The sequence below is a fragment of the Nicotiana tomentosiformis genome, chromosome 9 (assembly GCF_000390325.3).
Source record: "Nicotiana tomentosiformis chromosome 9, ASM39032v3, whole genome shotgun sequence".
Classification (NCBI taxonomy): Eukaryota; Viridiplantae; Streptophyta; class Magnoliopsida; order Solanales; family Solanaceae; genus Nicotiana; species Nicotiana tomentosiformis.
This window is the reverse complement of record NC_090820.1, coordinates 66,795,061-66,867,149: the sequence shown is the minus strand read 5'-3', so window position 1 is coordinate 66,867,149 and position 72,089 is coordinate 66,795,061. Positions and strand designations below refer to the sequence as shown.

Here is a 72,089-nt window from a genome sequence, read left to right as displayed (position 1 = left end):
AGAAAGAGAGGAGAGAAAAGAAACTTAAGTAGCTAACAACAAGAGCTTGAAATCGGCAGCTTCTTCGCGTCAAAGCGCCGCAATTAAGTTCGTCATCTTCACACACAAAATAAGTAGTTTTTTTCTACTCCCTTTAATCACTAGTTACTGGTTTTAGCCACAAAAAAGTAGCTATTTTTTACCGAAAACCACCATGAAATAGCTGCTAATCCAGATCCAACCTCAAAAATCAACCACAAACACCCATTAAACCCAGCAAAAACAACTTCGAAAATGACCTAAAAATAATCCCCTTTTCGCACAAAAGGAGCAGCTCCAAAGTTAAGTGAAGCGAGGTCGTCGAGTCTTCGATCGAGGTCTTGTTCGAGATTCAAGGTTCCGATCCCGTAAGCTTCTTATTGATATGTTCTAAACAGACGTGGCTAGTAGTTATTTATTTTTGTACGTGAAATTTCATTATAAATTAAAGAAAGTGTCATATTGGGGTGCATTCTTAATCCTTTCTCTAATTCTTTTGCCCCTTTTAATTTGTATATGATTTCTTCCATAAGATTTGGATGAATGATGATGCTTTTTCTTGAAATATATATATTTGTTCATATGAAATATCGTTGCGGATTTTATTATAATAGCCTACTTGGTTTAAATCTACTAGTAATTGGTCTAATTTGATAAGTGTGCCATTTTGATTACGTAATTGGGATGTGATCTTATGGTTTCATTTCATTATTTTAGATGATTACTAATTTATAGATTATCGCTTGGCTTGTTTAATAATTAAAATTCCGTAATTAACAAATGCTTCCAACAACTTAGATATATCAGCGATCTTGTTAATTCCCCTTAATTAAATTTTACACTTCATCTACAAAGGACTTTCGTAACACATGACCTCACAATAATCTCAAATGTAACAAAAATGAACAATTCATGAATACGTTAGTGTGATTTTAGGAACACTCTTAATTAATTAAATTATCGTGATTATGTATATGTTCACGTGACATAATTACGATTTCCAAAATTAAAACCAAGGTATGCGTTCGCGCAACTTTGGGCGAAATAATCTTAATAATAATAAAGTGTTATCAATTGTGTACATATTTTTGACATACAAAACAAAACAAATACACTCACATGTGGTTCGTTTCAAGATAATTCCATAATTATAAATACAAAGTAATCTAAAAGCAGTAAAAAAGTAAAAATGCACATAAGCTTTAAACACATAAGATATTTCAGATAATTAAGTCAAGTATGAATTATTAAGCGACTGTGCTAAAACCACGGAACTCAGGAGTGCCTCACACCTTCTCCTGAGTTAACATAATTCCTTACTCGGTCTTCTGTGTTTCACGGACCATATTCAGAGTCAAATTTCCTTGGATTGGGATTAATAAATTTGGTGACTTGGAACACCAAAAATAAATAATTCCAAGTGGCGACTCTTTAAAATTAAAATAAACAATCCCTTTTCAAATAATGTTACTTAAATAGGAAAAACTCCTTTCTCTGGAAAAAAGGAGGTGTGACAGCTAGCATTCATATGGCCCCGTTCGAGGCTCTATATGGCTGGAGATGTAGATCTCCCATTTGGTGGTTTGAGATTGGGGAAGCGGAGTTGATAAGGCCAGACCTATTAGGATGTACGTCGTAGGGATTTGGAGTTCTAAGATGATGATTGGGTATTCTTGAAGGTTTCACCCATGAAGGGTATAATGCAGTTTGGTAAGAAAGGAAAATTGAGTCCGAGGTATGTCGGACCGTACAAAATCATTCAGAGGATTTGTCAGGTGGCTTACAGCCTTGAACTATCTCCAGATATGTCTTTAGTGCACCCGGTGTTTATGTATCCATGTCGAAGAAGGTGGTTAGAGATCCGTCACTTATTGTTCCGGTTGAGACTATAGAGGTTAATAAGGAATTGACTTATGAAGAGATTCCAGTTGTCATTCCTGATAGGCAAGTCCGAAAGCTGAGAAACAAAGAGATTGCCTCTGTGAAAGTGTTATGGAGAAACCAACAGGTGAAAGAGGCCACCTGGGAAGACGAAGAAGAGATGAATAACAAGTATCCTCATTTGTTTGAATAGCTATGTAGTTGTGTCCATGATGTTAAAAGCTAAATTTCTACAAATTATGTTTCCCCTGCATAGTTCATGTTAAGGATACTTCTTCTTGGTAATGTAATATTTATGGCATTGTGGCCAGTATTGTTTCCATGTTGTTTTACATCATTGTGTTATGGTTATGCTGTTGGGACTGGTTTTGGGATTCTCTGGCAGGTGGATAGGCCCAATTATAGGGGAGACTCTGGAGAAACTTTTGAAAATTTAGGGAGTTAGTCAAAATTTGGAACCGCTGGTGTATGAAGAAACAGTTGGGTCACATTGGATGCTAATGGCCGATCTTGACCCTCATTCGAGGACGAATGATCCTAAGTAGGGGAGGACGTAAGGACTTGTAAAATTTAACCAAAAATTTGGGGTTTCGGGGTGCCGAGGTAGGCTAATGTATTTTTGCGGCACGAACTTTTTGGGTTGAGTAGAGCGTTGGGGAGTTGAAGAAAACTTGTTGCAGAACATGGCATTTTTGTGGTCCATTATGCGACGGTAGTACTGATCTGCGGATCGCTGATCCACCGCATAGTGAGGTAGAGAAATGGGCCAATTTTGGGGGTTGTTTTGTGGTCAACTATGCGACCGCATAATCATTTTGCGGGCCACACATCCATCGCAGAACCAACATGAAGATTTTTGGAGGGAGATTCTGCGGTCCATTCTGTGGCCACATAATTGATATGCGGGCCTCAGACCTGGCCACAGACTGGACCAGACCAGCCCAGTATTTAGGACCGTTTCTGTGGACCATTTTGCAGGCCGCAAACCTGATCTGCGGTGCACTCTGCGACCGCAGAGTTGAGTTCGGAGGGACCATTTTCTGGTTTTAAAACCCGACCCCATTTTTATAAAACAACCTTAGAGGTCATTTTAGAAGGTTCAAACTGATATTTTAGAGAGAGGAAAGTGGACTAGAGAGAGAAGAAGAATTCCTAAGCTATTTGTTCATCAATCTTTGCTCAAGTCTGGAAGAATTCACAAGGATAACTCACAAGGCCTTCATCCAAGAGGTAAGACTCTAGCCCTAGCCTTCAATTTCGAAATTTGGGTTGAGAATAGGTAACTGGGAAGAAGGTTATGAGAATAAGAGATGTTATTTATGAATGCATGTACTTATAAAGGTGGTAGGAAGGTTGTGGAGTATTTGTGGGTGGCCTATTGAAGTGGGGATTGATTGTGGGGTAAAGGAATCCACCATAGGAGGACCTTGAAATCTTAATGCACACCTAGTACTTGATAAAATGCTCAAATGAGCTGAAACCCCGAGTATTTTCCTAATTATGGTTCAAATTTGTCATGTTTATAATAGATTGAAGTCGCTAGGATTTTCGAAACATTGCAGTAATTTAAGGAAGATCAAGCGAGGTATGTTGGCTAAACTCCTCTTGTAGAATCGATTTCCTTGATGTCCTCGTAAGTTGTGATTATGTTTGGCTTAATTTCTTATGTCTCATGTTTCGAGTCCTTCCTAATAGAGTTGATTATCATAAAATAAGTGTTATGTTGAAAGATGTTTGAATCCAAAATGTGTTCTAAATGTTCCTATCGTATCATGATTCCTTCCAACAATGTAATCTAGTATGATTAATGTATCAAAGGTGTTGTGATTTAAAAACCATGTTTCAATTGCAAGCTAGTATGCCTAATCGTGGTAGAGAAACTCAATGTGCTTAAGACTCTTGTTTGCTTATATGTGTACTTAAGGTCTTGATTTGAAATTCTCTTATTGATGATAACCCTTGGTAACGCCTGAAAGTTTTATGGGTGAGTATGAAATATGAAATTAGCCGACGTATCGAGAATGATATTACAGTTGTGGGCACTAGTGCCAATAAAATGGAAAGATGTGTGAAAGATTATGAAATGTGTTGTAAATCCTTTGAATAATATATGCGTTGGGAGTATCGTTTAGTCACGGAGGAAGGGTAGGTCGAAATAACCTAACCCCAAAACTACACGTGCCGGTGTAGGAGTGATTGAGGGGTAAATCCCCGTGTTGATGTGACGAGATTGTTTCCCCTTATATGGGATGAGATTGATGCGTTGCGATATTTACCCTTAAATGGGATGAGATTATTGCTAGCAAGATGTGATGTGATGTCAACCCACATGACATTGTGGTGAGACGGCTTAGACGATTGGGCTGAGCTCGGATGCGATGTCGCACACATGGTGGTGTTGTGATTGGATGTCTTGGGGTGAGATGGATTAGCCGATCGGGCTGAGATTGAACTTCGTGCTAAATGAACGGTGGTATATAGGTACTAAAGATATCCCAACTTAAAAATATTGAAACTTACTTGAAATTTACCTTTCTCCTAACTTGACACCTTGATAATGTTTGAGGCTCTTATTGATTTCATGTTTCCTTCTCCTTTTACTATTACTCATTCTATTGAGAGGGTGTTTAGTTTCATATAGTAGTACTATTCCATATGTACTAATGTCTCCTTTGCTGGGGGCACTGCATCTCTAATGGATGCAGGTGATTCCATAGCAGGTGGTATTGATTAGTGATAGCATCACACCCTCTCCTCAACTGACATGGTGATCCCCATTTCATTTTGGGGTCTTGTATCTCTTGTCCTCTATGTATATTATTTTGAGGTATAGCTGGAGCCTTGTTGCCGTCACCATTATGCTACTCTTTTGTATCTATTAGAGGCTCCGTAGACATAGCGTGGGTGGTATCTTTGTTTTGGGAAGTCAAATTAGAAATGTTGTATTTGTATCATATGTTTCCACTTCTAAACTTTGAATGTGTAATGTAATATTTTGGAAAATAATGAATGAAGTTCTAATGGTAATGAAATTTGGATTGTTCATGTAACCTTCTCATTGTCTAATTAATGAAATATATATTCTCTTTATTTATGTGTGAGTCTGGGTAGAAGGCATTGTACATGCTTGCTTGGCCAGGTTATCTCGAATGAGCGTCGGTCGCGCTCCCCGAGGTCGGGGCGTGAGAGATATTTTGTTGAGTTGTGGATGTGTGTTGTTCGGAGTGGTTTTGGTGATTCTATGGGAGGTGGATAGGCCCAGTTACAAGCAAAACTCTGGCAAAATTTCTGAAAAATTTGGGAGTTAGTCAAATTTGGGGGCTTGTGATGTGTGAAAGAAGAGATGAGTTATGGTAGATGTTTGGGGCGGACTCTACTCCTTATTCGAGGATGAATGATCCTAAGCGAGGGAGAATGTAAGGCCCCATAAAATTTCGCCAAGGAATTTAAGGTTTTGTGGTGCCGAGGTGGATTAATGTGTATGGAGGTAGACTTTTTGGGTTGAAGAATGTGCTGAGGAGTTGGTGGAAAGTTTTGGCAGAAAAAAGGCAATTATGCGGTCAATTTTGCGATCAAAGACCATTCCATGGACCGCATAATCATTGCGGAGTTGAATAGAAAAATAGTTGAATTTTGGAGGTCATTTTGCGGTCCATTCTGTGATCGCATATCCATTTCGCGGTCAGTACTTCCTTCATAGATTTGGCATGAAGAATTTTGTTGGGTGATTTTGCGATCCATTCTGCGGCCGCATAATTGGTCTGCCGACCGCAGACCTGGCCGCAAACTTCTTCAAAGATGCCTAGTTTTTGGCATCACTTTTGCGGTCCATTTTGCGGGCCGCATATCTATTCTGCTGTCCATTCTGTGACCGCAAAGTTGAGTTCGGAGGGCCTATTTTATATATTTATAACCCGATCGCATTTTAATTAAAAGCCTTTGGGGCTTATTTTGGAGCATATACCTGACGATTTTAAAGAGAAGTGAGAGTATTTTAGAGAGAGAGGGAGAAAACCTAGCCATTCTAATCATCCATTCTTGTCCCAATTTTCAAGAATCATGGAAGCCACTCACTAGACCATCATCTATCCGGGTAAGTCCTTCTACTAAGTTTTCATGCAAGAGGTTATAGGTTTAAGTATGTTGTAGGGTTAAAGATAGGCCATGCATGTGACAATAGGTGGTAGTATGTGGGGTTGTTGAACTATTTTGGGTAGTTTCTTGTTGAAATTGGTTGAGGGAGGAAGGGGTTACCATTGTAGAGCCTTGCATTTGATTTTGCATAGTAGGTGTTTGACAAAATTCCGAAAAGAGTTTTACCATGAGAATCTTTCCAATTATTATCCGATTTTCGATATCGTCCTATAGATTGATATTGCTAGAGGTGTTGGGATATTGTAGTAACTTAAGGAAAGCTCAAGCAAGGTATGTTGGCTAAAGTTCTCTCTTAGAATCGAATTCCATGATGTTCCCGTAAGTTTCAAGTATGTTTGGCACATGTTCCTAATTCCCATGTTCCGAGTCGTTCCTAATAGATTCGATTATCCCAAGTAAGTGTTGTGTTGAAAGATGCATATACTCAAAACGGGTTCCAATTGTTCCTATCCTACTATGACCTCTTCAAGAAGGTGTTAAAGTAAGATTTAGGTATTAAAATGTTATAACTTCACTTCATGTTTCAAATGAAAGCTCACTATGCTCAATTTTGAAAGAAAACCTAATGTGTTTAAGACTCATACTATCATATACATATTTGAAGTCTTGATTCCAAATTCCCTATTGTTGATAACCCATGATGATGTTTGGAAGTGAAAGAAGTGAGAGTGAGATATAAAAATGGGGTCATGGTTGTTGTAACTAGCACATATGATTTGAATCTATGTTTCAATCGTAAATCACCATACTCTCCTTTTGTAAGTATTTCCAATGTGTTTTCAGTTCTTATTTACCCATGAGATGGAACTATGCATTGTCATTTAGAAAAGTATTTCAAAAACGAAATGGTGTATTACTAATTTATGATTTTTAACTTGTGTTGCGATTGCAAGTGATTTTGCTCCATAATTTAGAAATAAATCTATTGTGTTTAAAGCCTTCATTACAAATGAACCTAACATTATGATTTCCAGAATATTCTATATGTTGATATTTGTGATGATGATCCTTGAAAGTACAGAAATAAAAGTGTGGAATATGAGATACGACCATCGTGCCAAGAATAAAGAATCATATGTGTGGCCAAGAGAGCTAATGAGATAATGATGTTGTGAGTGGTAGAAAATACTAATGAAGCGATATATGGTGTGAAAGGTTATGAGGTGAATGTATTTGTATTTCTATTTCCTTTGTGTGCAAAACAAAATGTTTTTGGGAGTATCATTAGCGAGCCGAGGAAAGGTGGGTCGTAAGGCTCACACCCGAAACTACATGTGCCGATGTAGGAGTGGATTGTGATTATTCCCCTTAATTGGGATGAGATTGATGTGTTGAGATTATTCCCCTTGATTGGGATGGAATTATTGATAGCCTTGGATTGAAAGTCGACCCACACGACATATGTGGGAAGGCGGCCTAGCCGATCGGGTGGAGATAGGACGCCATGCCGCGCGCATGGTGGTTGTTCCTCTTGGTAACACCCTTTTTCGCATCACATGTCAATCCACATTGTTCGTGGGGAGATGGCCTAGCTGATCGGGCGTGATCAGACTCTATGCTAAAAATATGTGGTATATCGGTGCTAATGATCTCCCAACCAAAAAATAATATTATTTTCGTATTTTGAAAAATTATTATGTTTCAACTTGGCATTTGGATATCATTGATCGTTACTTGATGCTTACATGGTTTTACCCTTCTTATATTGGCATTCTATTTCGAAAGAGGACATTTAACTTTACATACTAGTACTATTCCACATGTACTAATGTCCCTTTTGCTGGGGGCGCTGCATCTTCAATTGATGCAGGTGGTTCGTTAGTGGGCAGCTTTGTTCCTCGTTAGCAGTTACTCTCTATTTAGCAGGTTTTGATGAGCTCTACTCTTTTCCGGGCCTGGTGTCACTTGATGTTCCACTCTGTGTTTTGAGGTATAGCCGGGCCTTGTTGCCGGCACTTCTATACTACTCTTCTGTTGTACTTAGAGACTCCGTAGACATGTTGTAGGTGGTGTTAGATGTTGGATAATGAACTAGAAGTGTTGGTATTTGGCAAATATTACTTTCCTCGTATCTATGAACTTGTGATATTTTAAAAATTGTAAAATGAATATCCCTTGAGTAATGGAAAAAGAATGTGGAACATTTTACTCTTCTCATGCTTATCTCTTGTTATTGGTTCTTATATTGTTATTGGGTAAAGTTAGGTAGAAGGCATCAAGTAGGCTTTCTTGACCGGGGTAACTCGGTTGAGCGCCGGTCGCGCTCCCTGAGGTCGGGGCGTGACAAACTTGGTATCAGAGCATAAGGTTTTAAAGTATCCTAGGATGTCTCAGTGCCGTGTCTAGTAGAGTCCTTCTTATCGGTGTATTGTCGACCACATCTATAATTAGGAGGCTACTTGGACATTTAGGAATGTCACCCTTCTTTGATACTCTAAGATCGTGCGATAGAGCTCAAGATAGGAAGCTAATTTCCTCATCATTTTTCATTTTCCAGATGATTAATCCCCCGAGTTTGAAGCATCGTTAAAGGTATGACCCCGCCATTGAATCAGGGGGAGATTGCACAAGAACTTGTTAGGAGAATAGGTCAAGCCATGGAGGGATTGGAACAACTAGTTGCTAGGGGATGTTCCTTTGTTCCTATCAATGTCACTGTGCCACCGGATCATGTGGTGAGTGCACTTAAGAAGCGTAAGAGGGTTGTTTGTACCAATAAGCCGGGATGTTAGATTTGTAAGAAGCACCACTTAAGGACATGTTGGATGACTCTTGAAATATGTTATAGTTGTGGAAAGTGGGGGCACAAGAAGAACAAATGCCCTAGGTTGGGTACACCCATCCCGGTGTGCCCGATTTGCAGGAAGGATATTTGGTGTCATGTTGTGAGTATGCTCAGGAGCATGTTAGTGGTAGGCTTGGGAAATTCCAAAGGCCCATACGGAAAACCGGTACAGAGATTGTTACTCCCTTCATGAAGGCTTGGGGGTAGGATAAAGGGGATGCTTATGATGCGTGCAAAAAGGGTAAATATCAGGTCAGTGAGGTGAGTCAGTTTAGTGGACCTCATTCTCGTTGTGTGGAATGTAGGAGATGTTATTCGGGGATATGTCATTATGGTACCAATGTATGTTATGGGCGTGGAGTCGAGGGGCATCAGTTAAGGCACTGCCTCATCAACCTAAAGTCACCAAGTAAGTCACTCCTTAGTACATCATTCTGAACACCTCATAATTTTCCCTGTCATATATGTACTTCTGCATTGAAAAGCATAAGTATGGTTTTAACAAGAAACTAAATCACAAAGCATTGCATGTACTTACTTTTTGAACGAGACGCATTATTCATGAAGCCTCTTTATCACAATATTCTTACTTACAACCTCTTGAGGAATTGAGTTCTATAATGATTTCCTTGGCTTGAATTATAATCTTAGGTTACAACTTTAACTTGCATCTTCCAATTCTTAACAAGGGACTATACCTAATGAATTTCTTATATAACCTTCCGATTAATGGATAACATCTTCTCATTTGTGCTTATGCATGCACCATCATAATATCTACACGCATGGCATCGAATCGAATGTAAGACAACCTAGTGTTGAGATCTTTTTTGAGCCATTCTCTCTCTCTCCTATGTATGTGGCTCATATGGCTTGAATAATCACTTTACTCCCTTTGTGAACTTTATCATAACCCCTTTTCACTGTCTAGTAACATAAGAGCATGACTCAACACCTATCATATGTGTACATGTCAATTGAAATGGTCACTTGTTCGCATAAGGTTTCTCTGAGATTTGAGATCCTCACAAATTCATCGTAAGAAGATATCTCTTTTGTCCATCTCAGTATAACTTTCATGTCCACTTAGATCATTCCACAGTAAGTAGCTCACCTTGTTCCTAGTATTGTAGTTGCCCGTGACATGGTCTGGTAGTGCAGTCTGAGAGTTATTATAGCAGAAACATGTCCAACTCATAACAAATGTTCATTTTCTATTTACACCTCTACAACGTATTCTGACTGTATTCCTTAATTAGTATATTCATTGTACTAGTTTCCCGACACTTGTTGGATAACCATGAGAGATCGCATTGTTCCATATATTTCTGTAGCACTTCCTTTCTCATAAGATCCTAAATAGGCTCTCCGTCGAGACCTAATGCACTTTTGGGGTTATCATAGTATCATGTCTATGTCTCCTGTTTCACATCCTTCATCAGCATCTGGGTACTTTTTCAAGTCACAAGACCCATGGCGAACTCATTATGAACATTCGAAAACCTTCCATGATTATTTTATAGTGCCTCTCTAGGTTCCGTTATCTATAACGCTCGGCTTCTAGAATCATTTACTATGCCATCACCATATGCGGAGAATTTATAGTCCTTAATATTTCCACCTCCCTATGGTGGATAGGGGTTTATCATTTGCCTTTCTCCCCGGAGCATCATATTACCCACTAGAACCTCTCTAACCAATGCATGGTTTAATCCCAATATTAAGATGTCCTAGATACATTGTTCCACTCGTGTATGGTTGAAGTTAAGTAGCTCTACCGCGACCTTTCCCTCCCCACTTCAGGTGGATGTTTATGATTTTGGCACATATTATGAGCATATTAAATTAAAGGGCAAGTTTATTGCATCTCTAGTCCCCTCATATATGATCAACTATCGGGAAGGGTTAAGCTGACATCATAACAATCTCACAAGTGATCAACCTCCTTTTCAACCTCGGGGCTTGTGGCATAGATTCCTTGTGTTAGTTATTGATAAAAGTGTAATGCAACTTCATATATTTTTGAAACATCCATCACATTCACGGTGCAAGAATCTCCTGCTTTTAAGTTAAAGCTGATTTTCCCTACACTCCAGGAGGCAGCTAGTGTCACGTACTTGGCTATTTCTCCTTAAGACTTACCATTGCCGAACGTGGCACATGTGGCATAAAAAAATTGTTACTATCCCTTTCATAACTCATAGTCTTCCAAGAATAACGTATGTTAACGTCTTTATCCTCCCGATCATGCCTCCCATGTATCACATGTCTAAAATGACTCACTTCTTTTACATCTTAGGATCATGTACATGGTTCCTACATTATCAATATGTACTAGTTAACTCTATGCTTTATTTGTCGAATCAATGATGTCAGCACAATGATTAACCATGTCAGCACTATTGGTAGTAACCTTCATATCTCTTAGGATATAACCTCCTGAAATGCCACTACTCAGCACATTGATGGATTGTTGAATAATTCTAGCTCAAACTCGAAACCTCGTTGTTCCTATTTATAGTAAACCTATGGGGGTTGAATGTTCAAATATTTCAAAGAAGAAGCATCATCCCATGTTCAAACATATTGGGTAGGAAACTTTATGGTCATATTCATGCTAGCACACCTTAGAATAATTGTTGAAGGTCGCCAAAGGTTTAGTTTGGGTGTTCGGCGTAGAGATTTAGAGTTGAAGAAAGTGAACGGGTTATTCTCAAGATTTTCTCCATGAATGTATTGGGTGAATTGTTAAGGAAGGTAAAGTAGATGTAGTTCACATTGGGCCCTATGGATTGTTATTATCTGATTTTTGCTATCTTCATATAGATTGATATTGCTATAGGTGTTGGGACGTTGTTGTAACTTAAGGAAATCTCAAGCAAGGTATATTGGCTAAACTTCTCTCTTAGAATCGAATTCCATAATGTTCCCGTAAGTTTGAAGTACGGTTGGTCCAAGTTCCTAATTCCCATGTTTAGAGTCATTCCTAATAAATACGATTATCCCAAGTGTAGTTTGAAAGATGCATATACTCAAAACGGGTTCCAATTGTTCCTATCCTATTATGATCTCTTCGAGAAGGTGTTCAAGTAAGGTTTAGGTATTAAAATGTTATAACTTCACTTCATGTTTCAAATGAAAGCTCACTATGCTTAATTTGGAAAGAAAACCAACGTGCTTAAGACTCATACTACTCATATACATATTTGAATTCTTGATTCCAAATGCTCTATTGTTGATAACCCATGATGATTCTTGGAAGTGAAAGAAGTGAGAATGAGATATAAAAATGTGGTCATGGTTGTTGTAACTAGTGCATATGATTTGAATCTATGTTTCAATCGTAAATCACCATGCTCTCCTTTTGTAAGTGTTTCCAATGTGTTTTGAGTTCTTATTTACCCATGAGATGGAACTGTGCATTTTCATTTAGAGAAGTATTTCAAAAAAGAAATAGTGTATTACTAATTTATATTTTTTACTTGTATTGCGATTGCAAGTCATTTTGCTCCATACTTTGGAAAGAAATCTATTGTCTTTAAAGCCTTTATTACTAATGAACCTAAAGTTATGATTTCCAGAATATTCAATATGTTGATATTTATGATGATGATCATTGAAAGTAAAGAAATGAAAGTGTGGAATTTGAGATGCGGCCATCATGCCAAGAATGAAGAATCATATGTGTGGCCAAGAGAGCCAATGAGATAATGATGTTGTGAGTGATAGAAAGTACTAATGAAGTGATATATGGTGTGAAAGGTTATGAGGTGAATGTATTTGTATTTCTATTTTTGTTATGTGCAAAACAAAATATTTTTGGGAGTATCATTAGCGAGCCGAGGAAGGGTGGGTCGTAAGGCCCACACCCAAAAATACACGTGCCGGTGTAGGAGTGGATTGTGACTATTGCCCTTAATTGGAATGAAATTGATGTGTTGAGATTATTAACCTTGATTGGGATGATGTTATTGATAGCCTTGGATTGGAAGTCGACCCACACGACATATGTGGGAAGGCGGCTTAGCCGATTGGGTGGAGATCGGACGCCATATCGCGCGCATGGTGGTTCCTACTCTTGGTAACACCCTTTCTTGCATCACATATCAATCCGCATTGTTCTTGGAGAGATGACATAGCCGATCGGGCGTGATTGGACTCCGTGCTAAAAATATGGTGGTATATCGGTGCTAATGATCTCCCAACCAAAAAACAATATTATTTTCGTATTTTAAAAAATTATTATGTTTCAACTTGGAATTTGGATATCATTGATCGTTACTTGCTGTTCCATGGTTTTCCCCTTCTTATATTGGCATTCTATTTCGAAAGAGGACATTTAGCTTTACATACTAGTACCATTCCACATGTACTTGCTGGGGGTGCTGCATCTTCAATGGATGCATGGGGTTCATTGATGAGTGGTAATTTTACCATTTATTTTAGTCTTTTTCCTTTAGTTTTTGTATCCTATAATTATAATATGAGGTTGTTTATGGTGTGTATTACTAGATTTTCAGGTAAATGAAGCCATGAAGAGAGTTGAATTCAATTGAAGTGGAATTGAGCAAAAAAGAGGTAAAAAATGCACATTCCTTCAGTGATTCCACATCTGCGGAACACTATGCGCGTATGCGAGATCGCGTTTGCGAGTAGGAGGCCGTATCTGCAAAACTGGGCAAACCACCGCTGGGATGGAAGGTGCGATTGGTCGTTCGCGTCTGTGGAGGCGCTTCTGCGCAAAGGATCCGCACCTGCTTGTGCGCAAAAGCGCCTTGTGGTCCACTTCCGTGAAGTAGTAATTTCTACCAATAATTGCTTCTGCGAACAGTTATTCGCATCTGTGAAACCGCACCTGCGAGGATTCTTTCTCAGGGGTGGTCAACAGGCTTCAGCTATGGACATTCTTGGTATTTCACATTTTCTCCATTCCAAACCCTCATATACATGACCTAGCTTATTTGAAAAAATATCTTTGGAATATCTTTGGATTATTTTGAGTCTCGTGACTAGAGAAGAGAAGTTTAGAAGCTACAGTTCTTGCACACACACTTGGGTCTTGAAGATTTGAAGCTTTTGGTTGAGAATTTCTTACCCATTTATGTTCATTTCTTAATTTCCTTGGTTTGTATTGAATATCTAAGTGTGTAGTATTTTTTCCAACACTTGAATCTTGTTTATGGGAATATTCATATTTAATGTGTGGATTAAATATCTTGTTGTGCTTATGTATTGAACGATTTTTATTTATTATGATGTGAGTTATTGTTTCTTTAATTGTTCTTTTTCTTTAGTGTTTCCAAAGGGATTAGCTAACCCTAGGACTCGCCCATTCACTTCAAATTAATTTAGGGAAAGATAATTTGGGGTTGAGAAAGATTCATTAACAAGAACTCAAGGTGTTTGGATAGGATTGAACTACTTGTAGCCATATTCGGGTGTTCTTAATCTCTTAATTGTTTAGGAACAATTCAACTAGGAAGTCTTGTTAGTCCTCGGAAGAAGCTAACATAGAATTATTACCCGAGGCTAATTAATATAAACTCGCTCATATTTGTAAAATCATGAACTATATTGGATCATTACTTGAGTGTAATTCCCAATGCATCCATGCTTGTAGCCATTGATCATTTTACTTGCTTTCTAGGTTAGTTTATATTTTTGCAATTAGTTATAAATATTTTCTCAAAACCATTCTAAGTATTTGGCTTAGCATAATAAGTGATAATTCTCTTACACGCCTAATCGCCTACATATTGTTCTCTGTGGGATTCGACCCCGACTAATAGTTTGGTAAATTATATTACATGCGACCGTGTCCATTTACCTTTTGGTAGTGGATTTGGACGTCATCAAAATTGGCGCCGTTGCCGGGGAATAATTTGGCGTATTTAGGTTGTTTGAGAAGTAAGCGTACGTGCTTTGGTCCAAACTTGTGAATATTTGTGTAATTATTTTCTTATCCTTATTTATCTTTTAAATTGTTTTCATGATTGTTTCTTGTTTATTTTCTTAGTTTTTGAAAAATGGCATCATGTAATGAAAATTGGCCGGATGGTAGTTTTTCATACTTTTATGACCCTTGTCCTTATTGTGAAGGACCACACTCGTAGCAAAATTATTTAAATTCTCCCGGGGGCGGATTGTGCACACAATCTCAAACCTATGAGTGGAGTATTTGTGATAGTTGTGGTGGTCAAAATGGTCATTGGGCTAATTGGATTATTTGTCCTTCCCTTCCCCCAACTCCCGCTATGATGATTCTACATTTTGTGATGACAAGTATAGGTACATGGAAGCGGGAGAAATTGAGCATGGTCAAAATGGAGAGTTCAAGCTCAAGGTGGAATACCTACTTGAAGGAGGAAACAAAGAGCAAAAGGCCTTAGAGGAACTTTTGGAAACTAGCCTCCAAAATGATTTGGCGCTTGAAAGGTTGAACTTACAAATGGGAAAAATGCTTAAAGCTTTAGAGGTCCAAAAAGCCTCGGAAGTGAATGATAGCCAATAACCTTCCTTAGAGGTTGAAGCCGAAAATCCTTCTTTGGCACTTGATCAAAACAAAGAAGAACTCTCAAATGCTCAAAATGAGAGGATGATGCTCATGTTGGAGGCCATTCTTGAAAATGAGGAGAAGCAAAACTTGGCACTCGAGGACTTAAAACAAGCACTACATCGAAATGATGAGACTATCCGTACTTTGGAAGATCAAATGAAATCATTGATTGAGGCTCATTATGCCTATCAATTTGAGAGCATGGAAATAGGTCAAGAAGAGTCCAACTTCGAGGAAGACGATGAGCTTTATTTCGAGGAATCAAGAGTTGAACATCCGCCAACCGACTCCATGCTTGTTAGTTGTGCCAAGAAAAATATAGAATTAGAGTCAACCGGTGTAGTTGAAAAGATGGTTGAATTTGACTCTAGTTCGAGGGACCAAGAGAATGTCAAAATCCGAAAAGAATTACAATTTGGAGACTTGATGTCACATTCCACACATTTCTCAACATTGGAATTATGTGGTGTTGTGGGAATTGAACTACACGAATCAATGAAGGATTGCGAAAAGGAGAGGCAAGGGCCATACATCTTACAATTTGAAAGTTCAAGAAGGTAAAATGACATTCCTTACATGAAAGCCAAGAAATGCAAAATGATGCAAATGGCATTTGGCTTGATCATCTACTTACCACCCCCCGCCGCTCGTGGTCACAAGCTTGATTCCAAGTTAGGTGCCCAATTCATATCTTCCATGTGGAGAGAAAAGTGGTAAAGTTGATTCACGTCGTGCCATGACGTTAAATGTGGCGCTTGGTGGGAGGCAACCCATCGTTTTCAAATATTGTTGTTAGATTTTTATTTTTTAGGTTAGTTATTTTTGTTGAATATTTTGATGTGTGTGTATGTCTTAGAGTGCAGGGAAAGTGAAGAAAAAGTGGCAAAAATAATGCGATCGTATATTGGTTATGCGGACCGCATATTGGTCGTGGAATGATATAGAAGTTCGTAAGCTATGGTCGCTCAAATATGTGGTGTAATGCCAATTCTATGAACCACATAATGGTTATGCAATCCAAAATGCGATCACACATTTGCCAAGCACACACCCATCGTTTTTCAAATTTTGAGTTCATTTTTGATTTTTTTAGAATAGCTTAGTATATTATTTTTGACTAATCTGAGAAGTTTCAAATTTTTTGGAGTTGAATTGAGGAGTTTGAGGTGTTGGAGTGCACAAAAATAGTGGCTGCCCAGTATGTGCATCAGTCATCTGGTGCAACCGCATCTGCGGAACACCACTCATAGATGCGACCTTGTAGAAGTGCTAGTTGGAGTGCAGATGCAGAAGCTTCGCTGAAGCGGCTGATTAACCTCAAAAGCGTAGGCGCATAAGTGATTAATCCCTCGCAGATGCGACGCGTCGGGTAATTTTAAAGAGTCTATATGTTCTTCAGCAGGTAATACCATATCCCTTTAAATCTCAACTCCCCAACCCAAAACCTCTCTCATCCCTCACGCTATTGCTCTTCACCACTGCTCAAACTCAAGTTCTCACACATAGAAAACACAAGTATCATCTTCAGCTCTCTCTTCTACTTCTCTCTTCTGTTTTTATTTTCTTTTCTTCTTCATCTCTTCTCCATGGTAGAATTCCCACAACCCTATTTTCTTCTGATTAGTGTTAATATTAGGGGTGAGGAAATTGGTTGAGTGTAATCGTGTGTGATGTTGTTGTTGAAAAATATTTGGGGAAATCTGCGTACCTAATTTGTTTAAAGATGCATGACTTCTCTTTGCTCGTTAAATGTTCGATAATTTATCCAAGAGAATTTTGGTTGCAATGTACCTTAAAATCAAGTTTAATCAAGTCGTATAATCATCTAGTGCACTAATTTAGAAGTCTTGAGTATAAATTGTATGCTAAAAATATGTTTAGAAGTGAAAAGATTTGGCAAGTTCTGGGTTTTTGAAACCCCTGATGAACATCGCAGAAGCGAAAACAATGCCGCAGATGCGGCCTTGCACCTGCGATTCCTTTTCCGCAGATGCGATGTTTGGTCAACTGTGAGATTTCGCAGAAGCGAAGAAAATTCCGCAGAAGCGGAACCGCACCTGCGATGGTTTTTCTGCAGGTGCGGTGACTGGGCAGTTTGTACAAAAACAGTAGCTATGAAACTTTGGCTTGCTGGGCCCGTTTGGCTTGATTCTTTGGAATAATTGCATTGTTTTGAATTCCTTAACATGATTATAATTCCCGACTAACTTTGTTTTGAATTTTTAAGGTACTTTGAGCTTAGAATGGACCCGAACATGAACGAAAATACGGCAGTTGATCATGAAATTGAAGATAGTGAAGAGTATTCCTTCTTGTCGAATGTTGCTGATGCTGATACTGATGCTACCAATAATGATGAGGCCGAGAGATCTACATGGCAGTGATTAGCCTTTTCCCGCAGTCTGCTAGCCTGATGCAGACCTCAGGGAGGCCCTCAAACTACTCTTATTTTATCTTGATATTGTGCATTGAGGACACTGCAGTGTTTCTAGTTGGGGGTGGCTTTAGGGAGTAAACTTTATTTGTACATTGATGATTGACTTGTGCCCTTGTCCGGCTTATGCTTTTGTATGGATATTGTGTGCCCTTGTCGGGCTTGTTCTACTATTATTTATCATGTGCCTTTGTCGGGCGTAGTTTGTGATTGGTGATAAATTTGCGGATTAGTCGCTTTTGTTATTCTATTTTATTTTTCTTTATTTATTTATTTATTTTCTTTAGTAGTTTTTAGTTTATGTTATTTTTATTCCTTTAGTATTAGTTGATTTTGTTATTTTATTTTCTTTAGTAGTTTTTAGTTATTTTATTTTTATTCCTTTATTGTTTATTTTATTTTCTGTAGTAGTTTTTAGTTTATATTACTTTTATCTCTTTAGTAGTAATATACTTTTCAATAAATTTCCTTTGGTTTTCTTTATGCTACGGTTCTTTTCCGAGGAATATTTTTGTGTTGAACCAGGTTACTTTTTTCTATGATGGATGGCGTGACGATTTTCTTAAGGGAATTAGTCTTGTTTTGTTATGTGGAGACTTTTGGATTTTTTGTACTAATAAAATTAATCTCTTGTTTGTGAAGCGTGAATTAAGAATACCCCTTAGAATTTTTGTTGTAAATTGAAAAAGTAAGTTGCATGGGGAAGAATAATTTTTGTGATAACGTTTTGGCTCATTTCGTGACTCTTTGCCCACTAGTTGACATGATATTGCACAAATTATTCTTATTAAGGAGTGAAATTAATCTGTCTTGATTAGTTCATATTCCATATGTGTTAGTTTTGTTAAAAATAATTCTTGTGTTTACTTTTATCATCTAGAACTTGCCCGGTTAATCTTTTAATGCTAATGTTAATTATGTTTGGTTGGAGGGATAACCTTAGGCATTCTTTGTGATCCTTGAAAAAGCCTCTTTAGCTTTTCGAGCCTACTATGGCACGAATATTATCACTAGTTAATCCCATTTCAGCCTTTAACCCTTTCTTTGGCTACCTCATTACAAACCTTTACCCTTTTTTCTGAAATAATTCCCTCTTTTGAACCCGTCCCTCCTTGAATGTTAAGAATGAGGCTAAAAGCCTATGTTGGGGTGTTGGTGTTAATTGAGAAAGGTGAAGATGTATATTGTGTGTAGAAGCAAATACCTCAAACTTGTGTTAGATGAAGATAGTCAAGCTCCAATAAAAAATCAAAAGAAAATATATGTGTATATATATATGAAAACAAAAAGAGAAAAAAAAATGGATTCTTGAGAAAATTAGAGAGGTACTTTAAGGTGGTTCTATGTTGGTAACTAGATGTCAATAAGGACTATGTGGTTTAAAAAGAAGCAAAGTACAAAAAGAAAGACAAAAGTGAGTAATGTTCAAAGAGGGTCTAGTCACTTGTATCCAAATGCTTATCCTACCCTTCCCTAAGCCTACATTACAAGCTTAAAAGATCCTTATGGGATCTCCAACTGAATGTTCTTGAATAGGCGGCGAATTAAAAGTAGGGCAAGCTTATGGTATGATATTTTGTAACACTTGAAATTCTTTGTTGAGAGTGAGTGTCTTTGTGAATTTGTCACTTGTGTTGTTATTGTAAATATGCTGATTTTGGGACTTTCTTTCTTGTGAGGGCAAATGGATTATGATGGATTGGTGACATTGATATATTCCGAATTGAGTAAATTGAGCATATGTAGTAGAATAGTGCTTTTGAGTCACTTCTTGAGGCTTGGTTGTTGTCACTTGATTATTTTGAAACTCCATTGCATTCTTAAGATTGTTTTAAATGAGGGAGATAGTTGGTTGAGATTCACATGCTTGAGCCTAATTATTAGTACCATCCAAATCCATAAGTATTATGCTTAATTGGAGAATGTGATTTGGAAATGAGAGCGATGCTAATTGTGCTTTAAATAGTAGACCCTCATTGAAGTTTTTGTTTTGATTAGCTTGAGGACAAGCAAAAGCTATAAGTTGGGGGTGTTGATGAGTGGTGATTTTACCATTTATTTTAGTCTCTTTTCTTTAATTTTTGTGTCCTTTAATTATAATATGAGGTTGTTTATGGTGTATATTGCTAGATTTTCAGGTAAATCAATCCATAAAGAGAGTTGAATTCAATTGAAGTGGAATTGAGCAAAAAAGAGTTAAAAAATGAAAATTCCTTCAGTGATTCTACATCTGTGGAACACTATGCGCGTCTGCAAATAGGAGGCCACATCTGCGAAACTAGGCAAACCTCCGTTGGGATGGCAGGTGCGATTGGTCGTCCGTGTCTGCGGAGGCACTTCCGTGCAAAGGATCTGCACCTGCGTGTGCGCTTTTATGCCTCGTGGTCCGCTTCTGCGGAGTAGTATTTTCCACCAATAATCGCTTTCGCGAACAGTTATCCGCATCTGTGGAACCGCACCTGCGAGGATTCTTCCTCAGCTGCGGTCAACGGGTTTCAGCTATGGACAGTCTTGGTATTTCACATTTTCTCCATTCCAAACCCATAAAGACACGACCTAGCTTATTTGAAAAAAATATCTTTGGTATCTTTGGCATATATTTGGATTATTTTGAGTCTCGTGACTAGAGAAGAGAAGTTTAGAAGCTAGGGTTCTTTCACACACACTTGGGTATTGAAGATTTGAAGCTTTTGGTTGAGAATTTCTTACCCATTTATGTTCATTTCTTCATTTCCTTGCTTTGTATTGAATATCTAACTGTGTAGTATTTTGTCCAACACTTGAATCTTATTTATGGAAATATTCCTATTTAATGTGTGGATTAAATATCTTGTTGTGCTTATGTATTGAACGATTTTTGTTTATTATGAAGTGAGTTATTGTTTCTTTAATTATTCTTGTTTTTAATGTTTCCAAAGGGATAAACTAATCCTAGGACTAACCCATTCACTTCAAATTAATTTTGGGAAAGATAGTTTGGGGTTGGGAAAGATTAATTAACAAGAACTCGAGACGTTAACCCTCACTTTATGGATTCTACCTAGGGATATTATTGAACTACTTGTAGCCAAATTCGGGTGTACTTAATATCTTAATTGTTTTAGGAATAATTCAATTAGGAAATATTGTTAGTCCTCGAAAGAAGCTAATATAGAATTATTACCCGAGGCTAATTAACATAAACTCGCTCATATTTGTAAAATCATGAAATACATTGGATCGTTACTTGAGTGTAATTCCCAATGCATCCATGCATGTAGCCATTGATCATTTTATTTGCTTTCTAGGTTAGTTTACATTTTCGCAATTAGTTCTAAATATTTTTTCAAAACCTTTCTAAGTATTTGGCTTAGCATAATAAGTGATAATTCTCTTACACGCCTAATCGCCTACATATTGTTCCCTTTGGGATTCGACCCCAACTTATAGTTGGGTAAATTATATTGTATGAGACCGTATCCATTTACTTTTTAGTAGTGGATTTCGATGTCATCATTCGTCAGCGGGCAGCTTTGGCCCTTGTTAGCTGTTACTCTCTATTCAACAGGTTTTGATGAGCCCTACTCTGTTCCGGGCCTGATGTCACTTGATGTTGCACTCTGTATTTTGAGGTATAGCCGGGGCCTTATCACCGACACTTCCATACTACTCTTCTGTTGTACTTAGAGACTCAGTAGACATGTAATGGGTGGTTTTCGATGTTGGGTAATGAAATAGAAGTGTTGGTATTTGGCAAATATTACTTTCCTTGTATCTATGAACTTGTGATATTTTGGAAATGCTAAAATGAATATCCTTTGAGTAATGGAAAAAGAATGTGTAACGTTTTACTCTTCTCATGATTATCTCTTTATCTATTGTTATTTGTTCTTATATTGTTATAGGGTAAGGTTGGGTAGAAGGCATCAAGTAAGCTTGCTTGACCGGGGTAACTCAGTTGAGCGTCGGTAGCGCTCCTCGAGGTCGGGGCGTAACATATAATTTACTCAACTATGAGTCGGGGTCAAATTCCACAAGGAACAATATGTAGGCGATTAGGCAAGTAAGAGAATTTTCGCTTATTATGCTAAGCCAAATATGACAAAGGATTTCGAGAAAGTATTATAAATAAGCAAAAACGTAAACTGACCTAGAAAGATAGTAAAATGATCAATGGCTACAAACATGGATACAAGGGGAATTACACTCAAGTAACGATCTAATGTATATCACGATTTTACAAATATGAGCGAGTTCATGTTAATTAGCCTCATATAATAATATTAGCTTCTTCTGAAGACTAACAAGACGTCCTAATTGAATTATCCTTAAAATAATTAGGAGAATAAAGTGCACCCGGTTGTTCCTACAAGTAGTTCAATCCTATCCCTAGGTAGAATCTATAAAATGAGAGTTAAAACCTCAAGTTCTTGTTAATTTATCTTTCCCAACCCCGAGCATGCCTTTTCCAAGTCTAAGCCGAAGTTAATGGGTGAGTCCTATGGTTAGCTAATCCATTTGGAAACATTAAAGAACAATAATAATTAAAGAAACAATAACTCGCCTCAATATTGATAAAAATCATGAAATATATAAGCATAATGAGGGAGTTTGTCACGCCCCAAAAATCGAGGAGCGCGGCCGGTGCTCAACCGAGTGAACCCGGCCGAGCAAGCCTATTAGATTTCTTTCTACCCAAACTCATTCATGAATAAAGAGAATATATGTCTTCGTTAATCCAACAATAAAGTGATCATGTCTGCAATACCAATTTCTTACAATTAGTTACTTTATTTAAAGTCTCAATTTCACACACATTTTTCATAATCTGAAGTGGAAATAGTAATTCAAACACAACACAACGAGTTTGACTTCCCCAGAACCAATATACAACCCACACTATATCTACGGAGCTTCTATAGATAAAGAAGAGTACAATGATAATGTCGGCAACAAGGCCCCGGCTATACCGTAAACAGAATACACAAAGTATAAAAGATTCATGACCCCGGGATGAAGTGGGGCTCACCAAGTCAGTTGGAAACAAGGTGTATTGCTATCACTGATCAATATCTCTTACCGTGGAACCACCTGCATCCATTTAAAGATGCAGCGCCCCCGACAAAAAGGATGTTAGTACTGTCGAATAACACTAGTATGTATTACTAAACACCCTCTCGATAGAGTGACAAATAATACAAAAAAGATTATCATAATATCAATGGAAGCCTTAATCAACATCTAACCTCAATTTAGGATCAAGACAGTGTTCAAATTAATTTCCATATCTCACATTGGGAGACTTTTAGTATCGATATACCATTGTCCACAATACCATTATTCACAATACCAGTACCACCGTACTCTCAGCACGGAGTCCGATCATGAGCCGATCGGCTAGGTATCTCATTAGAGACATCAACCATAATTACTCTCAATATTAATACCACCGTATTTAACACGGAGTCCAATCACGACCCGATCAACTAGGCTATCCATTAGGGACATCGACCACAATCACCATTTCAATTATAATTTCCAACACAATCACCACCATGTGTGCGACATGGTGTCCGATCACGAGCCGATCGGCTAGGCTGTCTTATTTAAGACATCAAACTTTTTATATCAATCATCTCATTTCATACTTCTTTCACATCTTTACATTTCATTTGCACTAATGGCCATAATTATATAATCATTCTTGGCACGTTGCCCGTATTTAGTATTTTATGCTCACCTTTTCACTTTCAAACATCAACATCATTATCATAAAAAATGAATTTGAGGCTTTAGAGGCCAATGACACTTGGGAAATTGTTCAGCTACCATTAGGTAAGAAGCCCATTGGTTGTAAATGGGGTGTATAAGGTCAAATACAAAGCTGATGGGACCATAGAAAGATACAAGGCTAGACTTGTGGTTAAGGGGGATACTCAGGTTAAAGGAATAGATTTTCATGAAATCTTTTCACCTGTTGTAAAGATGTCTACTGTTAAAACGTTAATTGTTGTGGCAGTTAAAAAGAAATGGCCATTGTTGCAATTAGATGTCAACAATGCTTTTCTACGTGGGGATTTGGATGAGGAGGTCTTCATGAAACTTCCACCTGGCTTGTGTATTTCTTCCTCTTCTTCTTTAGCCCATCTAGTTTGCAAGCTCAAAAAATCGTTATATGGGCTAAGGCAAGCTTCTAGACAGTGGTATGCCAAGTTGTCAAATGCTTTGTATTCTAGGGGTTATGTGCATTTCTTGAATGATTATTCTCTGTTTACTTGGGATTTTGGAGAGTTTTTTGTCATTTTGGTGGTGTATGTGGATGATATAATCATCACTGGGACAACAATTCAATTCAAGATGTGTAGTACACATGTGAGCAATTAAGAGTCTAAGGCACATAGAGTTATTTCATAAAATTTGGCATAATAGCCTTCGTTTGAACTTGACTTGAAGTCGAACCATTATTAATGCACATCCCATACTTGAACACATCCTCAATTGATAACATAACATGAATAAAGCATTTAGGATACTTATGGAACATATAACTCTCAACCCAATCTTACTCGAAATAGCCAATTTTATAATGAACCACTCATGACTTACATAATTTACATGAATATCGTGGGATTCAATTCTAAGAGAAGAGTTTAGCCAACATACCTCAATCGAGTTTCCTTAACTCTAAAATGTTTCAGAATTCTTAGAAACTTCAATATATTGTAGAGATATAACAAATTGAATCAAAATTAGGAATATATTGGGATTGTGGTATGGTGATACACCTCCACCCGCATATATTGGGGTCAGACGGCAGAGCCGCTTTGTGTAGAGATTGTGGTATCGTGTTACACCTCCACCTGTATATGTTAGGGTGAGGCTGCAGGGCCGCTTTGTATGAGGGTGGTTATAAAGGATCTCCGACTTAATATCTATAAATTTGAGTCGAAGCCCTTAATAAGTTTGCTTGATGTTAACGGCTATCTAAGCCAATTTATTATTACCATGATTCATCATATCCATGTTGTATTTCCAAGCCCTTGAATAGGTATATTTGTATTGTGTAAGTGAACGCTGTGAACGGTCTATGAGATGCATAAGTGTATAATATGATATGTGAACACTAAAGACAGTCTATGAAATGTATATGTTTAAAATAAGGGAGGAAGGTGCCACTTTCATTGGACTTGTTTGTACACGTTTTTACAATTACATTTTACTATGTATTCCACGTATAGTTCATATGGATCAGTTGATCCTAAAAGAAGTTTAGAATGATGAAAGTATAATAAGATTTGAAATATGATTCTATGGAATGTTTTGTAGTTTCTTAGATGTATTTTATTTGCCTCTTATTTGAGTTACCATATTTTCATATGTTGTTTTGACTGCCTTACATACGAGTACTATTCCAAATATACTCACATCCCTTTTGTCGGGGGCGCTGCATCTTTTAATGGATGCAGGTATACTTCTACAGTATGATATGGACCTTTGATAGGGATCTTCTTCACTACTCAGCTTATAGTGGGCCCACTACAAATCTAGTGGGTGTTTGGGTCTAGTTAATTTTATGTATATAGGTATCTATTATCATAGAAGCTCCATGTACACTATGGGTCATGTAATTAAAGATTTGAGTGTTGTCATGTATTTATGTTCATAGTATTAACATCTATTTATAGAGTTGTGTAACCACCACGATAAAGAAAATATGGGCCATTGAGCCAAATGTATTTAATATGAAAGTCAAAATCTTATTATGTTATGGTAAATCATGCATGAGTAATGATGAGAGGTTATTACAAACTAGACTTGCTCGACTGGGTTTACTCGGTTGAGCGCCGGTCGCGCTCCTTGATTTTTGAGCGTGACAAACTTGGTATCAGAGTATGGTTTAGGAGTCCTAAGATGTCATGGAGCTGTGTCAGTAGAGTCCCTCGTATCGGTGTGTTTCCGGCCATACTTATAATAGGGAGGCTACAACGACATTTAGGAAATGTTTCTCTTCTTCTATCCTCGATCGTGCGTTAAGGTTCCAAGTTAGTCTCGGAGTTCACTTGTAAATACCAAGGAATGTTGCACATCATGCTATGAAATGAGAAAGGCCTAAGGATTAAAGGAATGACTCACATGACAGGCATAATTTGTGAGGTGCCCAATTATCCTCATAATGGAGGAAGGAAAAGTCAAGGATACGACCAAGGTAAGCAAGTCATACAATTGGCCCCGAGAGTCATAGTTGTTGATTTCATGTATATGGTGCAATGTGGTATTATCTATATGTTGTTTAGGATTGTTTCTGGGATTCTCTGACAGGTGGATACGCCCAGTTACAGGGAAAACTCTGCTGAAATTATTAAGAATTTGTAAAGATAGCCAAATATTTAAGGGCCATAAGTTGAGATTTTGGAAAGGAAGTATAAGACCCATGTAGTCATAAGTGCCTATGCATAATAATTGGAGGTAAAAGGATGGAAACTATATTCTTAGAAGAGACTTTTAAAACATACGAGGACGAATGTTTATAAGTAGGGGAGAATATAAGACCCCGAAAAATTTTGAAGTACTTAAGCACTATTAAGAAAGTGATGTGCGCTAGTTATATTATTTTGTGTGCGGACGATGACTATTAATATGATGTTTATCAGTTGGATATGATAATAAGTGTACGAGGCATATTATGAGTGATGTGGGGTCTAAGGAGAGCCCTAAGTCCAAGTCAAGTTGGAAATTTCATGATAGACTAACGTTTTGAATAGGTACGCACAAGTCCTAACTTCAAATGAGCATAACTCTCATGATATGAAAATTTACATGGTGTATTACCTATCAAAAGAAAGGTATATGCGTCTAGTTTCTAACTCTTCAAACCGTTTATTATTTGGAAACTCCTACAAGAAGTTATGAACGAATTACCAAAGGCTGGATCTGTGATCAATTTCGCGACCACAAAACGGTTTCGCGGACCGCATAGGCATCACAAAGTGGAGCAGACACAGACAAACTATTATGCTATCTCATAATTAATTATGTTGTCGCATAATTGATTATGCTGCAATTCTGCTGCCCACAAAACGATTATGCTATAGCACAATTGCACCACATAATTGACTTCGGGGGTCATTTTTGGAAATTTTCATATCCAATCCAATTTTGATATAAGGGATTAGGGGGTCATTTTAGAAGGTAAAATGTGATTTTGTAGAGAGGGGAGAGAGCTATCTTCGAGAGAGAAAGAGAAGACCTAGCTATTTTGTTCATCAATTCTTGCTCAAGGCTTTAAGATTTCACAAGATCTTAATCTAATAGGTAAGATTCTACTCCCTAGCCCTAAATTTCGGGATTTTGATTAAAAGTAGGTCATGAGAAGCATTATTCTTGGGTGTGAGAGTATTATGTATACATATATGTACCAATAAGATTTGTGGGAAGATTGTTGAGCTTAAATAAGTAAAGATTGGGTTGTGGAATGAATGAAATCTTGTAGAAGAACCTTGTAGCCAAATTTGCACACCTAGTGTTTGATAAAATGCTCAAATGAGCTGAAACCATGAATATCTTCCTAATTTGTATTCAATTTTGGTTATGTCTCAAAATAGATTGGGATTGCTAGAATTTTCGGAACGTTGTAGTAATTAAAGGAAATCTCAAAGCGAGGTATGTTGGCTAAACTTCCTTCTTAGAATTGAATTCAATGATGTTCCCGTAAGCTTCAAGTATGGATGTCTCAAGTTCCTTATTCTATGTTCCGGGTTGTTTCCAATAAATTCGAATGTCCCGAATAAGCAAAATGTCGAGAATTATGTATTCAAAACGTGTTGCGAACGTTCCTATCACATTATGTTATCTTTTGGGAATGTGTTCAAGACTGATATGTGTACTAAAATGCTATGTCTTTGAGTGATGTTCCAAATGAAGGTTATGATGTCAAATTGTGTGAGAAAACTCAATATGCTTAAGACTCTTAATTGATCATATGTGTACCTAAAGTCTTGATTGGAAATGTCTTATTGTTGATAACCTATAAAGATGGTTGGAAGTGAAATAAGTGAATTGGGGATTTAAAGTGTGGCCAACGTGCCAAGCGTTAAAGTTATACTTGTGGCCAATGGTGCCAATGAAATGAGATGATGTGAGAAAGATTATGAAATGAGCTTTGATTAAACTATTCTAAAATTGACTTTGAAAATAGAACTGCCTAAAAGCTTATGAACTCAAGTGATGTCCATATATGGCTATTTTAGCTAATGCTATGTTTAGTGATTATTTTCAATGTGTTTTGCATTCTTACATATTCGAGAGTGGAAATTGTGTATTTTCATTTTAGGGAAAAAGTATTTCAAGAATAAATGATGTGTTAGTTGTTTATGATTTTTAACTTTTGCTTCGATTGCCAATCATTTTACTCCATTTCTTGGAAAGAAATCCATTGTGTTTAAAGTCTTCATTACTAATGAACCTAAAGTTGTGGTTTTCAGAATATTGTATATGTTGATATTTATGATGATGATCTATGAAAGAAAAGATATAAAAGTGTGGAATATGAAATACGGCCATTGTGCCATGAAAGAAGAATCATATGTATGGCCAAGAGAGCCAATGAAATAATTATATTGTTAGTGGTTGAAAGTACGGATTAAGTGATATATGGTGTGAAAGGTTATGATATGTACGTATTTGAACTTTGTTTTTCAATGTTTTATAAGCCCCTACGTTCTTGCGAGTAAATATTATGATGTTCCTAAATGTTCTAAATGCTCTTAATGTTCTATGATCACCCATGGCAAGTACAAGTAAGTAATAGTATGAACACGAAATATGGTCGTTGCCTAAATGAGAATTATGAAGTGTTGTATGTCCCAATGGTTTCAACTATAGTTGAATGCTTCTAAAATAATATATGTAAATGACTTTGATTGTTAAGTCCCCAAGAGTCATGAACTTAGATAATGAGCTCAATAGGTCAATAGGTCAAGGGAGTGAATAATGAGATGGAAGGGAGATGTCCTTTGTTAAACGATGATGAACCTTAAGAAAAGGAATTGGGCCCATGTGCCATTGAAATTGACTTATTGATTTACCATGCATGGGCTAATGTAATGAGTTGTGTTTCTCCATGATGAGCATGAACATGAAGTATTCCAATGATATGAGTAATTACGACCTTAAATGTAATGACAAACTATGTCGCTTTTAGTTTATATATGGTATTGTGATTGGGATTACACATCCACCCGCATACATTGGGGTGAGGCAGGAAGGCCGCTTTGTGTAGAGTTTTGGTATTGTGGAATACACCTCCACCTGCATACATTGGAGTGAGGCGGCAAGGCCTCTTTGTGTAGATTTTGGTATTGTGGAATACACCTCCACCCGCATATATTGGTGTAAGGCGGTAGGACCTCTTTGTGTAGGGATTGTGATATTGTGATACACCTCCACTCGCATACATTGGGGTGATGCGGCAAGGCCGCTTTGTGTAGAGTTTTGGTATTGTGGAATACACCTCCACCCACACACATTGGGGTGAGGCGGCAAGGCCGCTTTGAGTAGAGTTTTTGTATTATGGAATACACCTCCACCCGCATATATTGGGGTGAGACGGTAGGGCCACTTTGTGTAGGGATTGTAGTATTGTGATACACCTCCACCCGGATATGTTGGGGTGAGGCGGTAAGACCGCTTTGTGTAGGGATTGTGGTATTGTGATATACCTCCACCTGCGTATATTGGGGTGAGACGGTAGAACCGCTTTGTGTAGGGATTGTGGTATTGTGGAATACACCTCCACCCGCATATATTGGGGTGAGGCGACATGACCCCTTTGTGTAGGGATTGTGGTATGGTGATACACCTCAACCCACATATATTGGGGTCAGGCGACCAGACCGTTTTGTGTAGAGATTATGGTATCGTGACACACCTCCACCCGTATATGTTGGGGTGAGGCGGCATGGCCGCTTTGTGTGAGGGTGGTTATAAAGGATCTTCGACTTAATATCTATAAATTTGAGTGGAAGCCCTTAATAAATTTGCTTGATGTTAACGGCTATCTAAGCCCATTTATTGTGACCATGATTTATCATATCCATGTTGTATTTCCAAGCCATTGAATAGGTATTTTTGTATTGTGTCAGTGAACGCTGTGAACGGTCTATGAGACGCATAGGTGTATAATATGATATGTGAACACTACAGACAGTCTATGAAATGTATATGCGTAAAATAAGGGAGGAAGTTGCCACTTTCATTGGACTTGTTTGTACATGTTGTTATAATTACATTATATTATGTATTCCACGTATAGTTCATATGAATCAGTTGATCCTAAAAGAAGTTTAGAATGCTGCAAGTATAATAAGATTTGAAATGTGATTCTATGAAATGTTTTGTAGTTTCTTGGATATATTTTATTTGCCTCTTATTTGAGTTACCATATTTTCATATGTTGTTTTGACTGCCTTACATACGAGTACTATTCCATATGTACTCACGTCATTTTGCCGGGGGCGATGCATCTTTTAATGGATGCAAGTATATTTCTATAGGATGATATGGACCTTGATAGGGATCTTCTTCACTATTGAGCTTATGGTGAGCCCGCTACAGTTCTAGTGGGTGTTTGGGTCTAGTTAATTTTATGTATATATGTATCTATTGTCATAGAAGCTCCATGTACACTGTGGGTCATGTAATTAAAGATTAAAGTGTTGTCATGTATTTATGTTCACAGTATTAACAACTATTTATAGAGTTGTGTAACCACCACGAGAAAGAAAATACGGGCCATTGAGCCAAATGTATTTAATATGAAAGTCAAAATCTTTTTATGTTATGGTAAATCATGCATGAGTAATGATGAGAGGTTAATGCAAACTAGGTTTGCTCGACTGGGTTTACTCGGTTGGGCGCCAGTCGTGCTCCTTGATTTTGGGGCGTGACATGATTGCTAGCGGAATGTTATGTGATGTCGACCCACACATCATTGTGGTTAGACGGCTTAGCCGATCAGGCTGAGATCGGACACCATGTCACGCACGTGGTGGTGTTGTAATTGGATGTTTTGGTTTAGACGACTTAGACGATCAAGCCGTGATCGGATTCCGTGCTAATAACACAATTGTATATTTCTACTAAAGATCTCCCAACTTTAAAATATTAAAATTTACTTGAAATGTTTTTTTCTCTTAACTTGACACTTTTATATTATTTGAGGCTCTCATTGTTCCATGTTTCTTTCTCGTTGTATTGTTAATTATTCTATTGTGAGGGTGTTTAGTCTTACATACTAGTACTATTCCATATGTACTAACATTCCTTTTGCCGGGGGCGTTGCATCTTTAATGGATTCAAGTTGTTCCACAGCAGGCAACTTCGATCAGTGATAGTTGTACACCCTCTTCTCAGTTGACTTGGTGAGCCCCACTTCATCTCGGGGTCTTGTATCTTTTGTTCCTTATGTATAGTGTTTTGAGGTATAGTCAGAGCCTTGTTGCCAACACCATCATACTACTCTTTTTTATCTATTAAAGGCTCCATAGACATAGTGTGGGTTTTATCTTGGTTTTGGGAAAGTCAAACTAAAAGTGTTGTATTTGCATCACGTGTTTCCACTTCTAAATTATGAAAGTGTAATGTAAAATTTTGGGAACTCTTGATTGAAGTTATTACAGTAATGAAATTAGTGTTATCCATGAAATAATTTCATTGTCTAATTAATGGAATATATCTTCACTTTATTCTTGGGTAAAGCCGGGTAGATAACATCAAGTAGTCTTGCTTTATTGGACCCGAGGTCGGGGCGTGACAAGCTTGGTATTAGAGCTTAATGTTTTAAAGTGTCCTAGGATGTTTCAGAGCCATGTATAGTAGGGTCCTTCTTATCGGTGTATTGTCGACCACATCTATAATTAGGATTCTACTAGGAAATTTTAGAAAGTCACCCTTGTTTGATGATCTAGATCGTGCGATAGAGCTAATTGTACGATTGTTCCTCTTTTAAGTCGTGCATTGTTCTAATTTTCAGTATATGGCATCTAGGAAGAAGGCAAGAACTGGCCAGAGAGCTAATGCCACCCTAGGAGTGGCAGTTCATCCTATACCTGATTATGCGGGTGAGCTCCCTAGGGGTGAGGATATTCCCCAAACTACTATACACCGCCTAATTATACTACTCTTACTCAAACTGCATCAATTCCTACACCTACTGAGGGTGCAGCGATTCCTCTTCAACTGATATTCCAGTCCCACCTCTAACCTCAGTTCTGATCCCAGTGTTTATGATGGGGACCTTAGGGGAGCCATTCAGATGTTGGCTCAGATAGTGGCTTCCCAAGCCCAAAGATCAAATGTTACACCTACTTCTTCCAGCCAGCAAGGGGATTCTGCTAGTTTTAGGGTGAACAAGTTTCTTCAGTTAGATCCTGCAGTGTTCTGTGGTACTAATCCTGAGGAGAACCTCTAGTACTTTATTGATGAGATGCACAAGACTCTCTGAGTTATGCGTGCTACTGAGATGGAGGCAGTGGATTTGGCCTCCTACCGCTTGAAAGAGGTGGCATATTCTTGGTTTGAGCCGTGGGAGGAGTACCGTGAGGAGGGGAGCCCACCGACAAGGTGGAGTGAGTTTGCCGATGCCTTCATTGATCATTTCTTGCCTTCCTAGACAAAGTCAGCCCGTGCCGCCGTGTTTGAGAGTCTGAAACAAGGTAGCATGAGTGTATGGGAGTACCATATGAGATTCACGCACCTGTCCAAGTATGCTATTTACATGTTGCCCACAATGGAGGCCCGAGTGCGCCAGTTTGTGCAGGGTCTATTTACATGTTGCCCACAATGCTATTTACATGTTGCCCACAATTCTAATATGAACTATGGGAAGATGATGGCATTTACTCAAGCCACAGAGACCCACAAATTGAAGAATAATGTTGATACCCAATTTTACCCTCATATTTTATAAATATCATATATACTTTCAAAATATCATTTTTTGCATCATCACCAATTTACAAGAGTCATATAAGTATTCCTATTATTTTCCATAATTGTTAAGGCTTTAAAATGTATTTTCTTGCATTTAAATTGTTCAAATATCTATTAACTACCCTTTCAAATTATTTTGTGATGACTTAATCATCCAAATTTAATATTTACACCCATATATATGTTTTATAATATTTTTACTTCATTTCATATAATTACGTTTGTATTTTGAGGTATTTATATAATTTTGTAGTAATAGCCTATATTTTATACATAACTACATTATTTACGTTGTTTATACTAAAATAACATATTTATATTTTTATAATATTAAGCTATTATTTTCAATCAATTTAATGCATAAGTAATATTTTTATTATTTATAAATTATTTCTTATAAATTATTTTAAACAAATTTTACATATTTAATTTATAGCCCAATACAGGGCTAATTTCGGACCAAAATTACAGGCCCAAACACTTAGCCCACTTCATTGAAACCCTCAGCAGCCCAAATAAATGACCTGTCACCTATGACCCGCCCCGTTTCCTATTTAATCTTGGTCGTTGATCTCAAATGATCAACGACCCATAATAAACCTCCCTCTCTCCTTATATCTTTCACCCCCAAACCCTAGAGACATTTTCCCATTTCTTCCACCTCTACTATCTTTACTCCTCTCTTCTCTTTACAAACCCTACCCATCGTATCCCTAAATCCTCTCCAAATCCAGCCACAATATGGAATCTCTTTGTGATTCTCTTGCCTTATTCCGCTACTTCTCACGCGTTCATGGTGTTGCTTAGTATTTATTTAAGTTTGATAAATACTACCTTTCAAGACGGGACTAATTGGCTCTAATTTTGGGTAGATCTGACCGATGTTTCATCTATATATACTCCACAATGAATGGTTCTTGCATTTTCGATCTGATTCATGGACATTGGACTCAACTAGGGTTTGAAATTTCTTTTACCCCCTTTACGGCTATATTAGGGATTGCATGTTATTTTTTCTTTCTTTATTTAGGTTTAATTAATTGTTTTCCTTGTTTGTTCGTCCTAATCTGTCACTATAAAAACCACTTCCGCATTTCCCCTAAAATCTGAACAACTACTGCTACGACTAATGTTACTACTACTATCCTCCCACTCTCACTCATTCTATATTTTTCTAAGACTTTGATTTTTGGTCGGCTGAAAGCCAAGGCCACCTGATTCTATTCATTAGCCTCCTCTAGTGCAAGCACTGCTCGGAGCTCACTTCAAAGCTTTTGTGAACTCTGAAGCACTGGGGATTTGGGGTTTCATCGTTCTCAAGTAATCGCAACTATTTCTGAGATTTTGAGTTCCTCATTCTTTGTTAACTTTGTCCGCAACTGGTTAGTACTTTATAATCTCATAATTTTACTTCCATCTGATTGTGTTTATGTTATGCGCATTATCATTATTGGGATTCCTTTTCGTTTAATGTCATGCCACTTCATGTATAGGACTGCTTGTTTTAAAGCCATCCTGTAATTTGAATTCTATTGTAGTCTTTATTTTTGCCTAGTTAGCTAAGTTGATTCATGATTTGCTTGATGTTTATTGCATCTTGTTTGGATTTCCTGGAAACTATGTCGTTGCTTAGAGTTTCTTTCCTTCTATTGAATCCCGTATGCATCACCTGATGTTTCTCTGCAAATTATGTGACGACACTGTCTAAATGCTTAGCCTAATGTGCTCTTCCTTGACATTACTAGCCTTAATGCATGCCTATTGTAGATGTCCAACCTGATTGATTGCTCATCTTCATGTTTAAGTGTAATTGGTTACTTCAAGATTGTCTCTTATCATGAATCCATGACTTAGAATCTCCTAAGTAACTAACGCATGCCCAGAACTTATTAGAATGTGTCTTTGCTGAGTCTTTCATGTACACTTGCTATTTCCCTGAAATCAACTTGTGATTATCTAAATTCTTTATGCCAATACTATTACAATGCCTAGGCATACTTGTTTCTTTGCGTTGATGTTGTGTGATCACTGATCGTTTAAGACTCCTAGGGTGAATTCCAATATATGTCTAATTTATTTCTCCTTATGTCGACTAAAATAAGTCTCAGCCTTCTTCATGTGATGCCTGCTTGCATTATTCACCTGAAAGTCAGTCTCTTCTGAACATTTCAAATGCTAAGCTCTGCAAGTTAGTTGTGATCATTGTTGATACCCAATTTTTCCCGCACGTTTTTATAAAAGTCATATATTCTTCTAAAATATCATTCCTGTATCATCACCAATTTACAGGGGGTCATATAAATAATTTTTGTAATTTTTCCTAATTTTTAAGGCTTTAAAATGATTTTTCTTGCATTTAAATTGTTCAAATATTTATTAATTATCTTTTCAAATTAGTTTTTGATGACTTAATCACCCAAATGTATTATTTACACCCACATGTAGGTTTTATAACATTTTACCTCATTTCATATAATTACATTTGTATTTTTAAGCTCTTTACACAATTTTGCAATAATAGCCTAATACATTTTTATTATATTATTTGTGCCCAAATAGCTTTTTATATTTTTATAATGTTAAGCTATTATTTTCCAATATTTTACTACATAAATAATATTTTATTATTTGTTAATTACTTTTTATAAATTAGTTTTTGATAAAATTGTGTATTTTAATTATGGCCCAGTTTTAAAGTTAATTTTCGGACCAAAAGCAAGCGCAGGGCACCTGGCCCATTCATTTCACCCTTCAGAAGCCCAAACCAAATAAACCATCCATCTAACCCGGTCTGGACCCATTTTTTAGACCCGTCCCACCTTCTTTTAATCTTGGTCGTTGATCTCAAATGATCAACGGCCCATAATCCCTCATTCTCCTTATATTCCCATAATCCAAACCCTAGAACCCATTCTCTCATCTACGCGTCCTCTACTCTCTCTACTCTTCTCTTCTTCTTTACAAACCCTAGCCATCGTATCTCTAAATCCTCTCCGAATCCAGCCCCGATATGGAATCCTTTCATGATTCTTTTGCCTTATTATGCTACTAGTCACGTGTTTATGGTGTTACTTAGTATTCACCTAACTTTGGTAAATACTACCTTTCAAGACGGGCCTGATTTGACTCTAATTTTGTGAAGATCCGGCTAATGTTTCGTCTATATATACTCTGCAATGAATGATTCTTGCATTTCCGACCAGATTCATGGCCATTGGACTCATCTAGGGTTTGAAATTTTGATTTTTCCTTTACCGGTTCTATTATTGATTGCATGGGATATTTTCTTTCCTTATACGTGTTTGATTGATTGTTTTTCATGTTTGCTTGTTCAATTTCTACCACTATATAACTCCTCCCCAATTTCCCCTTTGAACGGACCGTATTACTGCTATTACTCTTAATATTCTCCTCTTTCACTCACTCACTTACTCGGTTACACTCGAATATTTTCTGAAACTGTTGAATTCTTGGCCAGCTAAAAGTCACGGCCATAATACCATTAAACGACCTCCTCTGGTGCAAGCACTGCTCAGATCTTTTCTTGAGGCTCTTGTGAACTCTGAAGCACTAGGGATTTGGGGTTTCATTGTCCTCTTTCAATTGCTGCTAGTTCTAAGTTCCTTACTCTTTTGCTCGTTTATCCTTGCTACTGGTTAGTCCCTGACTCTTACAATTTTAACTATTTCCTTTCTGTTTGTCTATGACATGTGTGTTCTGTGTACCAATATTGTTTGAACTTTCGTAAGTAAGCATGATTCAATTTTCCTTGCCATTCATGAATCCTTGGTACTGTGTTGGTGTACGCTTTATTGCAATTCTATTGTCTTAATGATGTTCTACAGTTCTATGTTCTCTAGTATTTGAACTTAATAGGCTTCAACATATGTAGTGTACTCTCATTATTTGTTTTTGACTTGAACCCGGCCTTCTTAAGTGCTACTTGACTTTCATATTAACTTTGAATTTTGCATAGTTTCTCTGCCATGAATCCCTGTATCACCTTAGATTTTTCAAACCTTCTTGAGATGATTGATATCTGCCTAGAATTCGAATGTGTTTGTAAATTTCGCCTATGCCCACGAGCCTTCCTGCTTGTTTTTGATTATCAACTAACTATGATCATGCCTTCCCTATGTTTCATATACAAGCTGGTAACTTTTCTTAAATGTAATCCATGATCATGCGAGTTCTTACATGCCATTACTAATTAAGCTTTCAGACCAAGCATGACTTATGTTTATACCTTTAGAGAACCCCCAGCAAAATTTTAATTGTTCTATTATCATCTTGCCATGGTAGTGTTAAATTTACTTGAGTCTAATGCCTTTGGGTAATCCTGGATGCATAACTGAACTTGCCATACATGATCGACCCGCAGCATCTCTGCTTTCTTTAGAATTAATTGAATACCTGCTAGTCACCCCATGGAATTGTGTCTATATGAGTGTTCTATAGGACTAATTTCAAGCATGTCTTACTTTAAATCCTCCAGGTAAACCCCCTACATATGAGCTCCTATTGAATCAGTTTTGTACCATGTTTGTCTTAAACCCCTATCTATTGAAACCTCTTTGAGAGTTTTGTTCTATTCTTATTCATGTGATTATTTACCTCTGGGATATCATGTTTAATAAGTCCAGTTTCTTCATTAGCTACAACACCTAAGTATCCCCTCGTGTACACGTCTATGCCCGAAGTTATTTGAATAATTAACTTGCATGGGTTGTTACTTGTGGCATTTGTCATTGGTTACTGGGTGAGCAAGACAACTGTCTTCGTGTTTGTGCCTGATTTGATGGGCTATATATGATGTTGGACATGGGTACTGGATTCAGATTATCCTTGTGAGCTTGGGATTTGGGCCCACTGGTAGTTCGGAGAGCAATACTGTTGAAGGCCCAGAAAGTCAGAGGATTCCTTTGTGTTAGGCTTATAACTTTCCTATTGTGCTTATGACTGTTTATTTTGCTTACATTATTTATTTGGTCTGTAATAATTTGTAATAACTATAATGGGGAGATTAGTAAAAAAGGGCTGGGGGTACTCTAATACTTGCACGAAAGGGTAGAAAACATGCCAGGGTCTATGTGTTCTCTTTGCCACGTCTAGCATGCCCTATTTGTTGCACACTAATAGTAACCACGTCTATAGGAATCACACACACTTCACCTAACTTGTCTAATACTCGTACACTATCTCAAGCATGTTAGTAATCACTATACTTGATTTCATGTTTACCTCTGTGCACTCTTAGACATCATGCCTATTGGAATCAAATGCTTTTATTAATTATTAGACAGCATGCCTATGAGATCTGATAATACATGTCTTCAATACTTTACTCATCTAAATATCATGACCATAGGATTTTACTCTATTAATAAACTACTTCTGTTGTTCTCATTACACTTCCCCGCCTAGATGACATGTCTATAGGGATAAAGTGCTATAAAAATCAGGTTCAATTATCAAATCGTTATAAATCTTGCCTATAGGATATTATCACTCGTATAAAAAGCATGTCTATAAATCAACGTCGCTAATTCTGAGCTTTCAAATAGTTTTACTATCTCACCGTGTGAACAATTAATAGATCATGCCTATAGGAGCTTTTAAATGCCTATAATCTTCGAATTCATTAGTCATAAACAACAATATTGTTTGTATACTACTAGAAATTAGAATCACATAGAAATTATGCCTATAGGACATGACGACTCTAATGCGTCTTAATTCTAAAAACTATCTATTGCTGAATCTGCTTGCGTGCAATTTGCTATTTATGTGTGGTGGTTAACTTGAGCCTTTTCTTGCAATTATATGTTGTTCTATATATTTTGAATGCGCGTTAGTTTTATAATTTTTGAGCATCCTATGTGAAGTATAGAACCACCCAAATAATAGGTCTAAAGCCTCCTGGACCGTAGGTATGGGATGGGTAGTGCACGCAAAGGATACGATTTAGAATTGAATTAGAGCGCCTTTAAGTAACAACTTCAACATAGTAATTGGGTACCAGGTGATGATAGTCTGTGCCCGCTGAATAATATGAGCAACCCTTACCTTAAGGGAGTTGTGAAGTATTGTTTATGTTGCATGGGGTGATCCTTTAAGCTAAAAAACCTAGCCCCTCTTTTCTTTATATACTCGTTATTTACACTTAGTCGTCTAACATAGACCAATGTAGTTGTATCCTTGTAACCATTAAAGATTTGTACTGACTCTCATGTGTTATGATAAGACTCTCAAACTTCTATATTTCCACTTGTTTATTTGATCACCTAGCCTAATCACATAATCCACATAGTTCAAAATTCGGCCGGGACCCACAGTTGTGGACCTCGAAGAGTGCCTAACACCTTCTCTTTGAGGTAATTTGAGCCCTTACCCGATATTTGGTGACACAGACTAGTCAAACAAAGTTATTCACAAATAGGTGCCCTAACGCACATTAAAATCGTTAGGTGGCGACACTTCTCTTTTAATACCTCTCTTAAAAGAGTTGTCACACGTCGAAACCCGCTTTTGCAAGAAAACGGGGCGCGACAACATGGAGACTCTGCTTGGGAAACACTTAGGCTCTTACCATGATGAACTTGATTTATGTGGATTACTTTCCTTGTTTGTTTTAAACTGCTATGACATGCACGTCCCTTTACTTATTCACCTTTATTTGTTTTAAACTTCTATGACATGCACATCCCTTTCCTTATTCACCTTTATTTGTTTTAAACTGTTGTGATATGCACATCCCTTTCCTCAACTACTATGACATACACATCCTTTCCCTTTTTCTCCTTTATTTGCTATGACATATATGACCGCTCTCCATCACTTTCATCTGGCCTAAGACTGCTATATTATGACTTTCCCATCCATATTTCCCTACCTGCTTCATTACGTTCTCGCACGTTTTCATGAGCTAAACTGACTTCTCTCTTTTGTCTTTCTTTTCTTTCTCTTCTTTTCATGTTCACCTTTGCTATGTTATTTACCGCTTTTACGTACTTTTATCATGCAAATACCTGGAAATGTGTTATTATTCCTGCATAAAGCATGCTCCACATCATACTCCACTCGTTCCAAATATCAACATAGCGGCACTTGATGAGTGTCCGCGCTTTCCTGAAATTTCCCTTTCTAAATCGGAAAGGCTTATTTGCGGCAGACTAGTCGATCAGCGGTGCAATCGATGGTCCCGTGCATTTCCTTCTCAAGTTGTCCACTTGGGAGTACCAGTCTAGACCCTTTTATAAACCCCACTCCAATTTTAAATGTACATGCATCATGCTAAACCTAGTACGAGTTGAAGCATTATTGACGTCACAACCCGCTTAGATAAACCTTGTCCAAAGTCCGATGAGATTTCCATAATCCCAAAGGACACTATCATGTTATGTGCATTACTTGGAGAAAATGTGTCAACATGTTGAACATTATTGCGTAAGTAGCCAAATCTTGAGGGGGAAAAGGATTAACTTTATTTGTTTGCAGAAATGAAGCACGAAATTCCCAGGTTTGGTATGGTCCAGAATATCCCGCCTTTGCTACTTGGCATGTGGAAAGACCTCGCATCTTGTGACAAGAATCATGTGAGGAGAGTGCTTGGTGACCTGCCATCTTTGCTGAATATTCAACCAAATAGGGAATTGATCGAGGCCGCTACGATTCTGGGATGAGAAACGAGTTGTTTTCTGATTTGGCAATATAGAAATGACTCCTCTCCTAGAAGAAATAGGGGGGTTTTCCAAGTTACCATGGGATAGTCCGAGACTTCTAATTCTAGAGAATCGTACTCCTCGCGGTTTTTTGAAAATGTTGGGTTTTAAGAAGAATGATGAATTGATTTGTCTAAAGAAATCATACATCCCTTTTGAGTTTCTTTACGAGCGTTATGGGCATAGCAAGTCATATCGTCTTCATCATGATGAACTAGCCATTACTTCTTTGGGATGGGTGCATCGCCTGGTTTATATTTTCAATGTCTGCTTCCTGGGGTTGTTGTTCTTTCCGATGAAAGGAGGAAGAATTCATACTCGCTTAGCCATGGTTTCCCGAACCTTAATGGGTGATATCGAAGGACAAACTTATACTATCATTCCAATGATCTTAGCTGAGATGTATCGTGCTCTAGATTGGTGCAAGCATGGGTTTGGACACTTCAAGGGTTGCAATCTATTTCTACAAGTCTATCTGCTGGAACACTTTCAGAGGAGTGAGTATCGTCAACAGCTTCTGCGAACGCCACTAAATGACTACATAGCCAACCATCACCCAAAGAAAATGACGTTTATTCTAGACAAGTTTGCAAAGCATGGAAATGCTGTAAGTTGGGTGCGTTTCTTCAACAATCTGACAGGCGAGCAAGTGCATTGGATGTTTGAGTGGTTTCCTAGTAGTGATTTCATCATCATATCAAAAATAACTACTCATTTGGTACTGATCAAGCTGCGAGGCATCTACCCTTACGCTCCAATAAGGGAAATGAGACAAGCTGGAAGAAAACAAATCATACCCCGAGTTTCCAACATGGTCCAGTACAAGGCAAATTTCAAGGGAGATGTCATCCTATTGAAGTTCGAAGCGCAACACATGTGGAACCAAAAGATCATTGTGGAAGGAGAAACTATTGAGCCAAACAGGTATCACGCCGGTCATATGTACTACTATCTATCATGGATGGAAGACGACGTAGCTAGGGACGTCAAACTAGGGGTCAATCTGAAGGATAGGATCGTAGACGAAGTGGTTGAGGCACATGTGAAGTACAAGAGGCTACGCAAAAGGGTGTTCAAGTCCGAAGTTAAACATCTGGAGCAGCAGAAAGTGAAAATGGAGGCGATAAGGGAATGTAAGGAGATTGCCACTAAGTCAACATAAAGATTGGAATACCTAGAACAAGGACTGATGGAGCTAGAAGGGAAGATAAGAAAGAAACTTTCGAATTGTTAAGGCATGGACGACGATGAAGGAGGGAAGCTAGCAAAAGCTTACTTATTGCTAGATATGCACGATCTGGGAAACATGATTGATGGGGTCAAAAGAGCCAATCATGGAAAAGGTCTTTCAGAGACCAAGTAGATTAGAAGATGATGTTCTTTACTGCTTTCTAGCTTAGGTTAGATTTTGATGTAATAAGGCTAAATTCCATTAGTAACTTTATTATATTACTTCCGACTTAGTAAAATATTGTTTTGGCTCACTTTCTATCACGCCCCAAACTCAGGGAGCGTGACCGGCACTCAACCGAGAGAACCCGACCGAGCAAGCCTATTAGACTTATTTCTACCCAAACTCATCCATGAATAAAGAGGAGATGTACTCCATTAATCAATCACTGAAAAGTTTTTATTAACAACTTCCTTTTCATTCCCATTAGTAGCTTCATTCATAATTTCCAAAACCTTACGAGTTAGTAGAATTAATGAAAAACATAATTTTCAAGTACCAACATTTCTAGTTCAATTCCCAACATCAACCATAACCCACAACCTGTCTACGGAGCCTCTAAATACAATAGAAGAGTAATATGGAAATGCCGGCAAAAAGGCCCCGGCTTTACCTCAAAACACTGTGCATGAGAAACAAAAGATACATGACCCCGAAATGAAGTGGGGCTCACCAAATCAGCTGAAAAGAGTGTACTGCTATCACTAATCAATGCCGCCTGCTGAAGAACCACCTGCATCCATTAAAGATGCAGCGCCCCCGGCAAAAGGGACGTTAGTTCTGTCGAATAGCACTAGTATGTATAGCTAAAAATCCTCTTTCAAAATAGAATGCCCATATAAGAAAAGGCAACACATAGAAACAAAAAGTCACAATCAATAATATCCAAACGTCCAGTTAAAAAGTAATAATTTCCAAAATACAAACTTCATATATAATTTATGTTGGGAGATCATTAGCACCGATATACCACCGTCTTTGTTAGCACGGAGTCCGATCACGCCCGATCGGCTAGGCCATCTCCCCACGAAAAATGTGGTTTGACATGTGATGCGAAAAAGAGTTGTTACCAAGAGTAGTAACACCATATGCGCAATATGACATCTGATCTCCACTCGATTAGCTAGGCCGCCTTCCCACATATGCCATGCAGGTTGACTTTTCCAATCCACAAAGGTACCAATTTCATCCCAATTAAGGGGAATAATATCACAATCCACCCCTACACCGGCACGTGTAGTTTCAGGTGTGGGCCTTATGACCCACCCTTCCTCGGTATTGCTAATGATGCTCCCAAAAATAGTTTTGATTTGATTTACAAATAGAAATATCATAAATACAAATGTACTTAACATCTTTCACATTGTATGAAATTTTATTAGTATTTCCAGTCATTCACAACGACAATATTTCCTTGGCTCATTAGGCCATTCACAAGATTCTTTATTCATGGCACAATGGCCATATTTCATATTCCACACTTTCACCTCTTTCAATTTCAAAGATCACCATCAAGTATCAACATATAGGATATTTTAAAAATCATATACTTCAAATCCATTTGAAATTGAATCTTCAAACACAAATAGTTTCTCCCCAAAGAATGAAGCATACTAACCAATAATAGAAACGCACATGAAAAATCATAAACAGTCAATACACCATTTACTCTTGCAATACTCTCCCCCAGAAATGACAATGTACAATTTCAACACATGAGTATATAGAACTCGAATCACACTGGATATATTTATAAATCAAAGCATTAGTTAAAGAAACCACTAATGGGCATGAATTTAGTACAAAAGCTTTTAGATAATTCTATCTTTCATTGAAACACGACTCAAAGCCATAACCTTTTAATATGTAACCCACACTTTGAAACTTACAGAAACATTATGGAATTCAATTCCAAGGGAGAAAGTTTAGCCAACATACCTCAATTGCGCTTCTTTAGACTCAATTTTTCGGAACCCTTAGAAACCTCAATCTATTTTAGCAATATACAAATTGAACCCAAAATTAGGAAAACGTTCATGGTTCTAGTTCACTTTTTTATTTTACCCACACTCTTTATCACATGCATGCAAGATGAACCACCCTCATACCTATGAAGTATCACACTAATACCCCATTATAACTATGTTTGAAATTAAGAGCTGGGGTGATGAAGTATTAATTTTTGGATGAAGAATTTGGTACTCTACTTGAATATTTCCAAGCTTTGAATGATGGTTGAATATTAATTGGTGGGAATTAGGCCCTCCCTCTAGAACCCTCTCTCTTTCACACTAGAAATATGAGAGATGAGCTTCAAAATGGGCTAAATGGGTGTTTTAACGGAATGGGGGTCGGGTTTTAAATTAAGAAAAATGGTGCCCCGACACAGGTCTGCAGTCGCATATACGACCGCATAATGGTTATGCAGTCCGCAATGGGACTACAGAAATGGCCCTCAGGGGCCTGAACTTACGGCCCAGGTATGCGACCAGTATGCGGTCCGCATACTCATTCTGCGGTGGCATAATGCATCGCAGAACTCCCTCCGCAAAAACTCAAGAGGGATTATGCGATCGCATAATCGACCGCAAAACTGACCTCAAGTTGGCCAAACTTACTGCTTCACTCTGCAGCCATTATGCGGTCCGCAGAGTGATTATGCGGCCGCATAATGGGCCGCTGAAATGCGTTCTTCTGTGAAACATTTTCCTCTCAGTCCGTAGGGTACTGTTCAATCCAAAAAGTCTGAACCGCGACGAGCAAGCTCGCCACGAAGAATTTCTACTAATATAATGCAGGGATCTATCTTGGCACCACAAAACCCCGAGTTTTTGGTTTAAATCTTTACGGGTCCTTACATCCTCCCCCACTTAAGATCATTTGTCCTCGCATGAGGATCAAGGTTTGATTAACACAATTTCAGTTGTACCACATAACATCAGCCCCTGATTTTCCAAACTTCCTAACTTTCTAAAAATTTCGCCAGAGTTTCCTTTGTATTTAGGCCTATTCACCTGTCAGAGTAACACCAAAACAATTACTAACAACACATCCACAACTTGACAAAACATCACCATGTATAACAACGTCACTAATCTCATCATTACATGCATTCTACTATCAAGAGTGGTATCTGGACATGAGCGGCACATATTTAAATCATAACACACAGAAGTACCTTTCAAATCACAATCATTTAACTATACACTCAAGTGGGAACATTTTATTTCCTTAACACTTTTACCCTTCCATGTGGTCTCCTCGACTTACAGACTTCGCCATAACACATTAACAGAGACAATCTCAACTCCCAGACTTTTCTAACAAGGAAAGAAAATAGTTGCTCCTCACAATCCCATTATCCTTTATCTTTACCTTATTAGACATAGACAAATGAAACATCGGGTACACGGAGAACAATAATAGCGAAACATCATACTCATAGTTTAGCCTATTTCCTTTCAAATTCCATAAGGCCTGATGTGACTTCACATACTTTACCTTTATTAACAATTCTCATAGCACCCTCATGCAGAAAATATTGAGAATAACCCATTCAGTTTCTTCAACTCTAAATCTCCACGCCGAGCACCCAAACTAAACCTTTGGCAACCTTCAACAATTTCTCTAAGATGTGCTAGCTTGACTACGACCATAAAATTTCCTATCCCATATATCTGATCACGAGATGATGCTTCTTGTTTGACATGCCTGAACCTACAATACTCGATACATTTTCTATAAACAGGAACAATGAGGTTCGAGATTCGCTGGAAATATTCAAGAATCCGTCAACGTGCCGCATAATGGGCCACTGAAATGCATTCTTCTGCGAAACATTTTCCTCTCAGTCCGTAGGGTACTGTTCAATCCAAAAAGTCTAAACCGCGGTGAGCAAGCTCTCCGCGAAGAATTTCTACTAATATAAGACAGGGATCTATCTTGGCACTACGAAACCCCGAGTTTTTGGTTTAAATTTTTACGGGTCCTTACACTTTCGCATTAATGAAATGAAGCAAACGTTGGCACCAATTTTCTCCAAGTCTATGTGTCACTTAGGCCTACCTCATGCATAATGGGGTCCCCAAATTAAGACACGAATTGTTGCATGACTTTGTGAAACATGTTGCAAACACTCTTTTATTTCACCTTACTAACTTGGTTACCTTTTGATTTTTCTTTCTTTCTGATTACTACCATTCCCAAAGGTTGGTTCGTGCATAATAGTGTCATCAACATACCACACTAGATCCAAAGGTCCTCCACCTCATCCTCCACCTAGCGACCCGTAAAGCAAAAGCAAGGGCAAAGGGAAAATGGATGATTTAAGTGGTATCCGGAAAGACAATTCTGTTGACGTGGAAAATGTTGAAAGTTCAGATGGTAGAAGTACTCCGGGGCAAAATGAGTTGGTCTTACGTCTGGAGCAGAAAATCCTAGAACTCCAGGGTGAGCTTGAGCAGGTCCAAAATCTGGCAAACCTTTCCCCTACTCTCAATATTCTCTACATCAACCAGCAAAACCCGACTACCCAAAACCAAACACCACCACAAAACACACAAAACCAGAACCAACCACCCATGGCTCCAAATCCTCCCGCACCACATGAGTATCATAATCCCACATCTCCCCAGAACATTAACCCACCACCAGTGTAAACCGCTCAACAACATCACCATCATCCAACTCAATACCGACAAACTACTACATATCACACTCCCTAAAATGCGCCATAACTTACTTCCGATCCCCAAAACTCGATCAACGATCACCCATATACCCAAGTTCCAGGGACCCATCAAAGCAATCCGATATATGTAGAAACCTTACCCCATACCCTACAACAAACCCTATACATACCTGAATTGACTGAGAAGGACCTGCTCATTAGAAACATGGTGGAGGAACTCAAGAAACTCAAAGGGAGGGTCCAGAGTGTTGAAGGTGGGAAAGGCGTTGAAGGTTTGAGTTACGAAGATTTGTGTATTCAGCTAGATGTGGAACTGTTAGAGGGTTACAAACCTCCAAAGTTTGAAATGTTTGATGACATTGGTGATCCGAAGGTGCATCTAAGAACATATTGCATCAAGCTTGTAGGAGTGGGTAAGAATGAACAAATACGCATGAAACTGTTCATGCGAAGCCTTACAGGAGACGCTTTGTCTTGGTATATCAGTCAAAACCCAAAGAGGTGGGCTAATTGGGTAAGTATGGCATCAGATTTCATGGATAGATTCAAGTTCATCACGGAAAATGCGATAGACATTTTCTATATTCAAAACCTCAAGAAGAAGCCGGCAGAAACCTTCCGCGACTATGCTACTCGTTGGAGATCAGGGGCCGCAAAGGTAAGGCCATCACTTGAAGAAGAACAAATGAACAAGTTCTTTGTTAGAGCACAAGATCCGTAATATTATGAACGGTTGATGGTCATCGAAAATCACAAGTTCTCAGAAATCATCAAGTTAGGGGAAAGAATAGAAGAAAGGATCAAGAGTGGGATGGTAACTAATTTCAAGGTGATGCAGGCCACGAATAAAGCTTTGCAATCAGGAGGTATTTCAAAGAAGAAAGAAGTGGGTGCCGTGATGGTAGCCCAGGGCCCTAAGTCTCCCCTCACATACCAAACACGTCCACCCATGATCAACCCTCACCCCCAAAATACCAATACCCTACCATAACCTATCATACCTACAACACTCAACCTGCATATTACCATTCACCTCCACCTCCCGCCAAAGCTACCCAAAGCCACATCCAAGTTTCAACCACAGACCTCCTAGACAATACACCCTAATTGCTGAACCCATAGCCCAACTGTATGAAAGACTGAAGGTCGCTGGTTATGTCACCCCTATTCCTGCTGTTGTTGTGGAAAATTCTTCCTAATGGATCAACCCTAACAAAAAATGTGCTTATCATTCAGGCATGAAATGTCATACCATTGAGGAATGCCGCACGTTGAAAGACAAGATTCAAATGCTAATAGACACTAAGGTTATACAAGCAAAGGAAGTTGTACCGAACGTCCGCAATAACCCTCTCCCGGATCACAGAGGTGGGGGAGTGAACGTGATTGAAACTGATGAAGAGTGGGATCAAGAAGGGTCTATTGGACTCATTCGAGAGGGAGACGCTACTAAAACATCTCCGATTACCCTCACGCCAGTTGAGGTACAAACCCAGGTGCCATTTGAAGTTGAGGTAGCTATACCCTTCACTGTAATGGTAGTTCCCACACCATCTTATGAGTCTAATGCCGTCCCATGGGATTATGTTGCGGAAGAAAGAAGAATGGAAAAGCCAAAATGGAAGAAATAGGTGCCGCGCAAGGTATGACTAGAACTGGCAGAGTTTACACACCTGAGAATCTGGGAGGAACAAGCAAGGAAGCTGCACCTAAGCCGCTTGTTGTTGAGACTGGCACTGACGATCTTTGGAGGAGGATACAAGCAAGGGAATACTCTGTTGTTGACCACCTAAACAAGACTCCTGCTTAGATATCCATTTTATCACTGTTACAAAACTCAGACGCGCACAAGAATGCTTTGATAAAGGTGTTAAGTGAAGCTTATGTACCCGCCGGCATCACTAGTGGAGATATGGCTAACATGGTCGGACAAGTATTAGAGAGCCATAAAATCACTTTCCATAAAGACGAGTTACCACCAGAAGGACTAAGTAACAATAAGGTGTTGCACATCACAGTGCAATTCGAGGACAAGTTCATTGCCAGGGTCCTAATAGATAAGGTTCGAGTCTGAACATATGTCCACTGACCACTCTAAAGAGATTAGGTAAGGGCCTGCACGAGATACGAATGGGAAGAATGAATGTGAAGGCGTTCAATGGATCTTAGAGAGCCACTATCAGGGAGAAAAACCTTGATCTACAGATGGGTCCGACTTTGTTTGATGTTCAGTTCCAAGTGTTATATATATCTGCTACTTACAACCTATTGTTAGGACGACCATGGATACATGCAACTAGGGCAGTGGCTTCTACTCTGCACCAAGCTGTGATGTTCAAATGGAATCATCAAGAGGTGATCATTCATGGAGACGGAATAAACCCTATCTACACCAATTAGATCATTCCAGTCATCGAAAATAGGAGGAAGTTAGGAGGAGAAACATATCACCACATTGAGCGGGTGAACGTAATTGAAAAGGATAGATGGTGGAACAAGAAGATAGAAAGCATATTGCTGTGGACGGGATATGAACCGGGAAAGGGTCTTGGAAAAAAGCTTCAGGGGATCACTAAACCCGTACAACCACAGTATCATGGCACGACCTTTGGACTCGGATATGAATATATCATGCAAGAGTAGCAGGATTGGATACCGCCATGGCATGCCCATTATTATCCACTGGAACAACCCATACCACCTCTGCACCAGACATTCCGTCAAGCTAATATGATGTGGGGAACCGAAGAAGATGAAATTTTGGCCGGTATGAGGAAGCTATTTCTGCATGAGGAAGACATGGACTGCAGTGCAATTGTTGAGGAGGAGGCAGAGGAAGACCTTACCATTCAGACAATGTAAGAAGGAGTTGTTCTAAAGAACTGGACCGCTACACCATACGGGGCCCGCCGAGTTCCTGGGTAGCCTGGCAAATTAGCATGACTTGATTTCAAATTATTTTGAGTATTCAAGACATTTTCAGTATTTTGTTTCGAAATAATTGCTTGAGCCATCGAGTCGCACGTGTTAACATTTTAAAGATTTATTAATGCATTACGGCTTTTCAAATTTATTATTATCTTTCTACATTCTTTTCAGCATAATTATTACATATCCTGATGAACCTACGGTTGTGACATGTAATGAGACAACGTAACATAAGGACAGTGATTCGTAAGATCTAGAGGATGATGTAATACATGAGGAAATTATCAAATAAGTAGAGAATTTTGAAAACAAACCGAAGTCTAATTTAGAGGAAACTGAGGCCGTTAACTTGGGTGATTCTGAAACAGTCAAGGAAACTCGCATAAGCATCCATCTATGACCGACAGAAAAGGAAGAGTATATCAGGTTTCTAAAAGAATATGAGGATATTTTCGCATGGTCCTATGATGATATCACTGGGTTGAGCACATCCATAGTAGCTTACAAGCTACCAACCAATCACATGTGTCCACCGGTAAAACAGAAGCTCAGAAAGTTCAAGCTGGATATGAGTTTGAAGATAAAAGAAGAGGTCACCAAAAAAATTAAAACCAAGGTTCTCCAAGTGGTCGAATACCTGACCTGGTTAGCCAACATTGTGCCGGTTCCAAAGAAAGATGGGAAAGTTAGAGTATGTGTTGATTACTGAGATCTGAACAGAGCAACTCCTAAGGATGATTTCCCGCTGCCTAACATACACATATTGATTTACAACTGCGCCAAGCATGAACTCTAATCCGTTGTGGATTGCTTTAGAAGATACCATCAGATTTGGATGGATGAAGAGGATGTGGAAAAGACCGCCTTTATCACACCATGGGGGATATATTGTTGCAAAATGATGCCGTTTGGTTTGAAGAACGCTGGGGCCACCTACATGAGGGCCATGATGGCTATCTTCCAGGACATGATACACAAGAAAATAGAGGTGTACGTAGATGATGTTATCATCAAAGCTAAAAGGAGTTCGGATCACATAGCAGACCTGAAGAAATTGTTTGACCGGCTTCAAAAATACAACTTGAAGTTGAACCCTACAAAATGTGCCTTCGGAGTCACTGCCGAAAAATTATTAGGTTTCATCATCAGCCGCCAAGGTATTGAGGTAGATCCATCAAAAATCAAAGCTATGCCACCGCCAAAGAATAATAAAGATGTGATGAGTTTTCTAGGGCGCCTCAATTATATCAGCCTTTTTATAGCACAATCAACAGTGAAATGTGAGCCAATCTTCAAAATGATGAAGAATGCCAGAAAGCTTTTGACAAAATCAAGGAGTATTTATCAAAACCACTCATGTTGGTCCTACCAGAACCAAGGAGACCTATGCTGCTTTATTTGTCTGTGTTGGATGGGGCCTTTGGTTATGTTCTAGGACATAATGATGGAATTGGGAGGAGGAAGCATGCGATATATTATCTGAGCAAGAAGTTCACGCCTTACGAAGCCAGTACTCTTTGTTGAAATGCACCTGCTGTGCTTTGACATGGATAGCTCAGAAGTTGAGACACTATTTCTGTATGTACACTACATATCTCATATCAAGGATGGATCCGCTAAAATAAATCTTTCAGAAGCCCATGCCTACGGGTAAGTTAGCAAAGTGGCAGATATTGCTGAGTGAGTTCGATATCATCTATGTAACTCAGAAGGCAGTCAAAGGGCAAGCATTGGCTGATCATTTGGCAGAAAATCACGTAGACGGAGAATACGAACCACTAAAGACGTATTTTCCCGACGAAGGGGTATCATTTGTAGGAGAGGATATTACCGAAGCATATGACGATTGGAGGATGTTCTTCGACAGATCATCAAACTTCAAGGGAGGCATTGGAGCTGTCTTAGTATTAGAAACTGGTCAACATTAGCCGGTATCCACAAAACTCAGGTTCCCGTGCACCAGCAATATGGCAGAATACAAGGCCTGCATCTTGGGACTCAAGTTAGCTGTTGACATGAACATTCATGAGCTCCTGGTAATCGGAGATTCAGATCTATTGGTGCACCAGGTTCTAGGAGAATGGGCTACTAAGAACGACAAAATATTACTGTACTTTCATTGTGTATAGGAGTTGATCAAAATGTTCATAAAGATAGAGTTCAAACATGTTCCAAGGATTCAGAATGAGTTTGCAGATGCATTAGCCACCTTGTCTTCCATGATACAACATCTAGACAAGAATTTCACTAATCCTATCCCAATAGGAATTCATAAGCAGTCAACTTATTTTGCTCATGTTAAAGAAGTGTTTGACGGAAAACCGTGGTTCTATGACATCAAGGAATACTTGGAAAAGGGAGAATATCCAGAGAATGCTATACACACTCAGAGGTATCTAGATTTTTCGAAGAAATACATGCCGGAACCTACGGACCCTATATGAACAGTTTCGTTTTGGCCAAGGAGATATTAAGAGCAGGGTATTTTTGGATGACTATGGAAACAGACTGCATTAAATATGTTCAAATGTGTCACCAATGCCAGATACATGCTGATATGATACATGCAATGAGTTCACCCTGGCCTTTCTCTGCTTGGGGCATGGATGTCATCGGACCAATCGAACCAGCTGCTTCAAATGGACATAAGTTCATTTTTGTGGCCATAGGCTACTTCACAAAATGGGTTGAAGCCGCGTCCTATAAGGTTGTGACTAAAAAGGTCATAGCAGATTTTGTCCGGGATTGCATTGTTTGTCGATTTGGAGTACCTGGGCCAATCATTACTGACAATGCCACCAATCTCAACAATGACTTGATGAAAGCTATGTGTGAAACATTCAAGATCAAGCATCGGAACTCTTTAGCATACATGTCGTAAATGAACGGAGCTGTAGAAGCCACTAACAAGAACATCAAGAATATATTTAGGGAAATGGTAGACAACTACAAGCAATGGCACGAAAAGCTACCATTTTCTTTACTCGGGTATCGAACCACAGTTTGTATATCAACTGGGGCATCTCCCTATCTACTAGTTTATGGTACAAAAGCCTTTATTCTTGCCGAAGTGGAGATCCCTTCCTTAAGAATCATACAAGAAGTCGAGCACAGCGATGCAGAATGGGAATGGAAGCTGTAAGGCCCCGTAATATTTTCCCTAAAAATCTGGATTCCGTGATGCCAAAGTAGGCGTAGAAGTTAATAATAGTAGAAAATGTTGGGCAGAAGTAGGCATTTCTGTGGCCCATTATGCGGCCGCAGAACCACTTTGCAGACCCCAAACTGGTCGCAGAGTGGGACAGTTTTCTGATGCATTTTATGTAAATTTCGCAGCCATTATGCGACCGCATAACCATATCGCAAGCCGCACTTTGGTCGCATAATAATCCTTAGACTTTTTTGTAGGGAGGTTCTGCGGTGCACTACGCAACTGTAGAACCGTTCTGCGGTGCATTATGCGACCGCAGAACAGGTCTGCGGGCCGCATAGTGACCGTAGACCATGTCAGTTTCTTTCCAGTTCTGGCACCCATTTTCGTGGTAGAACACATCCCATAGACCATTTTGACATGGAGCTTCAAGTTTGGGTTTTTTAAACCTGACCCTATTCCGTTAAAACAGATCCCATAGACCATTTTGAGCTTATTTTTTAATAGTTTTAGAGTGAGAGGGGGGGGGGGTCCTACAGGGAGAAGTGATCTTCATCAAATAGCTCTTCAATTCCCACTTAAAACCTTGAAGATTATCAAGAGAGGCACCTAGATCTTCTTCCTAAGAGGTAAGATTCTATCACCCAAACTCTTAATTTCAAAATGTAACTAGAATGGGTCCTTAGTAAGGTAATTCATGGGGATGGGAGTGCTTACCTTGCATGCATGTGTTCCTAAGGTAAGTAGGGAAGTTGTGAGTAAAATATAGAAAGGAATGAGGTGTGGTTTGGTGGAGTCTTTTACAAAAATGGCCTTAAAACATTGATGCACACCTAGTGTTTGATAATATGCTTAAATGAGCTAGAATCATGACCATCTTCCTAATTTTGGTCCAACTTGTTATATTTCTAAAATAGATTGAAGTTGCTATGAATTTCGAACCACTTTAGAGTTTAATAAGCTCAATTAAGGTATGTTGGGTAAACCCCCTTCTTCTTAGAATCGAATCCCACGGTGTTCATGCAATTGGAGAAAGCCCTTGATCAATATAGAATTGGCGATTTCTAATGTGTTTGTGTTGAAGGATGTAAGTTCAATATTTATTCTAAATACTTCATCATGTTATCTTGTTATTGAATATGTGTTAAAAAATGTGGAATATGTGTTAGAAATGTTAAGACTTCATGTCAAGATCTAAATAAATGTTGTTATGTCAAATTGTATGAAAAGCCTCTATGTGCCTAAGATTACCAAATTGCTCATATGTGAATTTAATTTCATGAATGGGAAGCCTTATTGTTGTTTATAATGATAATGATATTGAATGTGGAAAAGGGGTCTGGAATTATGAAATACAGCCAAGTGCCAAGAATGACTTTGTAATCGTGATCACTAGTGCCAATGAATTGAAAGATATGAAAGAAGTATGATCTGAGACGGTTGACTAAAAATGGTAACGTCTTGGGTGAGACGGCCTAGCCGATCGGGCCGTGATCGGAAGCCATACTGCACACATGGTGTTATTGTGCTGGAAATGATATTTGAAATTGTGGTTATGGTTGATGTCTCAAATGAGACGACCTAGCTGATCGGGTCAAGATCGGACTCCGCGTAAGAATACAGGGGCATTGTGAATTGTGGAATATCATACGTTAAAGTTTCATATTCAGTTAATTGATATAAAATCGAGGATATGATTATCTTGAGGCTAGCATATTTATGCTATTTATAACAAGCAATAAGTAAGTGCCATGAAGGAAAGGGTACACGAATTAAAGAAAATGAGTTTCGTTGAAGGTTGTCGATTTTGGATAAAATACGGTCCGAGCTATAATACCCGTTACTTATGGACTATTACCATACAAGGTACCATATGACCGTGATAGTATTATGTATAAAGTATATTAAAAATGAGTAGAATTTTAAGTAATTTGAGAGAATTCTTAATTATGCGGGTAATTGGTTAATTATTGGGTAATGGGATATTACCCACTTAATTAAAGTATTGTTTGGATAAAGATGGAAAAGACCAACGTGGAAGCAAGCCACTCTTTAACCAAATGACTCTTGATCAATTTTAAATAGGTGGCAACCTAATCTACTAAGTACAAGATATGTCAATTCTAAGAATTTCCATACAAAGCAATACTACAATCAGAAAGGGGGACGTTAGCTATTCTTATAACCTTTCAACAAATTTTATTCTCAAAAACACTTCAAATCAGATTCTAAACCTTACACTAGCAACGTGATTCTTCCAAATTCCTATACAAAAATCCAACGAGAATTATTGAAATCATAGCAACGTAAAATTTTGCGGTTCTAAAGGAGTACGGTGCAACCTTTTCCAAGAATATCATACGGACTTTTCTCTAATCCAGGTATGTTAAGGCTAAGCTCTTCCTTTATTTTGGCATGATCTTGTAATTACATATGTTTGATAACGAGGCATAAAGAGAAGTTCATACTCCCGAATTTATGTATATTTTCCTAGTCTCGTAAGTTACAATATTCTCCTTATCGGGACTTCATATTTAATTGAGTATTGTCTTGTTCTAGTCAAGAGATTAGAGAGCATATATATGCAGTATTACAGTATTTTCATTTCCATCGAGCTATAATCGATGGACAGGCCCCTATTGGGCAACCTCTGATTAGATGGTAAGTTATATACCGAGCCTATTACGGCCGAGCGCCTATGAGCGTGCCCGGTTGGTCAAGATACAGAGCCTAGTATGGCCGAGAGCCTATGAGCGATTCTACTATGCCAGATGACGTTATATATATATATATATATATATATATATATATATATATATATATATATATACATATACCAAGCCTTATAGGGCCGGACAACTATTTTACTTACTATATTGAGAAAGTTAAGTCAGTATCAGCAGGTAAGCATAACTTCAGATTATCTTTGACTTCCAGTTGCTTTCGCTTATTATATTATCAGTTCAGTTTCAGCTTTTAGTATATTTCCTTACATACTCGGTACATTATTTTATACTGACGTCCATTTTCTGGGGGCACTGCATTTCATGCGTGCAGGTTCAGACAGACAGATGGGTAGACCTCCTCAATAAGTGTTGCTCGAGTTCAGCTTTATCGGTAAGCTCCCCATCGTTCGGAGTTACCGGGTCTAGAAGTTTTGTGTACATCTTGTGTATGTATGTAGATTGGTTATGGGTAGGTCGGGGCCCTATTTCGATCATAGTACATCCATCAGTAGAGGCTTGTAGACATATCCTGTCAGTTAGTGCAGTATGTTGGGATGGTAGGCCTTTTATGTATATTTTGTTGGTTTGCCAGCTGTAGTAGTTATGACGGCCTAGTCCGCCCAGCTTTATATTTATATTTAGTCAGCATTCGCAGTTGTCTTTCAATGTGGCCCATGGCCAAAGTATGAAATCACATGTTCAGAGTTCCTTAGTCGCAAGTTGGTATGCAAGCATAGGTGAGGCATCGGGTGCCGGTCTCGCCCCCCCCCTCCCCAGGTTCGGGGCGTGACACCAACCTAATAACATGAAAATTGACTTGAAAACTTATGTGAATTTTAAATTGATATTTTAATACTATTTGAAGCTCTTATTGAATTTTTGACTGTTCCTCTTGTATTATTATTCATTCTATTAAGTTGGTGTTTAACTATACATACTAGTGCTATTCGACGGTACTAACGTCCCTTTTGCCTGGGGCGTTGCATCATTAAATGAATGCAGGTGGTTACATAGAAGACAATGCTGATCACAGATAGTGTTGCATCCTCTTATCAGTGGACACGGTGAGCCCCATTTCATTTTGGGGCCATGTATTGTACCTTTTGTTTATATTGTGGTGACTTTTGATGTATAGTTGGGGCCTTGTTGTTGGCACTATCTTTACTCTCTTTTGTTTCTTTAGAGGCTCCGTAGACACTATGTGGGTTGTATATGGGTGCTGGGAATGTTAAATAAGTTATGTTGTTTTTGATCACTTTTTCCACTCGAACTATAAGAAATGTGTATTTTGAGACTTAAAGGCGGAATGACTAATGAAACGATTTAGGATTGTAGGAATGACCTTCCTACGGTATAATTAATGAAATCACGTCTTTTGTTGATCATGGGTGAATTGTGTAGCAAGTATCTAACAGGCTTGCTCGGTCGGGTTCACTCGGTTGAGCGTCGGTCGGGCTTTCTGAGGTTGGGGCGTGACAAACTTGGTATCAGAGCCTAAAGTTTTAAGGTGTCCTAGGATGTCTCGGAGCCGTGTCTGGGAGAGTCCTTCTTATCGGTGTATTTTCGACCACATCTATAAGTTAGGGGCTACTTAGACATTTAGGAATAATACCCTTCTTTGATATTCTGGATCCTGTGATGAAACTAATTGTGCAATTGTTCCTCCTCTAACTCGTGCATTCCTTTAACTTTTAGTATGTGGCACCTAAGAAGAGAGCAAGAACTGGCCAAGGAGCCAACGCCGCCTTAGGAGTGGCAGTTGACCCGTTATTTGATGATGCGGGTGAACACCCGAAGGGTGAGGATAATCCCCCGACTGCTACACTACCTCATTCCACTACATCAGACCAGGCCACACCAGTTCCTACACCTACTGAGGGTGCAATGGTTCCTCCACCTGATATTCTGATTCCACCTCCATCCCTAGCTTTCGGTTCTGGTATTTTGGATGGGGATCTTAGGGGAGCTATTCATATGTTGACATAGATAGTGGATTCTCAAGCCTAGAGATTAAATGTTGCACCCACTTCGTCTAGCCAACAAGAGGATTCTAGTGGTTCCAGGGTCATCCTCTTGTTGATGAGATGCATAAGACTCTCCGGGTTATGCACGCTATTGGGACGAAGGGAGTGGAGTTGGCCGCCTACCGCCTGAAAGGGGTGGCATATTCTTGGTTTGAGATGTGGGAGGACTCTCAGGAGGAGGGGAGCCCTCCAGCAAGATGGAGTGAGTTTGTCGATGCCTTTATAGACCATTTCTTGCCTGCAGAGACAAGGGCAGCCCGTGCCGCAGAGTTTGAGAATCTTAAGCAAGGGAGTAAGAGTGTGTGGGAGTATCACATAGAGTTCGCGCCTCTGTCTAAATATGCCATTCTCATGTTGCCTACTATGGAGGCTAGAGTGCGCCGGTTTGTGCAGGGCCTTAACCCTTGGTTATCAATGAGGCCACTACAACTGCCTTGAATTCAGATATGAATTATGGGAGGATGGAAGCATTTGCTCAAGCTACAGATAATAGTAAGTTGAAGAACATAATAGAGCGAGAGGATACCAGCAAGGCCCGGTCCGCGGGCAGCTTTGGGGAGTCATTCGGTGGGGGGAGGGCAACTTTTAGGGGAGAGTCATCAGGGCCATCCCAGCCCGTTGCTCAGTTTTCAGCCAGTGCACTGCCAGCAGGGCCCAGTCAGCAACATGGGAGTCATTTCAGGACCAATCAGGGCAATAGGGGACCCCATCAGCATGGCCGATCAGGAGGCAGATTCCATCAGCAGTGGAGACCCTCATGCCCTAGGTGTGGGAAGATGCACTTGGGGATATGCTACACGGGCTGACCTATATGTTATGGGTGCGTATTGAGGGGCCATATTCAAAGGGAGTGTCGTTCATCCCGCTAGGGCGTGGGTAGGGGAACAGCACCACCATACGATTCTGTAACGATTACATCTTTAGCAACCCCTCCAGCTCGAGGTACTCCAGCACCAACGAGGCGTGGTGTAACTAGGGGTGGTGCGTAGAGTTCAGGGGTACCCAACCATTTCTATGATATGAGTGGTCTCCAAAATGCAGAGGCTTCTCTATATGTTGTTATAGGTATATTGAATGTCCAAACTCATGATGTGTATGCTCTTATTGATCCCGGTTCCACCTTGTCCTATGTTACCCCTTATGTTGCTATGGAATTTATGATAGAACCGGAACAACTTTCTGAGCCGTTCTCCATATCTACTCTGGTTGGCGATTATATTGTGGCCGCACGAGTTTATAGAGGTTGTGTTGTCACAATGCGTGGTCGGGACACCATGGCCGATCTCATTGAATTGAGATTAACAAGGGGTGTATCTATCATTTGGCCTGAGTTAGAGACACCTCGAGTCTGTGCCAGTTGTGAATGAATTTCCGTAGGTCTTTCCTAATGAGCTCCCTGGGATTTCGCCAGACATGGATATTCATTTTGGGATTGATGTGATTCCAGACACGCAACCTATATCTATTCTGCCCTATAGGATGGCACCGACAAAATTGAAGGAGCTAAAGGAACAATTGAAGGATTTGTTAGTAAAGGGTTTCATCCAAGAATAGATGATGTGGGTATCACCAATTAAAGATCAGGGAGCAAGATATTCCGAAAACAGCTTTCAGAACTCGGTATGGGCACTTTGAATTTTTGGTAATATCTTTTTGGCTAACAAATGCCCCAGCAACTTTCATGGATCTTATGAATCGGGTTTCCAAGCCTTTCCTCGACACCTTTGTGATAGTGTTCATTGACGATATTCTTGTGTATTCACGAGGTCGAGAGGACCATGCCGATCATCTCAGGGCAGTCTTGCAGACTGTTCATCAGCACCAATTGTATGTGAAGTTTTCAAAGTGTGAATTTTCGCTCAAATCTGCCACATTCTTGGGTCATGTTGTCTCTAGAGAAAGAATCAAGGTTGATCCTTAAAATATTACAGTAGTAAAGAATTAGCCTAGGCCTACAACGCCCACCGAGATTCATAGTTTCTTGGGCTTAGCGTGGTATTACAGGAAGTTTGTGGAGGGGTTCTCTACTCTTGCCTCTCCGTTGACTAAATTGACTAAGAAAACAATTAAGTTACAATGGTTTGATGCTTGTGAAAGTAGCTTCCAGGAGTTTAAATCGAGATTGAATACAACGCCGGTGTTGACCCTGCCAGAGGGTACAAATGAATTCGTGGTATATTGTGATGCTTCATGAATTGGGATTGGGTGTGTATTAATGCAACACGGCAAGGTTATAGATTATGCTTCTAGGCAACTCAAGAATCACAAAAAGAATTATCCAACACATGACTTAGAACTTGCGGCGGTAGTTTGTGCATTGAAAGTTTGGCATCATTATATGTATAAGGTCCAAGTGGATATATTCACGGACCACAAGAGTCTTCAATATATTTTCAAACAAAAGGAGTTGAATGTGAGGCAAAGAATATGGATTGAGTTACTCAAGTATTACGACATCGATATTCTAAATCACTCGGGGAAAGCCAATGTTGTGGTGGATGCTCTTAGCTGGAAATCTATGGGTAGTTTGGCTCACCTGGAGGCATGTCAAAGGCTGTTGGCCAGGGAGGTTCATCAGCTAGCCAGTTTGTGAGTTTGTCTTGCAGACTCTAGTGAAGGAAGGGTAATTGTGCAAAATAGGGCCGAATCATCGCTTGTTGTGGAAGTCAAAGAGAAGCAGTACAACGATCCATTTTTGGTGCAGCTGAAGGAGGGGATTCATAAACATAAAACTATGGCTTTTGCATTTGGCATGGATGATGGTACACTAAGGTACCAAGGGCGACTATGTGTTCCGAATGTAGATGGTCTCCAGGAAAGAATCATGACCGAGGCTCACGCTTATAGGTATTCCGTGCATCCAGGTTCTACAAAGATGTATCACGATTTCAAGGAAGTCTATTGGTGGAATAACATGAAAAGGAATGTGGCAGACTTTGTGGCAAGGTATCCGAATTGTCAGCAAGTGAAGGCCGAACATCAACGACCTGGTGGGTTAGCACAGAACATAGAAATTTCAATGTGGAGGTGGGAGATTATTAATATGGATTTGTGATCCTACAACGCACTCTACGCAAGTTTGACTCAATTTGGGTGATCATGAACCGACTCACAAAATCAACACTGTTCTTGCCTGTTAAATCTACCGACACAGCGAAACAGTATGCTCAATTATATATCAAGGAAATAGTCAAGCTACATGCTACTCTAGTTTCTATCATTTCCGATCGAGGGGCTCAGTTCACGGCCAAATTTTGGAAGAAATTTCAGCAAGGTTTGGGTACTCAGGTGAATCTTAGTATAGCCTTCCATCCGCAGACCGATGGGCAAGCAGAGCGGACTATTCAGATGCTTGAGGACATGTTGCATTCTTGTGTTCTTGACTTCAAAGGTTGCTTGGATGATCATTTGCCACTAATAGAGTTCGCTTATAACAATAACTTTCATGCAAGTATTTAGCTGGCACCATTTGAGGCATTATATGGTAGGAGATGTAGATCTCCCAATGGGTGGTTTGAAATTGGGGAAGCTGAGTTGATAGGGTCAGACTTCGTGCATCAGGCTATGGAAAAATTTAAAATCATTAAGGAACGATTGAAAACTGCTTAGATTTATCAAAAATCCTATTCGTATGTTCACCGCAGAGACTTAGAGTTCAAAGAAGATGATTGGGTATTTCTGAAGGTTTCCCCCATGAAGGGTATAATGCGGTTCGGAAAGAAAGGGAAATTTAGTCTGAGGTATGTCGGGCTGTACAAAATCATCCAGAGGATCGGTGAGGTGGCGTACAAGATTGAGCTACCACCCGAGATGTCATTAGCGCACCCAGTATTCCATGTGTCCATGTTGAAGAAGGTAGTTGGAGATACGTCAGATATTGTGCCGGTTGAGATCATTGAGGTTAATAAAGAATTTTCATATGAAGAAATTCCAATTGCCATTCTTGATAGGCAAGTCCGAAAGTTGAGAAACATAGAAATTGCCTCCGTGAAAGTGTTATGTCGAAACCAGCAGTTTGAAGAGGCCAATTGGGAGGCCGATGAAGAGATAAAGAAGAAGTATCCTTACTTATTTGGATAGCTGTGTAATCCTTTTTATGAACTTGTCGCCTATCAATTTTGTATGATTGGTTCAGTTAATGTAAAGAGCTATCAATAATAGAAATCGGAATCTTTTCGTAAGTCAACTTCTCATTTACCTTAATAGTCTCAACCAGAACAATGAGTGTCGGATCTCCAACTACTTTCTTCAATATAGACATATGAAATACCGGGTGTACTAATGACATCTCAAATGGTAGTTCAAGCTTGTATGCCACCTCACCGATCCTCTGAATGATTTTGTACAATCCGAATACCACGGACTCAATTTTCCTTTCTGACCAAATCGCATTACACCCTTTATGGGGGGGGGGGGAACTTTCAAGAATACCCAATCAATTCTTTTTGAACTCCAAATCCCTACGACGATCATCCGAAACTCTGAGCAGTCTTTAAACGCTCCTTAATGATTTTAACTTTTTTCATAGCCTGATGCACAGGGTCTGGCCCTATCAACTCTGCATCCCCAATTTTGAACCACCCAAGGGGGGATTTACATCCTCCTACCATATAAAGCCTCGAACGGTGCCATTTGAATACTAGCATGATAGCTATTGTTGTATGCAAATTCTATGAGTGGTAAATGATCATCCCTGCTACCTTTGAAGTCTAGAGCATAAGAACGCAATATATCTCCAAGCGTCTGAATAGTCCGCTCTGCCTGCCCGTCAGTCTGCAGTTGAAAGGCTTTACTAAGATTCACTTGAGTACCCAAACCTTGCTGAAATTTCTTCCAAAATTTAGCAGTGAATTGTGCTCCCCGATCATAAATGATGGAAACTGGGGGTGCCGTGCAACCTGACTATTTCTTTGATATACAATTGAGCATACTGCTCCACTGTGTCGGTAGACTTAACAGGCAAAAAGTGTGCTGATTTTGTGAGTCGATCCTACCACATAGTCCATATTAATCATTTCCCACTTCCACATTGGAATTTCTATATTCTGTGCCAACCCCCCGGGCTTCTTGTGTTCGGTCTTCACCTGCTGACAATTTGGACATCTCGCCACAAATTCCGCTACATTTTTCTTCATATAGTTCCACCAATAGACCTCCTTAAGATCATGATACATTTTCGTAGAACCCGGGTGCATGGAATACTTAGAAGTGTGAGCCTCGGTCATGATTCTTTCCCAAAGACCATCCGCATTTGGAACACATAAGCACCCTTGGTACCTTAGTGTATCATCATCCAAGCCGAGAGAAAAAAACATAGTCTTATGTTTATGAATACCCTCTTTCAATTATGCCGACAATGGATCATTGTATTGTTCTCTTTGACTTCCACAACAAGCAATGATTAAACCGTATTTAGCACAATTAACCCTCCTTCACTAGAGTCTGCAAGACGAACTCCTAAACTAGCCAATTGGTGAACTTCAATGGCCAATGGCCTTTGGTATGCCTCCAAGTGTGCTAAGCTACCAATAGATTTCCGGGTAAGAGCATCTGCCACAACATTGGCTTCCCCAGATGATATAGAATATTGATATCGTAATCATTACGTAACTCATGACATCTTCTCTACCTTAGATTCAATTTCTTCTATTTTCAAATATATTGAAGGATCTTTTGGTCTGTGAATATGTCAACCTGAACCCCATACAATTAATGATGCCAAACCTTTAATGTATAAATCATAGCCGCAAGTCCTAAGTCATGTGTTGGATTGTTTTTCTCATTATTCTCGAGTTGCCTAGAGGTATAAATGATCATCTTGCCATATTTCAACATTAGTGGAACATCTATATCATATTTCTCTTTCATATGAGCTCCTATAAATTGAGTTCTACAAATATTTCCTTGATACGGTTACGATCTTATTAGTACTTGCAACTTATTTTTCCAAATTTTTCAACAAAAGACATTACCAGGCCAGTTTTCTCATGAGACCATCCATTTCAAATGAATAACATCTACTAGCTTGTGCGCACATCCTGATAACATCAATCTGTATGGAATTACCTCAATATGTGAAGTAACATCGTGCTGAGACCTTTCTTAGCCATCCTCTTTCCTCATTATAAGTCTTATAGGATGTTAAGAAACCACTACACTTCCCTGGTGAACATTCTCATGATTCCTCTTTACTGCTAAACACTTCCCAAAACACGTATCGATACCCTTCATATATATTTAACCCGAATAGGGCCTTTTCTAAAACTTGAGATCCTCCTAAATTCTTCAATGATGACTTCTTGTTTTCCTTATAAGTGTAGGAATTAGTCCACCTGATTCCATCCTCGATGAGTAACTCCCCTAATTCCCCGTATTGTAGTTACCAATAGTGTTTCCTCGTAGTGAAGCCTAAGAGCTATCATGTTAAACATGTTTGGTTCGCAACAAGTGTTCATCCTCTCTTAATCTGTTGCAAACATTTCCCCTTTGGTCTAGACAATATGTTGATACTATATTTCCTTTATGACTAGAGCATTCACTCCCATCCCATTTTGCCCTTAATTCATAGTTGACAACCTTATTGTGCCACACACTTGTTTGCCTCCCATGAACTCGTAGTATCATTGTGTCTAGATTGTTGAGTTTATCACACCACCACTTCATCACCAGTAGTCTCACTTTCCAATGTAATATGTAGACATGAACTCCCTCTATATCTTTTAGTTGATATTCGGCGTCACTCAAGTCGGTTGCATTACAGTTGATCCTTTATATCTTCTATTAACATGTGTGCTCTAGGCGAGTCCACCATTCTGATACAAACTATTTTGCGATAACCAGGACCATCTCGATTTATAGATTTTCTTCCAATTTTGCTCGCCTCATTCTCCCTAGTTATTGAATAGCTATGCTCCCTTCCATACGTTACATGGTCTTTTCCCTTAGTTAGGAATTCATCTTGCTCGCCTCTAGATACTTGTTGGGATATCCATGGGAAAGGGTGTTCATCCGTGTATCACTTAACACTTCCTTGCTTGTAAGATTCTTAAGAGACTCTCCATCAAGTACCGATGCAATCTTGGGTTATTATAACATCACATTTATCTTTCCTACTCGTTCTGTCTTTCTTAAAGCCTTAGAGGTTTAGCTAAATCCCAAATCCGTGATTAACTCATTCTAAAAACTCGCAACCTTTCACATTTGACCTATATTACTTCCTTAGGTTCCATTGTTCATGACTCCCTAACAAGTATAAAATCCCTTTGTAAACATACTCTTAGTTTTTAGGATCGTTGACCCTGTCATTCACATTGCCATGTATGAAGAATTTATCTTCCTTAACCTTCCACCTTTTTGGGGTACTAGTGGTCTATCATTAGCATATCCTTTTAGAGAATCATGCTACCCATTATCTCTTTTCTAGACTACACCTGTCTTCAACAAAATATTCAAACATCATAGCTACGTGGTCTTACTCTTGTTTCATTGAATTTAAGTGGCCTCTCTATGGCCCTACCTCCCCCACTTAGGGTGAATGATTGACATTTTGACACAAGTCTTGAATTCGGCAACTTCAAGGACATATTTCTCATGTCTCTATCCCTCATATATATGTTCGACCATTAGGGAGATTTAAGTCACCATGGTATTAACCTCATATGTTCTCTACTCTTATTCAGCCACATAGGCTTGGGATCCAACTCACCCATGTCAATATCCTTTTTGGAGTGTAACACCACTTCGCACATTCCTAGGATTCTTATAACGTTCATAGTGCTAGGGTCTTCTCATTATGGGTTCAATCAACTCGCCTTTCATAACTTCTTGTCTCCCGTGAGAGACCAACACATTTATCATTACTCTCCAGGCCATGCCTTTCATATATCACGTGCCTATGTAACATGTTTACATCTTTGAATCATATACATGGTTCCCACACTATCCACATGTACTAGTTAAGCTTATGTCTCATTTATCATGTCATTGCCTCTTTCGAGGTGGGTAATCACTTCTAGCACTCTTCTCATATAAAGTATGTTCATGGTACGATATACTTGTCTCACATGTCATACTATTCATTCAACATGATACATGTGCCATCTGTTTAATATTCAAGCCTTTACGCTTTCGTCATGTCACATGACAACATTACTTGGAATAAACCAAAAGAGCATTTAAACTTACCTTGAACCTCAACGCACGAGTTGGAGGAAGAACAGTTTCACAACCAGTTTCATCGCACGATTCAGAATATCAAAGAAGGATAATATTCCTAAATGCCCATGTAGCATCCTAATTATAGATGTGGTCGACAACACACCGATAATAAGGACTCTACTAGACATGGCTTCGAGACATCCTAGGACACTTTAAAACCTTATGCTCTGATACCAAGTTTATCACAGCCCAAAACCGAGGAGCACGACCGTCGCTCAACCGAGTGAACCCGACCGAGCAATCCTGTTAGATTTCATTCTACCCAAACTCATCCACGATTAGAGATAATACATATTTTCATTAATTAGACGAAAATGTGTTCATGTCTAGAAAACCAATTCATTTCCAATAGTTTCATCATATTTAAAGTCTTAAATGGAAAAATAATACAACCACAACATAACATAGTTTGTCTTTCCCCAGCACCAATACACAACCCGCACTATGTCTACAGAGCCACTATAGATAAAGAAGAGCACAATGATACTGCCGGCAACAAGGCCCCGGCTGTACCTCAAACATAATACACAAGATTAATGACCCCGGAATGAAGTGGGGCTCTCCAAGTCAGCTGGGAAGAATGTGCACGGCTATCACTGATCAATATCTCCTGCTGTGGAACCACCTGTATCCATTGAAAGATGCAGCGCCCCCGGCAAAAGGGACGTTAGTACCGTCGAATAGTACTAGTATGTATAACTAAACACCCTCTCAATAGAATGACAATTAATACAAACAAGATTATCATAATATCAATGAAATCCTTAATCAACATCAAACCTCAATTTTGGATCAAGAAAATGTTCAAATTAATTTCCATATCTCACATTGGGAGATTTTTAGTATCGATATACCATTGTCCGCAATACCAGTGTTCACAATACCAATGGCACCATAGTTTTAGCACATAGTCCGATCACAACCCGATCAGCTAGGCTATCTCATTAGAGAATCAACCACAATTACTATCAATACCAATACCACCATAATTTAGTACGGAGTGCGATCATGACCCGATCAGTTAGGCTATCTCATTAGAGAATCAACCACAATTTCTGTCAATATCGGTACCACCATAAATTTAGTACGGAATTCGATCACGACCCGATCGGCTAGGCTATCTCATTAGAGACATCAACCACAATTACTATCATTACCAATTTCTAGCACGATCACCACCATGTGTGCGGCATGGTGTCCGATCACGACCGGATCGGCTAGGCTGTCTTATTTGAGATATCAACCTTTTTATATCAATCATCGAATTTCATAATACTTTCACATCTATTCATTTCATTGGCACCAGTGGCCATAATTATAAGATCATTCTTGGCGCGTTGGCCATATTCAGTATTTTATGCTCATCTTATCAATTTCAAACATCATTATCATCTTCAACAACAAATAAAATTCAAATCAAGATGTGTAGTACACATGCGAGCAATTTAGAGTCTAAGGCACATAGAGATATTTCACAAAATTTGGCATAATAGCCTTCATTTAAATTTTACTTGAAGTCAAAACATTATTAATGCATAGCCCATATTTTAACACATCCTCAATTGGTAACATAACATGAATAAAGCATTTGGGATTGCTTGTTGAACATATTTCTTTCAACCCAATCTTACTCGAAATAGCAAGTTTCATAATGAATCACTCGGGACTTGCATAATTTACATTAATATTGTGGGATTCAATTCTAAGAGAAGAGTTTAACCAACATACCTCAATTAAGCTTCCTTAAACTCTAAAACATTCCTGAATTCTTAGCAACTTTAATCTATTTTAGAAATATATCAAATTGAATCAAAATTAGGAAGATGATCATGGTTCTAGCTCATTTGAGCATTTTATCAAACATTAGGTGTGCACAAGGTTTCAAGGTCTTTTTATGGAGGATTCCATCATCCCACAACCCAATCTTTACCATGCTTAGTTCAACAATCTTCCTACACCCCTTGATATCACATGCATGTAAAATAATCAACTCTCATGCCCAAAAATTATCTTGCTAATTACCCATTTTCAGATGATTTCGAAATTATGGTTTAGGGAGTAGAATCTTACCTCTAGGATGAAGACCTAGTTAGCTTGCCTTCTTAATCTTCCAAAACTTGAGCAAGGATTGAAGAACAATTATTGAAGAACACTTTCTCACTCTAGGGCACTCTCTCTCACTCTAAAATGTCAGATTATATCTCAAAAAGGGACCAAAACATGTATTTAACGAAGTAGGGTCGGGTTTTAAAAACCCAAAAATAAAGCTCTGGAACAGGTTCTGCGGTCGCATATGCAACCACAAAATGGTTATGCGGACCGCATATCGGTCGCATAATTGGTGTAAAAAATGACCAAATATCTGCGTGAGTCTGCGGTCACTATGCGGTCCGCATAATTGTTTTGCGGTTGCATAGTGCATCGCATAACAATTATGCAGTCGCATAGTCGACCGCATTATTGCTTCTAGCTGAACCCATTAACTGCCTCAATCTGCGGCCATTATGCGGTCCGTAGAGTGATTCTGCGGTCGTATAATAGACCGCAGAAATGCACTTTTCCGCCAAAACTTTTCCTTTACTTTCCGGTGCATTGTTCAACCCAAAACATTACTTTCTTTTGCAAAATTTTACTCAACACATAAAACCAATTCGGCACCACGAAACATTACTTTCCTTTGTAAAATTTTACGGGGCTTTACACTTAAGTACTTCGAGATTTTCCGGGGTGTTACAGTTCGTAAGTAGCTCCTGCATTTTTTAGCCCGAAGGGCATCACATTATAACAATATGTTCCATACTTGGTGACAAATGAAGTCTTTTCCTAGTCTTCCGGGTTCATTTGGATTTGATTATACCCGGAATAGGCATCGAGAAAAGTAAGGATCTCGTGGTCGGCCGTGGCATAGATCATGCGATCGATGTTGGGCAGCGGAAAGGAATATTTGGGGCATGCTTTGTTCAAATCCTTATAATATATACACATTCTAAGTTTTTTCCCTTTTTTTAGGCACTACAACTACATTGGAAAACCATTTGGGATATTTCACCTCCCAAATGGACCCTATTTTGAGAGGTTTGGTTACATCGTCCTTTATGAATGCGTGCTTTACCTCGGACTGGGGTCTTCTTTTTTTCTTCACCGGTCTGAGCCTAGGTTCCAAGGTTAGCCGATGTGTCGTTATATCCGGTGGGATCCCTGTTATATCTAAATGGGACCAGGCAAAACAATCTACGTTATCGATAAGAAATTGAATAAGTTTTTTCCTGAGTTCGGGGGTCAACCTTGTTCCCAGGTACACCTTTCGTTCGGGCTAGTGCTCGATTAGTGTGACTTGCTCCAACTCCTCAACCATTGATTTGGTAGCATCAGAATCATCGAGAACCATGAAGGATCGAGGGATCCTTTGATCATCATCTTCATCGATCTTCTGATTTTTTGGTTGGGTTAAAGCTGATGTCTGTGATTGCTATTTGGCATCTCTTTCCCCCTTTGAGCCCTATCCCTTTATTGGCGAAGGCGGGGATATCAGATTCACTTCCTCGATGGCAAACATTTCTCTTATGACCGATTGTTCTCCGTACACTATTTTGACTCCCCTTGATGTTGGGAATTTAAGGATCTGGTGTAGGGTCGAAGGTACAACTCTCATGTTGTGGATCCATGGCCTTCCAAAAAGGGCGTTGTACCTCATGTCGCCTTCGATTACATGGAACTTCATTTCCTGGATGGTCCCAACCACGGTTATTGGTACAATTATCTCGCCTTTGGTGGTTTCACATGCCATATTGAATCCGTTTAGAACCAGGGTTGCGGGTACGACCTGGTCCTGTAGACCGAGCTATTCCATGACCTTCAATCTAATGATGTTGGCCGAGATACCTAGATCAATTAACACACGCTTAACTTTAGTTTTATTCATAAGTACGGATATTACCAGTGCATCGTTATGAGGTTTTATGACTCCTTCTGCATCTTCATCATTGAAGGACAAAGTTCCTATGGGTGCGTAATCCTGAGTTCGAGATCGCTTCTCTCTCACAATCGATGTCTTAGTCCGTTTACGTATCGATCCTTAAGGGGGTATAGACTCCGCCGTTGATTATGTGAATGACGTGTTGTGGTTCTTCTTTTTCGTTTTGCTTTCCGAAATCCCTATTTTTAAAATGGTTCTTTGCCCTATCGCTTAAAAATTCTCGAAGGTGCCCTTTGTACCTCCTCTCTTAGTTGCCTGCAATCTTCCGTTCTATGGCCTTGGGTGCCATGATATTAGCACATTTGATTGGGATTCCTCTAGGCAAGATTGGTTTGCATGGGTCGAAGCCATTTAGTGTATTTTATGCGTTCGACGGCCGACACGATGGCGGATGCATCAATGCTGAAGTTATACTCCGATAACCGAGGCGCTTCCTTAGATCCGGCAAGCCTATCGAACCTACTTCTGTTCATCAGCCCCCGAGACCCTTGACCTCGATCACTGCTTTTGTTATTTTGTCCGGGGTTATGTCTTGATTCACCGATTCTGTGGTTTCTATTATATGGTCGGTATCGATCCCTGATCAGACCTTGTTCTCGATTAATATCCCTTCGAGCAGCGGGTTCAGCCCTCAACTGATCATCTTCGACCCTAATTTTTGATTGGTACTGATTGTGCACCTCGGCCCACGTGATGGCTGTGTATTCGATTAGGTTATGCTTCAACCGCCGTGAAGCCGTCAAACTTTGTTCGTTCAAACCTTGAGTGAAAGCCTGAACAACTCAATCGTCTATGACTGGTGACAGATCCATTCGTTCCATTTGAAAACGAGATACGAACTCCCTTAGCATCTCATTATCCTTTTGTCTTACCTTGAAAAGGTCTGATTTCCTTGTTGCGACTTTTATGGCGTTGGCATGTGCTTTTACAAAAGAATCTGCTAACATGGCAAATGATCGATAGAATTCGGTGGTAGGTTGTGATGCCAAATCATTGCTCCCTTCGAGAGGGTCTCTCCGAATTTTTTTAACAACACAGATTATATTTCTAGAATCTGCAAAAAAAGTGCATAAGTGTAACATGAGTACAACCGATCCAATATACTTTGTAAGTGTCGAGCCTAACCTCGATGAGGTAGTGACTAGGCTATGACAAGACACATACTAAAGACCTGTGCAGATATATATATATATATATATATATATATATATATATATATAGAGAGAGAGAGAGAGAGAGAGAGAGAGAGAGAGAGAGAACTAGCAGGCATAACATTTAAAATACTAACGGGGAGGGTACATGAAAAGGTGGCAAGATCAGAACAGTAATTGTAAATTGCCAGATAGCCTTCTTCTGAAATAAACGACAATGCAGCCAAACAATTCACCAATCTAGAAATCAAATAAAGCGTTGAAATCATCAATGGCACGACATCACCCTTCATGATTTTACTCTTATCCTCACCATGTAATATCATAAATGCAATGGTACGGAATCACCCTTCGTTCTTTTACTCTCATCCTCACCATATAATATTTATATGATAAATGAAACGGCACGACATCACCCTTCATGCTTTTACTCTCTTCCTCACATGACATAAATAATGATCATAAGAAATTAAGTGCACTGCATCTAATGTACCGATGAAAGGTGGGAAATAAATTTCACTTCAATTATAGTGTTATGATGAACAAACTCAATTTTCAATATCCCACAACTTCAAAATAAGCAATAAATACGAAGACGAACAATTATAGAAATAATAATCTAACTAAGGCATGGAAAGCATAGTCAATGAAACAACATAGTACAACAAAACAATTTCCACCCGCATGATTTAACCAATGACAACGCATATATACTCTTCACCTTACATATACGTTTTCCACACATAATTCACGTAGCAAATAGACCAACATGTCCTAATTCCCTCAAGTCAAATTAACCACGACACTTACCTCACTCCGCAACCAAATCAATGCTCAACCACGACTTTTCATTTAGAATTAGCCTCCAAACCAATCAAATCTAACCAAATATAGTTCAAATAATTTAAAATAAGCTTTAGAAACTACCCACGAGTGAAAAAGATTCAATCTTTAATGAATTTGGAAAAAAGTCAATACATATAACACTGGACCCAGTAAAAACCCAAGTCCAAGGGTAGATCTTGACTACCCATAACCCCACGAGTCCATATATGTGTTTTGTTTTCAAATCCGAGTCCAATTCGACTCTCAAATCCATAATTTTCATTTATCAAAACATATACAAAAATCCCCAAAATTTCTTAGATTCTCATGAATTTGATGTTAAATATCACGCATAATCATGTTATGTAATTGAAAATAGATCAAAATCACTTACCCAATGATTGTATGTGAAAATCCCCTCTCTAAATCTCCTCTTATCGAGTCTAGGATTCAAAGATAAGAAAATGAGACTAAAATCCCATCTTCAGGAACAACTTACAACAACAATTCTACAACAAGGCAGATTTCAGAATACAATAGGTGCAAAAAATTGGGACACATCAATACACTGGAAACAACAAAGACTTCAACGCGACCTCTAGCAGTGTGCATGAGACTACTACTGGAAAGGAAATGCTTGGCTTGCTCAATGT

At 38.8% G+C, this 72,089-nt stretch overlaps 1 protein-coding gene across 1 annotated transcript; it reads left to right on the top strand.

Moving 5' to 3' along the window:
• The first annotated feature begins 46,643 nt into the window (after positions 1-46,643).
• LOC138898915 (uncharacterized) lies at positions 46,644-47,159 on the top strand. The gene has a single exon (XM_070185024.1). It carries the CDS (start codon positions 46,644-46,646, stop codon positions 47,157-47,159), a length of 516 nt encoding a protein of 171 aa, XP_070041125.1.
• The last annotated feature ends 24,930 nt before the right edge of the window (positions 47,160-72,089 follow it).

Coding starts and splice junctions, on each gene's coding strand:
- LOC138898915 (XM_070185024.1), top strand. CDS start 46,644: ATGGTGGAGGAACTCAAGAAACTCAAAGGGAGGGTCCAGAGTGTTGAA.